The sequence below is a fragment of the Ornithodoros turicata genome, unplaced genomic scaffold, assembly GCF_037126465.1.
Source record: "Ornithodoros turicata isolate Travis unplaced genomic scaffold, ASM3712646v1 ctg00000858.1, whole genome shotgun sequence".
In the NCBI taxonomy this organism is placed as follows: Eukaryota; Metazoa; Arthropoda; class Arachnida; order Ixodida; family Argasidae; genus Ornithodoros; species Ornithodoros turicata.
Window position 1 is genome coordinate 219,226 of NW_026999407.1, and position 72,089 is coordinate 291,314.

The 72,089-nt window shown below is 44.9% G+C and overlaps 2 protein-coding genes and 1 long non-coding RNA gene across 3 annotated transcripts in view; all 3 read right to left on the reverse strand.

The window, feature by feature from the left end:
- Nucleotides 1-2,802: 2,802 nt before the first annotated feature.
- On the reverse strand, nucleotides 2,803-33,657 carry LOC135375403 (actinia tenebrosa protease inhibitors-like). Its single transcript, XM_064608124.1, has 8 exons — nucleotides 33,599-33,657; nucleotides 28,497-28,562; nucleotides 26,260-26,436; nucleotides 17,992-18,057; nucleotides 14,982-15,155; nucleotides 11,905-11,961; nucleotides 8,261-8,363; nucleotides 2,803-2,855 (listed from the first exon to the last, which is right to left on the reverse strand). Exons 3-7 carry the CDS (start codon nucleotides 26,384-26,386, stop codon nucleotides 8,278-8,280), a joined length of 510 nt encoding a protein of 169 aa, XP_064464194.1. The 5' UTR covers nucleotides 26,387-26,436; nucleotides 28,497-28,562; nucleotides 33,599-33,657; the 3' UTR covers nucleotides 2,803-2,855; nucleotides 8,261-8,277.
- An 805-nt stretch (nucleotides 33,658-34,462) lies between these two features.
- Nucleotides 34,463-44,669, reverse strand: LOC135375371 (PI-actitoxin-Aeq3a-like). The gene is made up of 5 exons (XM_064608087.1): nucleotides 44,613-44,669; nucleotides 40,903-40,956; nucleotides 40,701-40,781; nucleotides 36,295-36,468; nucleotides 34,463-34,473 (listed from the first exon to the last, which is right to left on the reverse strand). The coding sequence occupies exons 2-5, from the start codon at nucleotides 40,934-40,936 to the stop codon at nucleotides 34,463-34,465; spliced, it is 300 nt and encodes a 99-aa protein (XP_064464157.1). The 5' UTR covers nucleotides 40,937-40,956; nucleotides 44,613-44,669.
- A 15,215-nt stretch (nucleotides 44,670-59,884) lies between these two features.
- The window catches only part of LOC135375385 (uncharacterized), a 15,058-nt gene continuing 2,853 nt past the window's right edge, over nucleotides 59,885-72,089 (reverse strand). The window contains exons 2-3 of the long non-coding RNA XR_010417234.1: nucleotides 70,191-70,239; nucleotides 59,885-60,044 (exon numbers count right to left, since the gene is read on the reverse strand). This is a non-coding gene — a long non-coding RNA (uncharacterized LOC135375385). The remainder of the gene's footprint in view (nucleotides 60,045-70,190; nucleotides 70,240-72,089) is intronic.

The following is a 72,089-nucleotide window of genomic DNA, read 5'->3' on the forward strand; positions in this document are numbered from 1 at the left end:
TGCTTTGTACAGTCAAAACCCTTTAGCCCTCTTATTCATTTTGCTGCTTTGTGCAATATTTTGTACAGTCAAAACCCTTTAGCCCTCTTATTCATTTTGCTGCTCTGTGCAATGCTTTGTACAGTCAAAACCCTTTAGCCCTCTTATTCATTTTGCTGCTCTGTGCAATGCTTTGTACAGTCAAAACCCTTTAGCCCTCTTATTCATTTTGCTGCTCTGTGCAATGCTTTGTACAGTCAAAACCCTTTAGCCCTCTTATTCATTTTGCTGCTCTGTGCAATGCTTTGTACAGTCAAAACCCTTTAGCCCTCTTATTCATTTTGCTGCTCTGTGCAATGCTTTGTACAGTCAAAACCCTTTAGCCCTCTTATTCATTTTGCTGCTCTGTGCAATGCTTTGTACAGTCAAAACCCTTTAGCCCTCTTATTCATTTTGCTGCTCTGTGCAATGCTTTGTACAGTCAAAACCCTTTAGCCCTCTTATTCATTTTACTGCTCTGTGCAATGCTTTGTACAGTCAAAACCCTGTACTTGTCATCACATAGAGCAGGTGCGATTGGCACTCGTTAGTGATGTGGCAACTTTTACAAAGGCCTATCCGAGTGGCAGAGTGCGTACACGCTTGCGGGATGATCTAGGCTTACAAAGAACTGGAATCATGGGGCACCTACATTCGCATGGGATTTGTACATGAAGGCTGGACTCCAGTTGCAGCGGCGAACTGAACACTTTGCGAGGCAATGCAGTCTAATAGTGTAAGAAACCCCGTGTCATAAGTTGCCTCAGAGTCCTGGGTCAAACTTCTTATATATTCCCCTCTCGTATTTTTCTGCCATTGGTTCGAATATTTTGCGGCATTTTAAATTCGCGAGAAAAAAAGGGCGTTTGCGAATTTCGCGAAAAATAGGTCCTCGCAAAAATTAGTACTTATACAGTACCTTGCAGATGGAAATCATAATTTCATAATTTTTATCGCTTTGGAGGAGGAGTGCAGAAATTTAGCTGACAGTGTACCTTTTGTGTGAATACATATATATATCCTAAGGCTCCTAGTCCCTATCTCTGCAGCTCCTGACATTTTTTAGTCCTTCCATGCTCAGTTAAAGTACCCTGAAGTCTGAGTACACGGTAGCCCTCCCGGTATATAGCGGAAACCACGTGACTAAACAACTTCTACCACGCTACCGAATGTTTGTTTTGGAACTTGCAAGTATGGGATCAGTAACCATGCAGCTCCCATTGCACAGTACCTAAGGTGACAACTTTCTGCACCGGGAGGCAACAAGGGTTCAAATCCCCTGTGCTGTCCTGGATTTTTCTGCGGACCTTCCAGACACGCAATGTCAGCACAGTTCCCCTTGAAGTCAGCCCAGGATGTATACTAATCCCCCCACTCCTTCCTGCTGTCCTCTCTCCATCTGTCCACGTCTGTACACCACTCATAGCAACGGTTGCTTCGCGGCGCTAACACGAAGTCATAAAAATAATAATAAAATGTAAGCAAGTAACCCCTAGGTTGTTCGGTGCAGTATGAAAGGTTCTCCCAGTATTGGGAACATCAGCTTTGGAGGGGGGGGATATGTTATAATATATGCCACCGGTATGGCGGCTTGCTATTCCCAGGAAAAAAAGGGAAAGGGAAATCAGCTTTGCTAAGCATAAATATCTGCGGGAAACGTGTGTTACATCATGGATTCCATTAGTGAATTTGTTTATACCAGAGCCATTTATAGGGAGAGTTTGGCCATTCTTTGATCTTTTGCCGCCTTATGGGAGGAGCTTATTTTGAAGTCAGAGTCGTCGTTGCGCCGCCCAAAAAGCCTGAATCCGAGCGGAATCCCCTTATCAGCCATCTAGTCCGCGCCATATTGATGCTGTCCGCCAGCTGGTCGACAGCTTCGTGGTCGCGTTGAATGTAATCTACAGGAATAACCGGCTTATGACCCACTCGCGCCAGTGATAAGGGGGGCTTTGTGTCCGAACTGAGAGAGTTCAAGGACGAAAAGCTTTCCAAGCAAGAGGTGCGCACGTGTATTATCTCTTTGGAATGTAAACAATGATCAGCATCAATATGGCGTCGGCGACCGATTGACGACTGGATAACAAATTAACAATGGAGCACGACGAGGGAGGTCGTTTAGCCGTGACGTCGCATGACGCGCTTTAAGTTAGGCTCCTCCTAATGGCCAAACTCTCTCTATAAACGGCTCTGGTTTATACTTGAACGGAGCGCCCTCTACTCGCGGCCTTCCCGCCTACACGAGGTGTCTTAATCCCTTGTCATGTTCAGAACAATCCTGTGAATTGGCATTGAGGCGGAAGTGCAGTCACGAGGACTGCTTCCGATATTTGCTATCTCAACAAACTAGGACTAAAACTAGAAATAGTGTAATACCAACTCTTCCTCGTGAAATGACGTCACGTTAAGGATTGCTGTTTGTGCTTGCCGTCGCCATGCAACAGACCAAGACTGCAGAGAGCTGCGTACGGGATGTCGGCACGAAGGAAAGTAATGCCTAGTAGTGGACGAAGTATCTTCCATGCATTTCTTCGAAAGACCACAGACCAAATTAGCCAACGTACGTCGCACTGGTGCGACCAGAGGCTCTATGACGCTTGATGTGTGGAACAACGCAGGAGTCCACATACAAGGTACTTTAGAGTACGTGCTGGCACTACAATATGTATGTTACAGTATGTTACTAAGTTTCCAAATTAGCAATACTGTTGCTAGTAATGCAATCTCGTGTTGTATGCTCCTATGACCTGGACCACATGAAGATGGGGAAAACACACACAAAAATTCGAGCTTCATTTCAGCTTTATTACGAGAGTCTTTTCTTTCGCCTCATCTGCCTGCAAGAGAGAGAATAAAAGCCTTTAGTTTGCTGCAACCTAAAAAAAGCTCTTTCCACTCCATATTTTTTTGCACTGCAGTAAATGACTGAAATATATACAATGCTTGCTCCCATATGATACCCCTGTCGATAAGATGGTTTGCTGATCATTCCAAATGTGTACCCGAGACTGTTAAAATGCACAAGTTGAATATCCAATTAAAGGAGCGTGAAAGTGATGTCCAATATGGCGAAAACTGCGGTCATCTTGTAAAGCAGTATATGAGAAACATCTCCAAAGAAAAGCCTTTTAAGTGAGGCGCAATTTCGTTTACAATATCGCTGTCGTACTTAGAGCTTCGAGCGTCCGAACAGCAGACCAGATACCCTCTTGTCTGACATCTTTGAGAGAGCGTCCTCTCGTTCATATAGCCATATTCTATGCTCTAACAAGAATGCACTTCTTATTGAAGGGCAAAAAACACGATCGGCTGAACGTAGAAAAAAGTGTAAACTTGTTAAGGAAGCGAAGCTACAATGAAACTAGTTTGTGTGGATGTTCATTTGATTTGTAAAACGGTATTTTATATGCTATGTTCTTTATAGTAATGTCTAATATAGCGTATACATTGTAGAAAACTAATGCTGTGAACCACGAAAGGGAGGACAGAAGCGAAAGAAATTAGATGAGGACTGCGAGATAGCAGGAAAAAAAAAGAAATTCAAAAGGACGTTTATTAACGCTAACCACAGAAGAGGGAACGACGTTAAGCCGTCAGGGTTGCCAAAATGTTGCTGTTTGTTGCCCGCTGATTGAAGTTGTATACGGGTCTTGTTCATGTGCGGGTGTATGTGTGTAGCGCACAATAAATTACGTGGTATTGGTTTGTCATTGGGTTGAAGTATGTTAGTGAATAGCCATTGTACGACGAAGATGTATCTCCATGTATATCTATATTTGTTACGACGGCACCGCATCTGAAATCGCTATCCTCTGTTCACGATCTCCCGCGTGCTGTTACAAACTAAGTAGGATGCAAGAACCCTTACCCCTTAGTGTAGTTTCCCTTTCTTTTATTAATAACGCGTCCTGGAGTAGCCAGTGCCGAGTGGCTCGAGACTACCATCTCCATTTTTTTCTTTTAAAATCAATCAACCCTTACCCCATAAACTGGAACCAAAAAGAGAATAGAACATATAGAGTAGTGTTCTACACTGTAAACTTTTTCACACCTTTAAAGGTGTGCGCTATGCACATTCAATCTGGTTGCGTAACACTGCATCTCCAGGATGATATTTAACAAAATTCGGAAAGCATTACTAAAGATTAAGTGTCAGTGCAAATCTTGTTTTCATTATGTCTCGGATATCGTAGGTACGAGCTAATCCATATATGCATCGCTATCGATAATCGAGCACGCGCAAGTGTCTACAATACTATCGAATAATGTTGAGATGTTGCAAGACTGAATTTTTGGAGGACAGACAACACTCGGGTAAAGAAATTTGTGCGAAACAGTGCTCCATTATGATGTTACCAAAATTACACCTAAAAAGGCGTGCGCCATGCACGCTATTACACCTTTAAAGGTGTGAAAAGATTTAGAGTGTATATTAACTAATGTTAAGCTGTATGCGACGACTTCTGTGACACCTCCCTCTCAGAAAAAGAATCCTTCGCTGCACATCTCATTCATGATTACGAGTGAAAGGGATAACAAAAAAAAAAAAAAGAGAGCTTAATTCGAGTCAGGGTGACGGCCGCGTGCTTATTTTGTCATGATATTTTCACCAAAGTATGATGCTGTCGTTCCTGCCAACGATTACTCGTGCATGCGCTGCTGCTCGGCAGCCGCTTTTCACACTGCATCTTCACCAGAGGTTGGCATACCTACGCATTGGCGCGCCACCTATTGCCGTCTTCCGCGTCCGTCCCACCTTAAAGAGACTATGAAATTTCCCGAACCCCCATACCTTTTTTCGGTGGAAACTGTTCTTCCCGCAGAGAAACTAATATGCCACAAATTTTTCCGGACGAAATTGCTCCACTCTGCGAGGAGCGCGCGCTGGAAATGTCTCTTCCGCGTTCCTCCTCTCCCGCGCATATTTCCCTGCCGATGGTGTAACTGTACGGACCGCTCTTCGGTTCCCCGTTACGTCACCGGTGTTGCACAATGGCAAGTAATGCCGCGAGCTCGCGCTGTGGCTGCCGCCACTGCCGAAATCTGCCGATCGCGCGAAAGCTGCTGTCATGGAGATTTCCACTCCCGATGAACGCATACGCGGGATCCTACGGCGCATGCTCCTGGCGGGATTCCTCGGCTCGGCAACACGTCACGATGACGTGTTGGTGAGCCGGCCGTGGTCGCGTCAAGTTACCCGTTGTGTCTCCGCTCGGCAGCTCGTCACGGCGCGGCGCCAGCTGTCCTCCCTTCGCCGCTCCGTTTAAATTCGCTCCCGAGAAATCCGCTCGCGCGACGAAAGTAAAATTTCAGTTCTAGACTCAGAAAAATGTCTTCTTTCGAACGAAACGAAGAAAAAAATCGTTTCATAGTCCCTTTAAGGCGCGCGCCTCTTACACCAGGCATCTAGCCACCATAGCTTATGCACTCGGCGGCGGCGTATACCTCTAGTTGTCGAGAGGGCCGCTGCGGCTTCACAAATTGGTGCACATACAAGCACACCTCTCCCCTCCGCGCATGAGGTAGTCTGAGCGACAAGTGAGCGGATGGTGCCCCGGCAGCTGTGCTGGTCCCCCTGATTCTAGCCTACCGGCCTCGGTGGCTCAGTCGGTAGCGTGTTCGCCTTCTGATCCCGAGATCGCGGGTTCGAACCCGGCCGAGGAGGCCAGCAACTTAGTGGCAGGGTACAAGTTGCTTAGACACGCCGTCTTCAGCGAGGGACGTTAAATAAGGGGTGCCGTGGGATGAGCTTTCATCGCACGTTAAAGAACCCTCAGGTGGGCAAAAGCAATCCACAGACCGACCGCTGTGGTGTCGCTAATGATCTCAGTTGTTTCGCGACGTAAACCCCCAATTATTATTGATTCTAGCCGCCTTCAAGGCCATCTTAGCGGCGCACCCGGACGCCGCTGGACTCCAGGTTGTCCAGGCCTTACTCGCTTCTGAAACGTTCGTGGACCATATGTATATGCGGGCTACCATCCTCCAGTGGAATGCCTCCTCATGCTGCCCATGTGCCGCTGGCGTCTTTTACCTTTTCTGGTTCTGTTTTCTTTATGTTCTTTTTTTTTTTGCAAGTAATAGCAAGTCGGCTTCTGCCTGGCTGACCTTTCCTTTTTGCCTGCCTTTTTTTTTTTTTGTAATAAACATATCCACCCTCCCCCAGAGGAATGCGCGTGGTCTGCGTACGAAGCTACCGGATCTCGAGTTGTTTCTATTGAAGTACCGGCAAGTGCAACTGTGGTTTCCCGGCAACAATCCGACACGTTGTAGATAACAAGTATAGTCAGTACATATGTGAGCGACGGAACTTGAGCTGTTGAATTAGAGGCCATTCAACATCTGCAAACTTCTCGGCCCATGGAGTAACCCCGCACACCAGTACCGTACACTTGGCGCTTTTCGTTCCTTTCTGAGGGCCACCTTCAATAACTGTGGGGATTTCTTTTGTTTTCATTCCCACTTCATCCTTTCATGTGAACCTTTTTGGAATGGGTCCTGTACTCAGCGCAGAGAACATGGAGGAAGGAAACGCAAGGAGCGGCCTCTCAATTAGTTTTCCATCGGGACGAGCGTAGCATTCTGGGATGCTCCTGTCTACCACGTGACCACCCACGTGACCCTCTAGACAGCATGGCGCCAGCAGAGTAAACGACGCGAGCTGTAATTGTGTCATAGTTCAGATGGCAGTATTATACGTTGAATGCGTGCTTGAACTTTATTTCTATGTGTTCCAATGTTTGCTGTTCTATTAGAAGACCAGTCACAATGTGCAGAACGCAAAAGGAGTACGCGGGACCAGAAACATCACGTGTGGCAACGGTTACTTCCAACGTATGTACGTTCCTTGATTAAGTGGTAAAGAATGCCGTTCCATTAATCAGATTTGTACAACAACAGAAGATATGAAATGAATCTGCGGCACAGTTTGAGGTCCCAAATGAACAATTCAAGATGACTCCAACACACAAGGGCGACTGAAACAACTGACCGTGTACTTACAAACAAAACCCGTTCCCTCGAGAGAGCTGCTTTCAGTTCAACGAGAGCTGCAGCCGGGACAGGAACACGTTACCACACGTCGTTTCCACGATAGTGCAACACATTTTCACAATAAATTACTTTCAAAAACCAAAATCATGCAGAGAGCAGCGCGAGAAACAAAGCATCGCAAAACCGAAACTTTAGAGGGGATCACGTGGTGGACAGAAAGCACTGGGCTATGTTGACTCGAGCGACCGCTAGAGGGTGGCTACGCTAGTCTGGGGCAGAGCCGTATATTAAAAGGGAGTCTGGCCATTGGGAGGAGTCACAAAAAGAGGCTCGACCTGTCAATCACAGTTTCGCTCCTCTGATTGGTTTGCTTTTTACCAAGGGGGTCGCCATGACACCATACTGCCACCCAAAATGGCGACGAAAACAAACACAGTGAAGCGGAGATTTCGGGACAAAAAATTTTCACAGATTAACCTGATTTTACGCTGCAAATGCACATTGTCATATACGTTTCTCGGAAATCAGTTTCAACTTACGCTCATCCGTCGATATCTAATCGAAAATAATACGTTTTGTCGCCGATGTTAGGCCTAGTGAACACGGCGATCGCGGCGATCACAACGAAATCATAGCAAAAACGGCACTGTGCTGTACAATCTTATATTTAATTGCTGGATTTCATGGATATAAACATTCTTGCCTTTTATATTCCAACTGTTCATGTAGATTTGTTTAAAAATCATTCCGACGACAGAATGTGTCCCAGCAGGTGGTTCTGCCGGCAGCGGTGCAACGACGGGAGCAGACGACAACTCCCGACGTGCCTTACGCTCCCTAGGTGGCGCTCATCAAATTTGCACCAAAAATCCACTAGTTCTGCGGGTTGCGAGAAGTATCCATTTCAATCCCATCCAATCCACTTGCCACCCAAAATGGCGCTGCCCATGTTGGATGGGGGGACAAATAGTGAGGATAGGTTGATTGATAGCGCCCCATATTTCAAGACTTCATTGGTCAGAAAGCTGAAAAAGTGGGTGGAGCTTCAGGTATAGGCATGACCCATTAATGGCCAGACTCCCTTTTAATATACGGCTCTGGTCTGGGGCGAAGAGCCGCTCCTTGTGTTTCCTTCCTCCATGGCAGAGAAACATCCCGCATCATCATCATCATTCATTCATTCATTCATTTATTTATGTTGTTGTTGTTGTTACAGGGGTGGGGGGCAAAAAGTAGCTAGCACACCTACCGTTGCAGACTCTTCTGCTAACACGGTATTGTCATTGTTAGGTACAGGCACAGACCGTTTCCAATTGGAATCTTCTTTGGCGGGTCGAACCAGCCTCGTTCGGCTGTAATGAGACATGTACAAGATACTCAAAAATGTATTTAAGGTAAGATAATAAATGCTGACGTTAGAATGTAATTAGGACAGAGCATAAATACGTACAAATTAAAGTAATTAAGATAGAGTACGAAATACTTCAAAAAGTATTTGAAATACAATTAAGATACTATTTACCCTCGAACGCAAAAAGTCACCGGTCACTGGTAATGCGGCAAATCGCCGGTATGTGACATGAATCACCTAAACCCCACGTACTACACAAGCTGTCCCTGTGTGACCGGAGTCATCTAAACACGAGTCCCAAAAAGGTGACAAAGAGACACCACATAAATCCGCTAAGTGTATGTGACCCAGAACAAAGCAAACTTCTAACGGGTCCCTGTTCGGCGAGGTCAGAATTAGGCGATACCGCGTCAGGGCACACATAATAAAAGCTTCACTCGCCAAGGATTACTACACAGGGGGCATGATCTCTAAATGGAGACTTCCAAGAAGGGCAAAGGTACAGGTCAAGTCCGACTGACTCAGCAAATTTCCAGTGAACAAGCAGGATAATGGGAAGACGAGACACAGGGCGTTTGAGGGAGAGAGAGATCCAAAATATGTAGAAAATACCATAAAATGTATTTTAAATAGAGCACAAACACACAAAACAAAAAGCATTGAGTAGAGTACCAAAATACCGCAATACTCCGAATACGTACAAGGCTGTCTTTACCTAAAAACAAAGTTCGTCCGTAGCGCCACCTATTTACTGCAGGGGGAACCTCGCGTAACGGCCGGTATATATTTCTTGCGTGGAGCAGCATACCTATGCGGGTTTTCGCTCCCCCAGCTATCCGGCTGCCAAGAGAATTTTCATCCCCCTGGTTCACACGCGGGGTTGACAGAAGGTTAGGAACAACCGCATTGGACCCTTCGCACAAATTTGTCTATTTATTTATTTGTTTGTTTGTTTACGTATACGGCAAGCTCAATAGAGGTTATTGGAAGAGTGCATTAACAAAGCGATCTATAGGCATGAGAGAACTGATGTTCTGAGGCTGGATGTTCAACAGTTGCCGCTCGCGTCGATCCTTGTCGGATGAATGTGTGTATGAGTGAGAAAAAATGTAAGAGTGAAAGGAGGATGAGTGAGAGAGAGTGGCTGGTTTGTCCCTTCAGATGACGCACCCTTAGAAGTCACTGGGGAGTCGTGTGAGCTTAGCTCAATTGGTAGAACCCTCGACCGGTAATCCAGAAGATGTGGGTTCCAGTCCCACAGCTCGCTAACCTTTTCAGCGACTTTAATCTTTCATCGTTCATTTCTTAGGCAATTTGAGGCTTTGTATGTGTTTTTCCTTTCTATGTTGTTCCAGCCTCAGAACATTAGTATTTCTTGTGGATTATGGCGGCTGGTAAAAGTTACCATTGCGCATTTTTCTGAATTGATATCCATACCCCGGTCACTGCACCAAGTAACTGTCTTATTTAGGGATTCCTGAAGTCATCACTGATCACTGTAGGCTGCAACCTCTGTGTAAACAATACAATCATCCGCATACAATCTGATTTCTGCCGCAACATCCTTTTAGAATATCGTCGATCAAAAAAAAAAAAAAAAGAGCAATGGTCCCAGAGTACTCTTGTAGAACACTAGGTGTCAAAGGTGGCCAAACGAAACAGTCTGGCTTCGCCCGGAAAGGTATTCCTGAATCCAGTTTTATTTTTTATTTCGTGGTACGTTAAAGGCCCTTGGCCACTACATAACGGACGGCGGACACAGTACATATAAGAACACACTATGTACATACTATATGAGTTAACATGGGTTATACAAATATAAATTTACAAATATAAATTTACGAAGGCACAAAAGGTACCGACTTCAGCTACACACTGTTCTTTCATTGTCCCCTATGATAGTTGACTACAGTTGACTACGCGCGTAATTTTTCAACAAACACTGCGCGCATGCGCACTAATAATAACGCATCTTCGAGTTATCTATCTGTAATTTTTTGGTCTTCGAAGTGGAGGCTGAAGGTGTTGTGCGCAATGTGCGTTGACCAGAAGAGGTTATCCGAGCCCTTTTTGTTCCGAAAATGCCTGTCTCGAAGGGACGACTTCTCCCCGATACGGAGAAAAGTCTGATTACGCCTACTTCCCCAAAACAACTCGTTTTAGCCCTAATATTCGAGACACTTTACTTTCCCAAGTAATAAAATGCTCTGTGCTGTCTAACCTAAGATTAGAGACGCGAATCCCGGAAATTTGGGGGGAAAAATGTTCTTTTTAGGTTTTTTCCTCGTCTCCGGAAAAAATAGCCCAAAATTTCCAGACGACAAAATTCAAAACTGTAAATTTTCGTGCCTTCGATGCGTTCCAACCCGCCAACAGTGCCTCTAATCCGCCAGCAACCACCAACTTACAGCTCCGTCTGGTTGCTTCAAGCGATCGCCATCGCGTTCCCATAATGTCGGAGTTCTATTCGGAGTGGACGGGTTGTTCCAATTACCTATCGCTGAGTAGACAGTAGTCTCATGGGATGCTCTACTCTGCATTTATGTCTTGAGGGTGAACACTACCAGTGGCGTAGCCAGACCTCCAAGGTAGGGGGGGGGGGGGCTCGATACGAAAACTCGCCCCCCCCACTGATCCTGTGTCGACAACACACACACACATACTTGTGCACACTGCGAACTGAGGATTGAAAAAAGGAACGAAAATAGTTGATTTAGACGTTCACAGTACGATTACATGTATAGGCTGTCACGAGCAATGAGATGGTGTCACGAGATTGGAGGTATTTTGAAAAGCTCATACTTTGAAAACCATTCAAGAGTGCTTCTTAGATAGACGCCATGAACTGCAAGAACTTTCGCGATCGTCACACGGATCGTCGTGTTCTCGGATTTGCACGATTTGTGTGGGTCGGTCCGCGGCAGGTAGGGGGGGCTCGAGCCCCCCTAGCCCCCCCGTGGCTACGCCACTAAAGTTTCTACCTCATTGTATGCTGTGGTTTGGCCGGCAATGCATCGACTCAGCAGCACGACGAGTAATTGGGCTAGTTGGTGCGAATGCATAATGAAGTAAACACGACGCAAAAGACAAAGGAACGGAGGAACAGACAGGATGAGCGTCACTTCTAACTTTACTGACACAAAAGGTAGGCAAAAAGAAAGGAGAAATACAAACCGCGCCACACAACTCACAAGTTCAAGTACACGAGTAATATTTTTTATCTTATACGAGGAAAAAATGTGAAAAGATATTAAGGTTCACCCGTGCCCATCTTGAAGAAATTGTATTTCCCGCTCAGATCGCAATCTAGATTTTCCCAAAACAGCAGTAACCGCGTATGTTTTCACTTTTCCCTATTTTTCGGGAAAAAAACAAAAGAAACCTGTTTCTTTCGAGCGATTCAAAATTTCCGGAAATTTTGCATCTCTACCCAAGATACGGTGAGCGAACGCATTCTCACCGAGACATTCGGTCAAAAGATATAAGGTGTGTCCGTGCTTCCTTTTCTCTTTTCGTAAATTCTGAGTCTAAGGAGTGCTTACCATGACCAGAAGCTTCGGTCTCCTTCGAGTAGAGAGATGTCAGGTGCCTCGAATCGCCTGCACAGAATAATCACCTGTTAGGATGCGCTCGTACTGCCCTCGATGATGTGAGGATTTCATACAACAAAAGTGTTTCTATAGCATCAATGTAACGCAGATACGCGCGCAAAAATAATCGTGCAAGTGGCGCCCTCTTTCACATAAAATCGCGCGAAATATTCTAAATCCTCGACGTTCTCAATGAACTACCAGTGTCGCCCCCAGACCGCGTGCACGTCAGATACAGCTGGAGTACATTTTAGTGGGGTTTGTTAGTTCTTTTTTTTTTTTCGCCGTGAAATAATTTTGTTATTGGATGGATTCATGATGATTAGTCATTCACATGGCGTACCGACGATCTCTGGCCCTTAGTGACGTCATCAAATCTTTCTTCTCTACCAAATCAATCCACGACGCCGACGGCTTTATCGCTCATAACAACGCGTCACCTTGCCTCGGTACACAGACAAAAAGTGCATTTCTTCAGTGTTTCAGTATTCAGGTTTTTTTTAGAGCTTTCCAAAATTTTTATAAGAAGGCTATGCGAGAACAATAGATGTCGCTTTAGCCGTTGAGTTCTGCGGCCAGCCGCACATCCTTTCCAAGAAAGTGCGCAACTACGAGATGACTAATTACCCTAAAATGCGTTAAGCTTTTAATTGGGGGATTTCGGGCAAAAGCGAGATTGCATATTGAGAGACTGTCCCAGTTACGAGGCATTTCACGTTTAGGAAATCCTGAAACACGCACGCGCGTTAAAATGTCCATAAGCCGAATTTTAATGTGCAGGTGAGCCGAAACCGCGCCGACCGCACAGGGGTGGCATCCAATGTATTGCTCGTCACAGCAAACGTCAAGGCACACGTGACCTTAAAGATGGCGGCGCCCGTGATCGGCGGCCAAACCGTTTGTAAACAATGCGGTTGTCGTTTCTGCGCGACGTTTTGGATGTCTTTCGATCACGGTAGTTATTTTTATCCGATAATCTCGCACTAAAACGTGCAGTTTCGCACATAAGGCCTCCTACTGTTGACGACCACACGTTAAGGCTCACTGAGACGATGCGATGTACTTAAAGTAAAGAGAAATGGGCTACCATGTTGCGGAAGAAGCACCGCATAGTTTACGCTGGCAAAATACGTTCATCTCTTGGCGTTATGACGACGGAAATATGTGGCAAATAAGCGGCAAAACGACATGTAAACAGAGTCACATGACCTCAGAATGACGTTTCCTATGACGTGCGACCAGGACAAGATGGCAGTTTTGCCAAAAGCACCCGCTTGAGGGTAGTTACAACAATGGCGGGATTGTGTCACCCCTGTGGCCGACCGGCAACGCAGGGAGTAGAGCCACTAAATAGGGAGCAGAGTAGCGACACTCAGCCACGCCGGCGAGCGAGACCGCCATCTTGTGTCCTGCGCGGCTGCGCCGCTTAGCAATGGGACGTCCTAGTGGGACGTCCGCAGTCCTAATAAAACACTGTTATAATGGACGTTCAAAAACATCCTCAAAAGGGGAGTATTCGATTGAAAACACCTTTTATGATGGAATTGTTCGCTAGCAAATATTCCCTCGCAACTAGCTAGTGTAATAGAAGCTTCCGGTCGCGGCAGCATGCCGTGACCAGTGGCCGAGGCATACAGTTCGACGTTCTTGCCTCGATGGCAAGCAGCACCGTGAACACGGCAGACTTTCAGCCGGTGTTCCGTCGTGGGACCTAAACCGGAGCGCAATGCGTCGCAGGCACGCCTCGTTAGCTTGGTAACAAGACTGTGGGACCAACGTGAGTGCCGAGGCTTGAACAGACCTCGGGCACCCTCAGTAGCCTATATTGCCGTGTCGGATGGATCATATACTGAAATACAGGGTGTATGCTATAAAAGGTCAGTGACATTTTCGCGCGTGACACTATATCTATTTGAGAGACGGACTTGTGCTGCCATACAGTGAATCACTTATGCCAGAGAAACCTACGAAAAAATTGTGGTTACCATTCACTGCGTAATAAAATAAACACGGCCACGGAAACTTTCGTCTTCATGTGTTTCCTATGCGCAATACCGATGGATGGAGGTGAAAGTTTGCATGGTCATATTTATTTTGTTACACAGTGCTAGGTAACCACAATCGTTTCGTAGGTTCCTCTAGCGCATAAATTATTCACTTTGAGGCAGAGGAAGGCTTTTCATGATAGAGGTATAGCATCAAGGAGGTATCACTTCTTGCACGAAAATGTGACTGACCTTTTATAGCATACACCCTGTACAATTTCTTGGGGAACGTTCGTTACATGTGGTGGGGGAGGGATACGTTTGTAACGGTGACGGAAATGCGTTTTTGCAATTAACATCCACGCTTGCGACGAGGCAAAGATATCAGCTAAATTCCTAACATCCCTCCCTGTCAAATACTGTGTTTTTAACTCAGGTTATCGTCTATAATGTGATTACTTGCTGAGCGGAGATGTGAAACCAGCATAATTTTTTTCTCACGAAATAAAACACCATTTCTAACACCATATTCCCAATACAAATGGAGTGTAAAAAAAGGTGTTTTAGCCGGTAAACACCTGTTTCAACACCCCACTTTACACCGTTCGTGATCGACATTGGATAAAACGTGGGGTATGTCGATATTACACCTTTAGTAATGCTCTTCTTGCACCCTTTCCGGAATAGAAAAGGGTGATTGTATAAGAATACACCTTTTTTTTTAGCAAAGAAAGGTGTAAAGTGATTTACTGTGCTGTATAAGAGGGACATGAGATCATGGAGTGAAACGGTAATGTACAGCTTGGGACAAAAGTTTACGGAACACGGCATCGGCGTATTTGTTCATCCGAGCGGTCTCCTGCAAGCTGTTCGGAAGAGATCGAATAAGAAACGGGTGACCGGCTATTCTATCCATCTCGTAGTATGCATGTCCGCTCCTGTTTGCTGATGGTGTTTCGTTCCAATGGAGAAATGTGACACCCCAGTGTTCCGTAAACTTTTGTCCCAAGCTGTACCTGCGTAGGAGACAAAACTTTCACTCACCACCGCAAGTAACGTTGCACTGCTCAATCGTCTTAAAATTGTTGCTGTTTCCTTGACAACCGCCATAGATAAATTTCTTGCAGATACCTTCGACGGAGTCATAATAGTACCTCTCGAAGAAGGCCTCGCAGTGTCCTGGGTCCTTCGGTTGATAACAGATACGCGGTAGCTCTTCTGTAAAAGTATCACATTATACGTGTGCAATCCGGTTGTCTACCTATACGATCTACCCACATTCAGCGTGTCACAAAATGGCGTGCAATGTCATTTTGAATGCAAGGAGAGCTGTGAGCGTCTTATGTCCTTGTGCAGCAGCTGTGACATGGTGTTGGTTATCCAAGGGTGCGTTTTCTTATTCAAGTCTGGCAACTTCGTCTTACTTTGAGTCGGCGAAAAATAGCCAGAGTAGCCAGCGTAGCGGAAATGACGTCATAACTCTGCGGCGAACATTAGCCAGAGTCGCCAGGGAGTGACAACTTTACTCTACTCTGCTCTGAAGACAGAGTGTATTGGCATCAAATGGAAGGCCGGCCACAGGGGCCGGCTTCCTGTAGCAACTCAGACAGACTCGAACGACATTCTGAACACCAACTCTCGCCCAGCGACTAATGCTGTTTAGAGATTGCTATACGTGTCCGTTTCGCCATGCAACAGTCCATGACACTGGAAAGCTGCAAGTGGGAGAACAACACGAGGATGTGGACACCTCATAGGTTAACATGGAACTTGCCATTGTCCACCCGGAAGAGAATGTCAGAGGTCACCCAGCGGCGGTGAAACTCAACTGCTCTGAAGAAGGGTAGCCATCGTTCTGACGTCACACACAAGATAGTAGACGACGATGCGTCGTTTTGCTACCAACCGTTCTGTTGACAGACAATTTGGGTCGTGCTCAATTTGGAAATGTAGGGCTGCTTAAAAACTGTCGAACATTTTCAAAATCTGCTCGAGTGCACGCATCTGTGGTAAGTTGATAAACAGAGAGTATATGCCACCACCACCACATCATCTCGCTCGTCAGGTCAGTCCGCCATTTATAGCGCAGAGTAACCGTTCGAAAATGACGGTCAAAGGTGGCTACTCTTGAGTCACGTGACGATAAAGGCTCTGACGTCGTTACCCAACTCCCTGGCTACTCGGGTTGAATAAGAAAACGCGCCCGAAGTGAAGCGCTTCGAGGCGAGACGGATTTGAACTGCGCGCGGCCTGCTCTGACCCACGCTGTCGACACTTTGGGCGCGTTTTCTTATTAAACCCGAGTAGCCAGGGCGTTGGGTAACGACGTCAGAACCTTCGTTATCACGTGATTCCAGAGCAGCCACCTTTGACCGTAATTCTGGAATGACTAGAGTTACTCTGCGCTGAGAATGGCGGACTGGCCGGACAGTTTTTAACCAGCCCTACATTTCCAAATTGAACGCCATCCAAATTGTCTGTCAAGAGAACGGTTGGTAGCAGACGACGACGCGTCGTCTGCTAGCTTGTGTATGACGTCATAGAAACGGCTACCCAGAGAGGAGTTGTCACTCTCTACTCTGACTAGTTTTCGCCGCAGAGTTATGACGTCATTTCCGCTACTCTGGCTGCGTTCCAATACCCCGGTTAGTCGACTGCCTAGCGGTCTAACCGGAAGTGCCGCCATGTTAAGTCTCGCTCCAAATCTCGCCAAGTCCGCTATTCAGTCGGCTACCGCCTAGTGCGCATCGATGCAGTCTAGTTATACGCCTGACCATCTGACAGCCGGGATGGCTGACAGCGGGAAACGCTAGTACCTGCTGCGTTTGCGCCGTACGCATTTCTTGCGTGAGCAACGAGATGGCGCCACAGGCGCCTCGGCTAGGCAAGCCTGTTCCAATAGTGACAAGCAAAGGGGTCTACTCAGCTGCCTAGTCATGCAGCTTCGCGGGCGCGAGGTATTGGAACGCAGCCTCTGGTTATTTTTCGCCGGCTCAAAGTAACTCGGAGTTGCCAAAGTAGAATAAGAACACGCACCCTTTGGCAGAGATGAAGTGTCACTTGCCACTTGCAAACACGCCGCGTAAGCGCGACCTCTTCCGAAGGACTGCCAACAAAATAGTTTTGAGACGCTCAAAAACAATAATTACTTATATGTGGTACTCAATGGAAAATACTTTCGACGTTCATTTAGTATGACACCCTGCGCAACGAACTCCATGAGCGTCAGTAGTACAGTAGTATACACTCCTGACGGCGTTACGTCGTTAGCTACGAAGCCAGTTAGACGTTTTTCTGCTCCGCGACTCCAAAAGGCCTCACGACTTGAGGCTCTTGCTTCGATAATAATTTCGCGTTGCTCTTATGTAGTGGAGGGCAAGGATGAACGTCCATAGGAACAGTAAAAATCTTTTAGCAGAATAGTTTGTCTCGGGATAACGAGAGAAGAAAAGCTACTTGGTCTTCCCATTTTATCGCAGCAGTTTGATTTTACTCTTTGTTTCATTGGCGTCTCCATCTTACTGTCTTTCCCTCGACATATTGACTGCCCCTCTAGGAGCTATGAAAAATAATAAAATCATCATTCGTGACACGTCAACATAATTATTCGGATAGAAATTAACGTTAGTACCAATCTTCTATGCTGTGTGACCACCTGAGGATGATGATTGGAGTTGTAATGGCGCAAAAGAAACTCGGGTACTGTAAAATCAGTGTACTGTAAAGTGTACACTATAGTGTGCTAGCGTTACACTAGTACGTCAGTGTAAGTGTACTATAGTGTACTGTAAAATCAGAGAAATATCACGAATTTACTCGAAAACTGAAATGCTCATGCTAAAAGAACTGACGGAGAAATTAGCTTGAACGTCGACAAGCATCATTGAAGCGTCATTAATAATACCGGTGTCAGAAAAATTCATACATTACCATTAATCAAACTCAATCACAAATTGCCATGAAAGAAACGATAGATGTAGATCAGAGCTGAAGGGTTGGATGAAGACGTAAAGATTGGATCGACGACGAAGATACGGTTATCACCGCCACTTACGGTTATCAGAGATAGGGGCATCCACGATAGAGCTTCTCTGTTGGATCTCGTGCTGTACAGAGATACCTGCGAGGATAAGCATCAATTAATCTCTGTCACATCAGACAAAATAAGATTACATCATTTGCTCGACAACTGTTAAGAGAGAGAGATTTATTTTATTGTCCCATCAGCGTTCAAAAGATATTTGGTAGGACCGCTAGGGAACCCGTATTGCGTATTGCTTTTTTTTTCTTTTTTTTTCGGAATAGCAAGCCGGCTCTTTGCCTGGCTAATCTTTCCTTTCTTTTTTTCTTAATAAACATATCCTCCCCCGTATTGCGGTCCCGCAAATCTGCAGTAATGCTAAATATGCATACAAACTAAATACATATATGAGCATAACAAAAAGTAACAACATTATAGGTACAGTCCTACGTCATACAGGGTGGGTGTTGAAAAAGGTCAGTCACATCTTCGCGCGTGGCGCGATACCGACTTGACGGATAGGCTCCCGCTACCACAGAGAGCGTAATTTGTGCCAGAAAAGCCGCTGAAAAAAAGTGTGGTTTCCAGGCACTGCATAACAAACTCAATGATCATATCCAATTTACCAACGCATTAATCGCAGAGTTCACTTGACCATTGTCGCTCCATGTACACGCACATCATTGCTCTCTATCGTAGATATGTTCTTTGCTTTTCACCTTGTTATAATCTTTTTCTGTCTGCTGTCTTTTTTTGTTTTGTTTTTTTCTTTTTTTAGTCTATGTTCATTGTTTGATATACAGTGCCAGTGTGTTGCATATACGTGCTCACTCCTTCATGTAATAGCCTAAAGGCCCCTTGATGGACCAATAAATAATAATAATAATAATAATAATAATAATAATAATAATAACAAAGTAAATACGACCACGCAAACTTTCCTCTTCATGCATTTCCTATGCGCTGTACCGATGTGAACGCGGCTATCTGCAAATTGTTGTGCATAGCATCCGCAAAGTGGCGCTAGCCGACACGAATTTGTTTTCGCTTTTGACACCGCTAGCGCCCCTAGACGGGAGCTGCGCTCAACTAGTGGCAGACCGCCGTGTTTACATCGGTATGCGCATAAGAAATGCATGAAGATGAAAATTTGTGCGGTCGTATTTACTTTGTTATGTAGTGCCTGGTAACTACGATTCATTCCCAGGCTTTTCTGGCACAAATTACGCTCTCTAGTAGGTACCGCGCCACGCGCAAAGATGTGACTCACCTTTTCTAGCACCCACCCTGTACATGAAAAACCAATGTGAGTCACGACAACAACATAATTAAATTCACATCTTACATGAGAGCATATTTCTAAAAAATATGAAGGCTAGTCGCTTTTTTAACCTCAGATGCAAGTGAATTCCAATTTATTTTTTCCTGCGAAATATCGAAATGAGTGTAAACCATAATTAGTATGTGGATGAACTTGAGTACAATAATCGTTATTCCTTGACGTACATAATTCCTCTTCGGTTCTGGGTGCGTGATTCTTTGCGCCTGCGCTAATAAGTAGAGGAATGAGAGGAGAATAGCCTTAAAGGTACTATAAAGCAGTCGAGGTGCAACCTCATGTTTTGTGTGCCCTGAATTGTGTACGTCCTCAGAAGTAAAATGCCGCAAAATTTTCTCACATAGACGTTATAGCTCCCGAAAAAATGCAAATTTAAATCTACTGGCAACACTGTGGCGAAGCAGACCGACGAAACGCCAACTCCGCCAAGTACGGCGGCGAAAATGTCTCATGCGCACGACTCTGGGCCAAACAGAGCGACGTGCGATCGCAGCGCCACGGCGCTGAAACAAGGCCCAGGTATAGACGTTTCAATTCAATTCAATTCAATTTTATTAGTAATATTTGCAATACATAGTACACAGTGGGGGCCCCGTAGCATAGCTAGAGGTGGGGCCTCCCGGAAACAATCTGAATATCATATCATATGTGGCGACAACATCAGAACAAGGTATCCAATACAGTATGGGACAAAGCACAATACGCACACAAGAAAAAGAAGAACAAACAAATTAAATAAATATAAGAAATAAAAACAACTGAGATTGAGCAAAATTGTGACGTTTATGAAGGTGAACAGCGTAGGCGAAAAAACCCATGGCAGAAAAAAGACAAATAGTTGAAAAAGCATGCATGAAAAGAATGTGTATGAATATGAGTAACTAATTCATGAAATGGTTCCTTAAGATGATCCGAAAACGTTCATAGCTAGCCCGTTTAGCTACTGAGTGCAAGTTTCGACTTTTGTTTATTTTCTTTCACACAAATTACATTTTCTCAAAAGATAGTATTTGCAAATCCCAACAGGAAAGCATCTGTTTATCGGTCTCCTTGTTTACAGGGTTGCTTGACAAATTGAGGACTTCTTCCCACCAGGCGTCGCACCGACATTCTTGACTGCGTTTGTATTTACCAATTAGAAATACTTAGGGTAAACTCCTACGCATATTACTTGTTGTGCTGAACGTTTGAGTCTAGCACTCTCACGTCATGCCGATTGTATAGGTTCGACCTCTATTTCTGCTTTATAGTACCTTTAAAGGGCAGTCGGTCAATTTTGATATTAGGGCTCTGCTGGACTGTAAGCTACGTGAGGATGCGAAACAAACTATTTTGGAGACAAATGGGCGGAAGGAACGCCACTTTCACGCCTGGTTTGGGGGGGGGGATATATTTATTAGACAAAACGGGTTAAAGGTCAGCCAAACGGGACGTCGGCTTGCTATTCCAGAAATAAGACATAATAATAAATAAATAAAAAGAAAAGATAAGAATTAAAGAAAGGAAGAAATAGGAAGGAATAAGAAAGAATTAAAGGAAGAAAATTAAGAAATAAGAAATAAAGAAAAATAATTTGGAAATAACGAAAAACTAACAGATGATCAAAGAAGGATGAGGTAGATTAATGACAAAGATGACAAAAAAAAAAGATGACTAACAAACGGTGAAGGAATGATGAGATGAATCACAGAAGAAGAATGAGATTTCACGACTGAGTTCACAGGCCTGGTTTGGATCTCGCGTTGAGCTAAGCAATAGCTACCTGAGGACAGCAGGAAGGTGTGAGGCCGAGGTAGGATTTATTGAGAGTTATCTTTTGAGATACGGTGAAACATGATGCGCAGGTTTCGTCTCTAATGAGTGGATTGATGTCTTCAACAGAACATGAACCGAAACTCTGACGTCACGAACTGCCGAAGCTTTCGTTATGAACACATAAGCGGTACACTGTAAACTGAAAAACACCCTTATGGGTGTAAATCGCTTGTCCTATAATTGACTCCTCTTTTTACACCGTATGTTCTGGAACACCCTTTTTGTTATAGGAAAATTTAATGAGACAGGTATGAGACAGGTATGGTCACATGTTCAGGGGCTGCAGGATGACGCAACGATTATGTACAACGGTTATTTACAACATGGTGATCGATGAAATGATATGATATAGTTCACGGCGGCGTGCCCTTGATCGTAACGCAGCCACCTCGGGCTGAAAGCGACGGATGGAAGCGCCATCGACGAAGAAACCTGTCATCTCCAATAGCGAACAGTTCCCGCTGCAACTCAGTAGTGAGCAGTATGCGCGCTCTCCGCACCAAGCAAAAAATGGGCACATCGATGGGCTTTTTCGATGGTGTATCCCGTGTAAAACGCCCTTTGAAAGGGTGCTTTTCCTTGAAAATGCCGTCTTTTGCACCCTTTATACACCTTTTTAGGAGGGTGTTTAACGATCTTACACCCTCCTAAAAGGGTGTTTAAAGGGTGCAAAAGAGGGCATTTTCAAAGAAAAGCGCCCTTTCCAGGGGTGATTTACACGGAATACACCCTCTAAAAAGGGTGTTCCAGACCATGAACGGTGTAAAAAGAGGTGTCAGTTATAGGACAAGCCATTTACACCCATAAGGGTGTTTTCCAGTTTACAGTGTAGCAACGTTAATCCAACTATTTTCCACGGTGGCTCTGAGCACCATAAGAAATCATCTGTTTGGCTTTTCATTAAGGCGGAATCACTTCTTCAGAAGTCTATGGGCGATTTTCGTTCGCACAGGACACGTGGACGATCTGAACGACCATCATAACATTGGTACTGGCGTGGTTTCTTAGCATTTCTCTAGTCAATGACTTTTTTTTTAGAGGACAAGGTGTCAGCCGTTGATTTTTAATAAATGAAAGTTTGGTGCGTCCCGAACATGTGCTGTCATCTCGATAGAGTGTCGCGCATATTTGCGAATTCGGGCTCAACGGATAGCCCTGGAATTCTGAAAAATGTGTCATTGACAAGTGTAATACACAAGGAGAACACTCCAGTACTTCTGTTTTGACGGTATTTTACGTCGTTTCTGAATGCTCTGCGAACAAACGTTCTCTATTGTCTTGCGCAGAAGAGATTGCCCCTTAAACATAAACTGACGCTTTCAAGGATTTTTGAAACTGGCGATGCATTGGTTGATCGCATCATGCAAGGAAGACCATTCGGAAGGACAACGCGCTGCTACAACTAGTGATGTCACGTACTTTTGGCGAACCTAGTGGTTCGCAAGGTTGGGACGAACCTTCGAATTTCTTGTCACTTTCGCAGAGGTTCGCAAAAATTCTCAGCTGAACTTAGCGGATTTTTTTCGCGGGGTCTTGGATGACAGGTAAGCGACGAAAGTCGTCTCCAGACCAGTGCGCACTAGTGTCCTGGCTTCGTGGTAAACGAAGTTCGTACATTTAAGATTTAAATGCTAACAGTTTTGCGCCGTTGTCCTTACGTGCTTTGTTTTTCCTTACCGACTGTCTGTTTACTCTGCGGAGGTGTATGTAAGAATGCTGGGTGGTAGCGTGGTAGGCGCAGGCAAGTTTCTGTTGCTAGAAAAGTACAAATCGAAGGCAAGCTAACTGATTTATCGAACATACCGTACCAGTAGTCCATATTGTCTGATGTGATTAAGCCTAATTAAGCCTCGAGTGGCGTACGTTGGAGTGTTTATGTTTACGTGCAGGGCACGCCAGCGCATGCGCTGTGAAGTCGAACTTTCGCAAACTTTCGCGAATTTTTCTGAGAAAAGGTCGAAAGTTTTGCGAAACTTTTGCGAACTAGAACGTTGCCAGGTTCGTGACATCACTAGTTACAACATACGCGAAGCTTTACCCTCGTAAAGCTTCGCCTGATCGGCGTGTGTCCTATCAGAGCACATCCCTCCTCCACTGGCCTTAGATTAAACCTTCCCGAACCACGCACTTTCCGTGTTCCTTAATCAGTTGCAGACTTGTGCCCGTTACTCGAAAAAAGTAATCGTTAACTACCGTTACCGTTACTTGTACGGAAAAAAGTAATTGATTACCTTTACCAATTACCGGTACTCGACTCCAAACGTAATTGAGTAACGAGTAGAAAAGTAACGCGTTACTCCGGTCGTTACTGAGCATTCACACAAATTATACCTGTCTTTGTGTGCAAAGACAAGTAGACCTGAATCTCTACTGTATTTATCGCCTGGGAAGACGTTGACCCGATTGAGGAAGAGCATTGTGTGCGACTTCCCCATGTCCCACTGAACCCCCGAAGCTTCTGGTGACACATGAGATTCGAACCGAAACGTCTAATGGTCCGGTTCCGGTTTAGGTTCGGCGATAAAGGTTCGGTTCCGGTTCAGCTCCAGAAGGCTATTATGATGGTTCAAACCGGTTCTTTACAGTTCGGTTCCCGAACCGGTTTTGTAACGGTTTCACGAATTTTTTTGCAGACGATCTATATCGAACAGATTTTTTTTTTCTGAAAATGAACCCGGTATAAGGTGACCGAAGAGATCAGACGTTCTCATTGGAGCAACTTCGTAGTTTTTCTAATTAAAAAGTTAATTATTGAAAGTTAAGACATTGTCTTAGGAGCCCGCTAACCGCTAATGCCTTCCTAGGGAGGTCCCTTCACCATATACAGTGAACCCTCGTTGATATGAGTCTAGGGTTCGTGGTTTTCGGCATTTTCCGAAAAATGCCGGAAAACACCCCCCGAATGATTTTTTTCAGATTCGGAATATTCCGAAAAAATCCGAATTTCTCGTATCCTGACAGCTGCCATTCCTGGAACGGCAAAGAGAAATCCCCTTGGAATCTCCCTTTGTCGACTATTTCTCAAGCGTGGCATTATCTTCGGGCTGTGCTCTTGTTTCGGTTTGCGTTTGTGTGTGTCGGTCGGTGACCGCCTTTTAGCAGCACACGTACTTAGTGACACACCTACCTTTAGTGAATTTACTATTCAGAACCTTTATGGTATGTTGTTGTCGGGTTAAAAAGAGATCACGAGTGTACGGAGCTCCCAAACAGTTTCAAAAGCCGATCGCTCATCCCCTGCCCTAGCCTTCTAGTTAATTTTTGTGTTTTTTCTATTCCTCTATCTACTCCCCTCCAGTTACTAGTTGGAGTGACCCCTGTTTCCGTTCCTGAGGCACTTCAAGGCACTTCACTGTATGAGGACTTATTAGTATGACTTATTAGTATGACTTATTCTTATTTGTTCTACGAGATGAATCTCGTATGGATGATATAAAGCGCGAGTTTTTCGAATATGCTGTATGCCCTTCCCCTCAGGTGGATATATCTGCTATTCAGTTTTGGACGACCCGTTCCAGCACATGGCCTTTGTTACCCCATTCTCCAAGGTCGAAAATAAAGTTGTTGTTTGGCCTTTGTTATCGCGGTGCGCCTCAAGCATACTGGCTATTCCTGTTTATAGCACTAATGTTGAGCGCGCGTTCTCTAAACTGCGTGTTATTAATCGCAAGGAGCGAGCCGCTATGACAGATGCGAGCATGATGATGTGCGCTTGCATCTATCACAACAAGAGGCAGTCTCCTTGTTTGCTGGTTTGGCACAGGCAATAAAAGACATTGTTAATGAAGCCATGAATCGATTCACTTCTTTTCGGTTCGTTGTCACTTCACGCGCAAAATAGGCTTTCCTTCATGCGAAATAAATAGATGCCCGTATTCGGGCATTTATTTTTTGGGCGGAATATAGATGCCGAAAAAATCCGATTTATAGTCCCCCATATAGATGCCGATAAACACGCCCCGAATTGGGTTGAAAATAAATGCCGAAAACCAGAAACCCTAGATATGACCAGAGCCGTTCCCGCGGATTTTGGTCATGAAGCGAATTGTCATATTAAGGAGAAACGCACCCTCCGCGGACCGGACACACCGCTGCGCACAACAAAAGCCGACGTGATTATGATTTATTTCCTGAAAAATCTATTAAAAATAACTACGTCAAACAATTTTTTCTAAATGGACAATAGCACCATCAATTGCGGACACGTTATCGACCTTGATCTGCTCAAAAAAATAACGCGGCAACCTGTAGGGGTTCGCTTGCCTCGTTCGGGTAACGCAGCTTTTCATTGCGACTGCCAAAACAAACCTGCTCGGCTTCAGTCCGACCATGCTCACGAGAAAACAGCAGCGCACTCTGACCTGGTCACCGCCTTTCTAAGCACTTGACGCGACGCGGTCATAATAGCGGGAAGATAATGCCTGTGTTCGACCCTACTTGTGACAAAAATCTTGGTCGTTGTCCGATAAACGGATTGTCACATTATCGAGGGGGATTTGCATGCCAGCAGAGCGGTTCCCGAGAACAACGGTCAGGTCAGAAAGCGAGTCTGTCAGATTAACGGGAGTCATATTTACGAGGGTTTACTGTATTGCAATTGATTTCATCTCGGGGAAAAGTGATATATATATATATTTTGTCCTGACGAAGGCGGAGCTTCCGCCGTAACGTAGACAACCCTTTTAGCATTCCAAGTATCTTAAATGTAAATAAATTATCCCTTTTTTCTTACTTCCCGTACCTTCGTAGTCTGTGTTTCAATTTTCATTTCAGCTATATATATATATATATATAGGTATTCAATAAAGACCAGAAGTGGAGACGGTGCTTCTACAGGATAAGTAATAAAAGGGGGACTTTATTAAAAACTAAGAGGGGGTATTCGACGTTTCGACAGCAGCGCTGTCTTCAACAGGAATGGGATACTATGGTGACGCAAAACAATAGATATTTATTATAAATATTATATTATTATAAATATTATATTATTATAGATATTTAACAATAAATTATTTTTCGTGGTCAACCGCATTCGTTTATTTCAACTTATATATATATATATATATATCTTTTTCTTAAAAAATATGTTGGCACTTGGACACCCTGTACACATGCATGCACATATATATACCATCACTCTCACTTACCCCCACATGCCCCCAGACATTCTTCCTCCTTCGCGAAGTTGTTCTCGTTGCCTTGACAACCGCCGTAGATGAAAGTCTTGCAGCTTTGCGCTTCTCGATCGTAGTAAAACCTCGGGAAGTATCCCATGCAGGGTCCTTTATCCGGCTGTAGGTAACACACGGCAACATTGCCCTTTCCTGTGTGCACACCATCATCATAACGATGCATATTGGCACGTATATTGACATTTAATAATATTGACAATACAACTGATATATGTCACATATATGTGTCATATATATGTCACATATATATAGGGTTCCGCGTTTCCGGTTTTTATTTTTGGGCGGATTCGGCGTATGTTTTTCGATGTTTATTGATTTTCACGAAATCGGCGTTTTTCGATGTTTTTTTTTCCGCGTGTACATGTTTTACCCGACAGTTATCGGCGACTAGAAATCACAATCTAATTTCTGCACGATGCTCATTCAACATGGCGTTGTTCGCTGCGGTGGCATTTTATGACAAACGAAAAAAGTAAACGGATATTTTTCACAACCATCGTATTTCTGTATGGTTTTCTGATCTGTATCAACAACGTGCTGGGCATTTGCTGCAATTTATCTCTGTCATGTCCTGGAATGTCCCTTTCGCTGATTTTCGATTAAAACCGAATGAGGGAAAATTTACACGACGTATGTTTTTCGATTAAAACCGAATGAGGGCAAATTTACACGACGTATGTTTTTCGGTGTTTTTCGATTAAAACCGAAAGCGCGGAACCCTACATATATATGTCGCATATGTGGCGCGGGCGCGCGCATGGGCACTAACCAGAAACAACTCAATTGGGAACGGACGTTCTCTGTTTGTCGTCACACATACATGTTCAACGATGAAATATACTTCCTAATCTTACACATTTCGGAATTATGCTGTTTACTCCTCTTAAGGTTCTTCTCTTTCGAACCTCTCATTTACAGTGAACACTCGTTTATTATGACCATGGTCGTTTCCCAAAAATGTTGGTCATAATGCGGAATTGTCATATTATAACGGGGGAGATTTGCGGAGGTTTCACTGCATTGCTCTCCGTGAGTATGGTCGTAAAGAGCGTACGTCAGATTATCGGGGGTCATATTAACGAGGGTTCACTGTACGTAATAATCTACCACGTGTTTCAACTCTTTCATGCGCCGACGGTTCCTGGTCGCCTGGTAACGAGCAACGGTATTTTCAGAGCTAAGAGCACACTCTAACAAAAAAAGGAGTACTTTTACTCCTTTTGGGGAGTAATTGCATTGCCACAAAAATAGTCCCTTTCGGGAGTAAATGCACGCACTGTAAACTGAAAAACACCCTTATGGGTGTAAATGGCTAGTCCTATAACTGACACCTCTTTTTACACCATATGGTCTCAGACCACCCTTTTCAGAGGGTGTATGTTGTGTAAGACACCCTTTGAAAGGGTGCTTTTCCTTGAAAATGCTTTCTTTTGCACCCTTTAAACACCCTTCTAGGAGGGTGTAAAGTTGTTAAACACCCTCCTAAAAGGGTGTTTAAAGGGTGCAAAAGAAGGCATTTTCAAGGAAAAGCACCCTTTCAAAGGGTGTCTTACACAGAATACACCCTCTGAAAAGGGTGTTCTAAGACCATATGGTGTAAAAAGAGGTGTCAGTTATAGGACAAGCCATTTACACCCATAAGGGTGTTTTTCAGTTTACAGTGCGGGAGTAAATGAATGTCACAGAGTGAAGACCGCATTTCACGCGCTGTTGTAAGAGTCCCAGGTACATAATTGGTGCGCATGCATGAAGATACTTTGAAGCAAACCGTCAGCCGTGATATATCGAGTGATATAAAATCTTGCGCCATACTAGGGCACAATTTGCGAAGAAAGATGCGCTAACTGTTTCTTACTCTGTATGTCTGGAAAATTGCTACGTTGTCTGAGTTATACAGCCTTATGTCGTTCAAATTGACCAAGGGTACATATTTATGTAAACTGTCGCATTCAGGAGACCAATCGCGAAGATTAGTGACAATTTGTAGTCCTGGGGAGTAAATGTCGGGACTAAATGTTGGGTTAGGGGACTAAAATGGGGAGTAATTGCAGAGTAGGGGAGTAGAAGCTGCAATTACTCCCCGTTTTACTCCTTTTTTTCTTAGAGTGCACTGGTGTTTCTTGAAGCTACTAATATGGGCCTAAGTGCATTATATCTACGTCGTGTGATAACTACTCTGCTGGGTTACTTACTTTCTGGAGGAGCGATTATACGAGGTGTGAACCGATCGTCTACAGGCACGAGCTTCCTGTACCTGACTGCATAGAGGTTTTGGTTAAACATCAACATGGAGTGAGGTCCAGGTACGAGACAATTCAAGAATATAAACAAATACAAAGAGATGTAAGACAAACGTGCACACAGCATCCACTCACAGGTACACTCTAAGCGAAAAAAGGAGTAAAACGGGGAGTAATTGCAGTTTCTACTCCCCTGGACACAATTACTAAGACTCGGAAGTGGTACACTCTTAGAAATGAACTTCACCACATAGCACGATCCTAGCCAACCATCATCCCGAATGACAACGTTCTCGCCCCTGATTTGTTGAAAACGGGAGGAGGAGCCTATTTTGTGCCGTGCATAATGGGCACAAAATAGGCTCCTCCTCCCGTTTTCAACAAATCTAGGGCGAGAACGTTGTCATTCGGGGTGGTGGTTGGCTAGGATCGTGCTATGTGGTGAAGTTCATTTCTAAGAGTGTAGGTTTGTATTCTATCATCAACAGTCTCAGGTTTTCCCTGAGTGTCTTCGCTGACTATGCAGATTGGCGTCTCCTCAGTTCCCCCCGAAGACATCCCACACTCTAAGAAAAAAAAAAGAGTAAAACGGGAAGTAATCGCAGCTTCTACTCCCCTAGTCTGCCCCCCCCCAATTACTCCCCATTTTAGTCCCCTGACCCGACATTTACTCTCGACATTTACTCCCCAAGACTGCAAATTGTCACTGAACTTCGCGAATGTTCTCCTGAATGCAACAGTCTATGTAAATATGTGCCTTTGGTCAATTTGATGGCATAAGGCAGTATAAATAAACTCAGCCACCATAGCAATTTTCTTCGCAAATTCTGCCCAGTGTATGGCGCAAGATTTTATATCACCCGATATATCACGGTTGGTGGTTTGCTTCAAAGTATTTTCGTGCATGCACACGAATTATGTACCTAGGATTCCTAATTACAACTGCGCGTGAAATACAGTCTCCACTCTGTGACATTCATTTACTCCCGAGCATTTACTCCCGAAAGGGACTATGTTTCACGGCGATGCCTTTAGTCCCCAAGAGGAGTAAAAGTACTCGTTTTTTTTCTTAGAGTGAAGTAGCTCCAAGCTCGTTCCAAAGACTTCCCCTAGAATCCGGCACATGACGCGTACTACCAGCCCTGTTTCCCTCTCCATTCCTAATTCCTTCTCTCTGCATCCATCCACATCTGTGATGTTCATAACACCAGTTGTTTCGCGTTCTTTACGAGGAAATTTAAAAAAAGACTAAGCTATATCTATATACGAAAGCTTAGCGTGGTCTTTTCTCTCTCATTTTCGTTTACCTCTTGTGCTACTTACAAGAGTGTCATTGAAGAATGATGTTCGAAGTACTATCCCACTCTGCGGAATAACGTCGTCATGACCTCCAAAAGTACAGAATACAGACGTTTTTTAAAGGTAGGTGCACTCTAAGGAAAAAAGGACTGATTTTACTCATTTTGGGGAGTAAATGCATTGGCACAAAAAATAGTCCCTTTCGGGAGTAAATGCACGGGAGTAAATGAACGTTACAGAGTGGAGGCTGCATTTCACGCTCTGTTCTAAGAGTGTCAGGAACAAACTTCGTGCGCCTGTACGAAAATACTTCGAATCAGACACCCAACAATGATATGTCGAGCGATATAAAATCTTACGACTTACATATAGGGCACAGTTTGCGAAGAAAGAAGAGCTTTTTCTTACTCTGTAGGAGTGGAAAATTTCTAAGTTGGCTGAGTGATACAGCCTCGTGCCATCAAATTGACCAAGAGCACATATTTACATAGACTGTTGCATTCGGAAGACCATTTGTGAAGTTCAGTGACAATTTGCAGTCCTGGGGAGTAAATGTCGGGGCTAGGGGACTATAAGCTGCCATTACTTCCCCTTTTACTCCTTTTTTTTTTTTGTTAGAGCGTGGAAGCAAAAGGCCCAGGACTGAAGTCGCCGATATTTCGAACGAACAATATATATACACTCTTAAAAAAAGGGTACTTTAACTCCTTTTTCTTGCGACATATATCACTCCCTGTTTGGAGAGTACGTTTACTCCCAAAAAGGGAGTCTCCTCACTCGCTTCGGACCCTTTAACTTCCTACTGGAGAGTAACATTCCTCTCTGAAGAGTCTGAAGCAGGGATTTCCCTACACCCCCCTCAGGGGTGGTGTACACCCTCCCTGCATTTTTGCAACACCCCCCCCCCCCCCCCTGAAATTTCTCAGGTGACCCCACCCAGCTCGGCCACCAACACGTTCTAGTAGTGAGTCCGGCGCAGCGAATTACATCCTGTGCTGTCAAACTTGGGCTGTAGGACCACAGTCATGCAGATGATCGTACCACGCATTTGTCCAAAATCATTTGAAAGTGACTGTGCAATGCATATATTGAGCGTATGTACGAGCACGCAAACTCAATGTGGATCATCAAGAGCCATTTGCGCTCAACTCAACCAAGCGAGGTATTCTAAGGTTTTCACCGTTGATTGCTAAGTGTTCGTTGACAAGATGGTAGTCTCTGATCTTTGTCGGTCGTGTGATTATGCATCTTAATGTTGAAATGCCGTTCACAATGAATCTCTGTTCTAATGTACTGTGTTCTAAAGTACTAACATGTACAAATAAACCGGGAAAGCTGCGCAGATATGTCACCGTTGTGCCACGATTCTTTCCGTGTCTAAGAAAAATTCCGTAAGTGGAATCTTCACAAAGCATCACCCCCCCCCCCCCCCTTGAAAGCTCGGCACCCCCCCCCAGTAGTGAATTTCTGGGGAAATCACTGGTCTGAAGGCAGTGAGGAGACTCCTTTTTGAGAGTAAACTTTCTCTCCAAAAAGGGAGTGATATATGTCGTAAGAAAAAGGAGTTAAAGTACACCCTTTTTTAAAGAGTGTATTATTCCGCAGAACACAAAGTGACTCTGTTTCAATTATCGGCAGCTCCCGAACATTGGCTTCGATCATTGATTTTCGTTGAGTGGTCACATGAATGGACCTCCTTCGCAACTATGCATGGAATGCGAGCTGCACCCGTGACCTAGAACAATGTTTCCCAAACTTTTGGCGGTGACGGACCCCCGGAAGCGATGAGAACCAATTCACAGACCCCCCCCCCCCCCCCCACACACACACACCGTCACAGCCAGTGCATAACCAGCAACCTCGTCAGCTGCTGCGTGCTTTCGATAAAGCTTCAGAAACGATTCCGAATTGGTTTCTTCTTCTTGTTTGTATGTGTATGACGCGGACAAACGTGCATTGCAGGACTTTTCTATCAGAAATTAGAAGCTAGCCGTTGAAGCATGCTTGTAGCAATTTTGGAAGGTCTGGGTGTTTGGAAATCGGGCGTCATGTACGGACGCGTGCTTGTGGGGACGAAAATCCTCACTGAAATGTGAGAGACGGTCGCGGACCCCCACGGACACTCTCGCGGACCCCCAGGGGTCCGCGGACCACACTTTGGGAAACACTGACCTAGAAGACACCGCTGGACATTCTCAGTGCAGTGGACAGAGAGCCTTTTCCGCATCCAGTTTAGGCGCAAGAATATAGGTGGGGGTTTTGTGCTCCTTGCGCGTTGCCAGACAATATTTCGTGTTATCACTGTGATTAGATCATCGTACGGATTTAGAGAAACGGGTAGCAGAGAAGAAAAAGAGCGGGAGACGTTCGATTAGTATGCGCCCTCCACTGTAAGAAAAAAAAAAGGAGTACTTTTACTCTTTTTGAGGACTAAATGCATTGCCACAAAAAATAGTCCCTTTCGGGAGTAAATGTACGGGAACAGGGCCGGTGCTATAAGGGTGTGCGGGGCCTGAGGCAAAGGCACATCGCGGGGCCTGTTTCACACCAGCAGTAATGAAAAGATAAGAGATAAGATTTTCGCAGTGGGAGATTTTAGCAGTACGAGATATGGCAGCAAGAGAGAAGGGTGTGAAATCCTCGGTTATAGCTTGCAGGGTTGGTGAAGTTTTCTTAAAAGTGGGACTTTTTCGCATCACATGACGGAATGGCACATAACACATTCTTCTCTCATTTGCGTGCGATTAAATGCATACTTGATATTTAAAAAAAAAAAGTAATATCTGGTTGAGGGCTTCGTGCGCGGGCCCTAAGGCGGTCGCCTTACTCGCCTACCCCTATCGCCGGCCCTGCATGGGAGTAAATGAATGCTACAGAGTGGAGACTGCATTTCACGCGCTGTTGTAAGAGTCTCAAGTACATAATTCGTGTGCATGCATGAAAATACTTTGAAGCAAACCGTGACATATCGAGTCATATAAAATCTTGCGCCATGCATAGGGCACAATTTGCGAAGAAAGATGCGCTAACTGTTTCTTACTTTGTGTGACTGGAGAATTGCTACGTTGGCTGAGTTATACAGCCTTACGCCCTCCAAATTGACCAAGGGCACATATTTACGTAGACTGTTGCATTCGGGAGACCATTCGTGAAGCTCAGTAACAATTTGCAGTCCTGGAGAGTAAATGTCGGAATTAAACGTCGGGTTAGGGGACTAAAATGGGGAGTAATCGCAGGCTAGGGGAGTAGAAGCTGTGATTATTTCCTGTTTTACTCCTTTCTTTTCTCAGAGTGTATGATGTCTTCAGGGGGAACCGAGCAGACACCAATCTGCATAGCCAGCGAAAACACTCGGGGAAAACCTGAGACTGTTGATGATAGAGTACGAACCTACCACTTCCGAGTCCTAGCTCCAACCAACGAGTGAAATTTCGTCGACACGTATAGTGACGATGCTGTCTCATAGAGATGTTTCCATAAACGGTTGCATTAGGTTCATATACGGTGGTAGATATTATACGCTATTCTATAGGGCGCACAGCAGTACGCCAGAGGCTTTAGGCATCCGCCATTTGCTACACAAAGACGTATGGATGGCTCTCTAACTGTAACTATGTAATTCGACGTACTAGTTGGTACACACTATATATTACGCGGTCAGGTTCTGTCTTTGCAGTTGTATATGCTACACTGCCTACTGACACTCGATGAAAAGATTCGGTGAAGTGATGCTGGAGGTGACGATGGTGACTTACTGTCTTCAGGGTTATACGGGATAGAGCTCCTGTGTTGGACCTGGTCTTGTCCTGAAACATCTGCGGGGATCAGAACAATTCACCTCTGTATTACAGTCAGATTAGATCGAGTAAAATACGTCATTTGCTCGACATCTGGTCGTTTCTTTTTTTTAAGGCAGACTCATGGGATCTATATAACGTTCGGTTCCGGAGAGAGTTGACTGCACTGTCGCAAAATTGTTTTCTTCGCTTTGCTTTTGTTGCGCATCCTAAGAAAGTAATGTAATCGGGGCCATCGTGCAGAACATGCTAGCAAACGACAAAGCCATTATTTTCATTCGCAGGGATCTGGAAGACTGCAGTACGCTTTTCGAATTTGTTGATTGCAAGCAACTCCTGCACTCTAAAAGCTGAACTTCACCGCATAGCACGCTCTGCGCCAACCATTGCCACGAATGATAGGGTTATCGCTTCTGATTCGAAGAGAGAGGGGAGCGTACGCCTTTTTGTGTCAATTTGGATACATGATAATTGACACAAAAAGGCGTACGCCTCCCTCTCTCCTCGAATCAAAAGCGATAACCCTATCATTCGTGGCAATGGTTGGCGCAAAGCGTGCTATGAGGTGAAGTTCAGTTTTTAGAGTGTGGATTGCTACTGTAGGAAATGAAATCATTTTGGCACAAATATTGCGGACGGGCGGGCGGGCCGAGAGAAGCGATTTTGTTGCATCTCCCATAGGCTCCCATGTATTGGAAATTTGACAAACTTTAATTCACCAAAAATCAGTGCATCGAGCCAGGCCTTCAAGTATATGTCATTCCCTAGATAAACTAGAGGGTAACACTCCTGTACCTGTTCCGTGTAGAAATTTTGCGAAGTTTACGAGAACCCTGCGAACGAAAATTCCCCATAGACTTTCTGAAGAAGTGGGGTTGTGGAAAGTAGCGCCACGCTTTCCCTTTCCCGCCTCGACCTTGGAACCACAATGGCGGCCGCCGCATGTGTTGGTATGCTACGGCAGCCATTGTTGCTCCGAGGTCGCGGCGGAAAGGTCAGAGGATGGCGGTACTTTCCCAATCCAGTGTCCTTATGAGAGTCGAACTTCCAGCGCCTCTAGTGTTGAATACCGAATTTTAGAATGGGAGCCACCTCCACGGGTATGACGCCACGAGGGGTCGCGCCACGGTATTTTCGACCAGAGCCATTTATAGAGAGAGTTTGGCCATTGGGAGGAGCCTAACTGAAAGCGCGTCATGCGACGTCACGGCTGAACGACCTCCCTCGTCGTTCTCTATTGTTATCCAGCCGTCAACAGGTCGCAGACGCCATATTGATGCTGATCGTTGTTTACAATCCAAGGAGAGAAGACACGTGCGTACTTCTTGCTTCGAAAGCCTTTCGAACCCTGAACTCTTTGTTTGGCAACAAAGCCCCACTTATCACTGGCGCCAGTGGGTCACAAGCCGATTATTCCTGTAGACTGCATTGAACACGGCCACGAAGGAGTCGACCAGCTGGCGGACAGCATCAATATGGCGCGGACTAGATGGCTGATAAGCGGATTCCGCTCGGATTCAGGCTTTTTGGGCGGTGCAACGACGACTCTGACGTCGAAAATAAGCTCCTCCCATGAGGCGGCAAAAGATCAAAGAATGGCCAAACTCTCCCTATAAATGGCTCTGTTTTCGACCACCAAGAGTGAACTTTCTTGACGCTCGAGCCCCTGGAGTTCAATAAACGAACCCAACCATCAGAGTGAGTTGTTGTGCAGTAGTCTACCTTAGTAGCGATAGCAATGGGTCGTGCTATTTTTCACAGAGTCTGTCCCCGTTACATTTACTTTTTTTTGTGATGCAGAAACGACCAGAAATTTGCAGACCAGACCGAAATGTAGAAATTTGCTAAAATGTATGCGAGTTTCTCTATGGCTTACTGTTTTCGAACGGTGTTGTGCGTCAAAATCGACGTAGCGGTTAATGAGATGACGGTGCCCCTGTGGGTTTTTGGAGATACTAAGCCAAAAAACGACGTTGAATTTGTGGCAGCAAAATATGTAAACGTCACAGGGAACGCACAAATCACAGTAAGCTAATCTTTGAACATCGTCTACTGCAAATGTCGCGGTTTTGCGTCATGTGTTTGCAACTTCAGAAAACCAGGCCAAGGATCACTCGCAGACATGTACAAGATACTCAAAAATGTATTTACGACAAGACAATAAATACTGACGTTAGAATGTAGTTAAGATAGAGTATAAACATATGAAAATTAAAGTAATTAAGATAGAGTACGAAATACTTCAAAGAGTATTTGAAATACAATTAAGATACTATTTATCCTTGAACGCAAGAAGGCACGGGTCACTGGTCAATGCGGCAAGTCGCTGCCATGTGACACGAGTCACCTAAACCCCGCATACTACGCAAGCCGTCCCTGTGTGGTAGGAGTCATCTAAACACAAGTCCCAAAAAAGATGACAAAGAGATACCACATAACTCCACTAAGTATATCTGACCCAGAAGGAAGTAGCAAAGAGCATTGAGTAGAGTACCAAAATACCGCAAACTCTATTTAAAATACTGTATTTTAAATACAATACTCCAAATACCTACAAGTCTCGTCACTCGTATTGCATTGGGGGTAGATACAGTATGACGGTAACTAAGCCTACGAGCTACGCCTAACCCGCTGATAACGACCGAATAACTCACCTCCGCAAGTCTTCTTACATTCGTTGTACGTGTCGAAGTTATTGAGGTTTCCGTAACAACCGCCGTAGATGAACTCCTTGCATTGACCTTGATCCACATCAAAATAATACTTGGGGAAGTATCCTTTACATGGTCCTACATCCTTGGGAAGACGACAGATTTCTGTCGCGTCACCTGTGGACAAACACGTACAGTGGCTGTAATATATCGTTTCGTTCTACATTAGTAACGGGATCTGAGACACTTGATCCCAAGTTATAGATGGTCCCAAGGTATAGATGTATATAGTATATATAGATGTATGTAGTATAGTATAGTAGGGAAAAAAATAGCCGGAGCTCTTTGGCTGCACGTATAGCATATGTTTGTAAGTCAAACGTCGCATTGCCAGTACTGGACAGCTGTTTCGGCCTTCTTGGGCCTCATCAGCTATCATCAACATATGCTATACGTGCAGCCAAAGAGCTCCGGCTATTTTTTTTTTCCTAGTATACTTCACTGGCTTTGCACTGGGCTTTCAGTAGTGACTTAGCTCACCCTGACGGAAGGAATCATGTGTTACGTGACCTTCTGACGCCATCCGCTCAAACGTTGCCTGCCTGCGTACTGCTGATGAGGCCCAAGAAGACCGAAACAGCTGTCCAGTATTGGCATGGCGACGTTTGACTTACAAACATATTATAGTATAGTATATAGTATATATAGTATAGATAGGTCCCAAGGGATAGATGTAAAACATGGCATCTGTGTGAACCCACAATGCAATAAGTTTTGGAGCAGAGGGAGTAAAAACTCGCTCGGATGTCACGGAAACCACGTTTGCCAGTGCGGTGGCCGCGGTGTGATATGACCACCTCATGATGACTAATCAAAATGGCTGAGTCTCTTGCTCATGTGACGCTCCAAGCGCCTGCAACTCTCAAGCTATAGCGTGTGAAAAAATAATTCATGTTCACTCAAAACTCTGGCATGCAGAGCATCACGTAATAAGCGTGTTGTGATGAACCACGCTTATGAACGTCTTACAAAGCGTTATTACCACACCATTAAGCAACCTACGTCGTGTTTTCATAATGCTAATTCAAGTAATCGCATTGTATGCTCTCCGACTGTTTTTTTTTTCAGGTGACGTCAAGTATCATAAGATTATTTTAAAAATTTGGAAACTATGACGTTACAATGATAATGATAATCCATGGCCTTGCGTCCCGAGACAACTACATGATCATGAGCGACGTCACAGCAGTCGGGTCTGCTGATTACTTTTTCCCGCCTGGGGGTCGTTTAAACGGTTAACGATTGTTTAGTTACATGCTTAATAGGAGTAACTTTCTTCATCTACACTCTTAAAAATGAACTTCACCACATAGCACGCTCCTAGCCAACCACCATCCCGAATGACGACGTTCTCGCCCCTGATTTGTTGAAAACGGGAGGAGGAGCCTATTTCGTGCTGTGCATAATTGCAACAAAATAGGCTCCTCCTCCCGTTTTCAACAAATCTAGGGCGAGAACGTTGTCATTCGGGGTGATGGTTGGCTAGTAGCGTGCTATGTGGTGAAGTTCATTTTTAAGAGTGTACGCTACGTAATTCTGTTCACAAGTTCTTGTTCAATGCTTCACCCTCATAACGTGCGCAGCATTAATAAACATGCGCACTCTTTCCGAATGCGGGCAAGTAGACTTCATCTGGAGCTTTGCAGTACCAAATCAGACGCCAACGTGAAGGTACACATAACGTCATCTGCTCTACACTCATAAACTCAACATCACTACATTGCATGCTCCTAGCCAACCATCATCCCGGACGACAGCGTTCGAGTCCCTGATTTGTTGAGAACAGGAGGCGGGGCATATTTTGTACAACTATGCCCGTACCTAATAGGCTCGGCCTCCGGGGTAACCGCGATAGCATTGATTGGATACGACATTATCGGATTCATCTATAGAAAAGGTGTCACAGCTAACAAGTTAAAATCCCTGTTTGGTGCCGACACAGTCGGCGGGCTATAGCTTGGTAGAGTTCATAGCTCCTGTAACATGCGCCGAAAGCTCAGCGCACGGCACACCGTATTTAAAGCCCCTCGCGAGAGCGTGTCAAAAAGGAAATTCTACCCTGTCACCAACTGGCTGGGTTCTCGGCTGAGATGAAACCCGTGACCTTGGGATCAGTAGGCGCACTCGTTGCAAACCGCGTGCAATATGACGCCCGTCTGGCAACTTTGTTCCTGAAGTGTTACTCGCGGCGTCACCTTACTACTGTTGTCACCTCACTGACTGCTGGAATAGGGTTTGGTTTCTACGTAGGGCGCTGAAGGCGGACTGGTGCTCGCTCCGTTGCTAGGAGACAAAACTACTGAGCTCACGGTGACGTCACCCCATCTTGGAGAGTTCGAAACTATCAACTTTTACCGATCCTTTGGAAAATTCGTAGAGCCGCGTAATGCTCTGTTGGCATTGAAATCTTTTTCGTGCTTAATCATCCGCAGGTGTTCATTGATATTATGAAAGGGAAGAAGTCGTGTATGTAAGACCGGCACGTCATTTTGGTTCCCCCCCCCCCCCATTCGCAGATGTGAGGCTGATGGGCATCGTCGATCGATCTTTTGTGCGATTTTTTGTGCAACATAAAGAGTTGGGGAAATCTTTCCGTCGTTTAGGCGAGAGCCAGGGGCGCCGGAACAGGGGGAGCGACGGCTCCCCCTCATTTACAGATGAGGTAGCACGGCTCCCCCAGATATGTAAATTATGTTTGTAATTATATTAACATTATCTTCTCACTGACATATTCATAGACATTACTTTAGCAATGTTAGTTTAGGTCTGCTGTACAAGTATGCGCATGTCGTAGTTTCCTGGAGCACGTTTTCAATTTGTGTACCACCCCTGTATTGCCTGCATGAGCCCTCAAGGAAAATAAATGATGATGATGATGATATAGCATTTTTTTTCGCTCCCCCAGTGAAAAAATAGTTCCGACGCCACTGGCGAGAGCTAAGTTTTGAACAGGTTAATACGCAAGCAAAGGGTTAAGGCCTAGATTTCGCGCATATCCTGACAGAATGCCGTGCACACCGTACTATGCGGGAAACTCATCTTCCCCACGCCAGGTCTGGCATATACTGACGGACGTCCTCTTCCCCGAAGGTTCTAATGCGGAGCGACTTTCAAAAACTCGCGGCCTCGTGCGCTTTCTTCACGAAACGGACCTCGCGGAAAAGACCACTCTATTCGCGGCGAGACCCTCACTAGGGGCGCCACTGTGCCGTCTCTTGGTGGGGATCCCCGTTTCGGTTTCGTTTCTGTTACTTACAGTAAAAACTGTCATATTGGAATAAAAATGCGATTTACTTGGAACACATATGTCGTTTTCTTCATGAACCACCAGGAAATATCAATGCTGGACAGAACCTAACACGTGCAATGCCTTTATACGCAATGCAATGTGAGAATACTGCCCGGGGACATCCCCACGACAAGGTTCGTTCAGTGAACACCAGGGGGCGACTCCCAAACTTCTCGGCCAGAGCCGTATATAGAGAGAGTTTGGCCATCTTTTGATCTTTTGCCGCTTCACGGGCGGAGCCTGTTTTGACGTCAGAGTCGGTGTTGCACCGCCCAAAAAGCGTGAATCCAAGCGAAATCCGCTTATCAGCCAGCAGGTAGGCGCCATCTTGATGCAGTTCACCGGCTGGTCGGCATGTACTTTTGTCGAGCTCAATGTAATCTCCCAGAGTCGCCGGCTTATGGCCCACAGGCGCCTGTGAAATGGGGGCTTTGTTACCAAACTGAAAGGATTCAAGGACGAAGGGGTCTCGAAGGACGCGATACGCACGTGTCTTCCCCCTTGCATCGTGACCAACGCTTTGCATCAACATGGCGTCGGCGACCGGTTGACGACTGGACAACAATAGAGCACAGCGAGGGAGGTCGTTCAGCCGTGACGTCGCATGACGCGGTTCAAGTTAGGCTCCTCCTAATGGCCAAACTCTCTCTATAAACGGCTCTGTTCTCGGCGCCAATAGTGCACCTCTCATCTACAGTGTGCCTCCGTCCCATCAGTATCGGTCATCCTGCTTATGCATCACTTTAAAATACTCAACTCCCCTCTCCCCTTTCCTTCTTTTGTGGGGGGAGGGGGGGGGGCTATAGTAGCCGTGACGATGCACATTTGAGTGCGGCCAACAACGGCAGGCTACCTCGTCACCCCCTATATTTCCATTCTGAAAACGTGATAGAAGATATGTAGAGGGCGCTGTTCTTTTTCTTTTTCTTTTTTGTTTTTTGTCTGAGCGACGCCCTTTGGGTTCATGAGAGGCTATAGACAGAACGTTGACAAATGCAAGCGGAAATTCGATTGTGTGGATTGTTAGGCACTGTTGTTCTTTAGACTAAGGGAATCTCACCTCCGTCAGCGTGCGTGCGTGCCATGCGCAGTTGGTCAATGTAGCTGTATTCGTAGGCTACGGAAGCCTGGACCGCAACGCCTGCAGAACAAAAGTCAATTTTATATTTTAATATAACTTCACATTTTAATATATTAATAATATTTTAATATAAAAGATATTTTATTGTGCATTAATTCGAGTGTTGAGAGCAACCACTCACATATTGCGACCAGGAACGACAGCACACACTTCATTGTTCCTCACTTGTGTTTCTCTGGAGTCACAAAGGGATTAAATGGTTATTTCGTAATACACATTACGTTACAGTAAGCGCAGTACTGTGTTCGTTCCAGCAGCCCCACGTTTCATTCTGTCTCGATATATGCGGGGGAAAAAATGTGACGTAAAAATCGCAAAATGTGAAACACACACAAGTAACTATTGAATGTTGCGGCGGCGGCGCATTTCGACCCAGTATTCAAATACATCACCTAAAAACTGGGAGTTCCGCGCAACTGAAAACGTATATAGGGTGTCTCGCGTAACGTGTCACAAAATTATATTTAAAAATCTAACCGTCGGAAAATTGTGCTGTCAACGGAATTCGCCTTCACAGAGTTTTTGCCATCGTGTGAGAACACTTCTATGAATTTTTCGACACGAGAAATTAAATTTTCCCAATCATAAAGTCCGGAAATTGCCTAGTCAAACTCCCATTTTTTTCGACAGATTCGGGAAGCACGGGTCGTATTTATCCCACCACGGCAAAATTGATTTCGTGGCACGAAATTAAGGAACGGAAAAAAAAATTGGGAAAATATCAAATTTTCCTCAAATATCAATATCCTCGCAAATTGGAGCTCGACTTTCGCATCCCGCCAGAGCACTCCAGGAAGCGACGCATAAAAAAACAGTCGTCCGACCCCTTTAATAATTCCAGTCTCAACGCCCTCATGTTATGGTGATTGATAACAGGATTGTGGTCTGTTTCACTCTTCCTCTTTACCGATTATGTTTGCTTATTTCTTCCTGCTTTCTTCGCAGAGGGTGGGCCCTTGGGCGGAGCTTGTATCCGCGGCAAAGCAAAGGCCGCAAGAGCGCCCAACTTGCGATAGGATTTGCGGGCGTTCTTCGGGTAGCAATTTTTCTCTGAAAAACGTGCGCAAAGTCAACTAATTTTGACTGCGATGCGCTATATTCCAGACATGGCCTTTCCAATTCCGGCAGAAAAACGTGTCCTTTCCTTGGCATTTTTCAGAAATTAATTAGCGAAATTGCACTAATTAATTAATTGCACTAACGAAAGTCATTACAGTAGGTGGCAAAATGCCTTCAGGAGTCTCATAAAGCAATTCCCACGCTTTTATCCCGTTTTTTTTTTTTTTTCCTGATTTTTCGACACTTTCTCGCCGGACACCCTGTATAACAGGAGAGCTGCGTACGACGTATAATTTTTGTACCAAGCCCTCAAGCGATACGTCGATTGCCCAGACCTGCTTTCTTGCCCACGATTTTTGTACGCCGCAGTGACTGGCGTTTATCGGCACAAAAAAAAAAAAAAACAACCAACGACATACAGCAGTGACGTAGGGAGAGGGGGGAGGGTGTTACGGAGTTGAAATTCTCGCCCAAAATCATACCTTTAGTAGTGCATTTGGGAGAGAGAAGTGAGGGTGAGATCCCCCCTTCCCCACGTAAGAACCCCGTAGATACCCTCCCGAAATTCTTTTTCTCGTTACGTCACTGCCATAGAGAGCATACCTGGGTAGCAAAGTCGTTACTGTAATCTCATTACAGTAATGAATTACCTGTTTGGGTACTTTGTAATGTAATGCATTACTTTTGACATTGTGTAATTTGTAATGTAATTGAATAACATTTGGGCAGTAATTTTAAGGATATTACACATTGCTCTTAGAAGAAAAGAAAAGAGTCTGTTTTCTATGTTGGCACTTGGCAGAAGGAGATTGCCAACTGGCCAGTTGAAACAATTCCAACTCCCACAATGAATTTCCACATCCTCAACATCGTTACGATTAAGCTTGCAGTAATGACTGTGTAACGTCATTACTTTTTCGTAGTAATTGTAATGTAATTTCATTACATTTCAGTTGCAGTAATGAGTAATGTAATTTAATTACATTTTAAAAGTAATTTACCCAGGTATGATACAGAGTACACCGTGATAGGAACGCGAATAAACAAGTACTGTACTTCCACCACAAGAGGATGACACAGAAGTAATTGTTGACACCATGTTTTCTTTCAATAAAACGGTTAAGTAGGTCAGTAAGATGTACCATACGAAGTAATTCACACCACAGAGTCAAAATTACCGCGGAAATTGAATTTAAAGTACGCCGCATAAAAGCGACCGTGCGCAATTAACGGTGGTGAAGAGCAGTATTGCAGTATTTTGTGCCATTATGCACGGCACAAAATAGGCTCCTCCTCCCGTTTTCAACAAATCTAGGGCGAGAACGTTGTCATTCGGGATGGTGGTTGGCTAGGAGCGTGCTATGCGGTGAAGTTCATTTTTAAGAGTGTACCAGCCTGTGATCTGCCTGGGACCTCGCGCTGACGCTATAAGGAGAACGCTCGCTGATTGGCCTAGAGATAAGTTGTCTGCTACTCCACTGTTGGGGTTCCGAAAAAGCCTTCCTCCTCGCACGATAGTGATCCAGCCGCTCCTTCTATCCTCAATTCTCCGGGATAACTGGCAAAACTGGTTTACGGCGGCAAAGGGACAAGGCACTGACCCCTCCCCCCCCACCCCCACGCCTACCGGGGAACCAGAACGAGTTCTCCTTATAACGTCATCGATGACGTGGCATCATGCCTCCTCGTCCTTGTTATACCAGGAGCAACAACTTAAGGGTGAACGCGCCGAACCATGTTTATGCTAGTTTTTCTCTGGGAAACAAACTGCACGCATCAAAACCTTTCGCGCTATTCGGTATAATGACACACACTTTCATCGCACGTCTTAATCTGATTTTGTGTGTGTGTGTGTGTGGTCCTCTGTACTCCTTTAAGGCGGAGATTTGGCGAAGTTAGTACATTACTAAGTAAAAAGAGCGCAGAGGCGGGACACGAAGAAGAAACAAGTGCACACACACTATAGCAACTGCAGCTTTACTTCCCCAAAGGGGGCCAAAACCGAAAAGGAAAGAAGAACATGAAAGGAGGAAAATCAAGAACACACTTGAAGAGAGATTAGTTATTATACCCCTGTCACACGGGCACTTTCGATCCGCATTGAGCTAATGCTCGCCGAGCTCAATGCGGATCCGGCGCTGCAACACGGACACGTTCGAGTAGGATCCAACTCCGATCCTGCTTAACCCGATCCAGTTTGTTAAACGGGATTGAGATTCTCAAGATAGCTTGAAGACCGCCATTGCATCCTCGAACTCAGCGAATTTGTAGCATTGAACAGAAACATTTCATTCACTTGCAAATGTTCCTATACAAGCCCATGGAATTTCACGGTTACGGTTTTAATGTACGTATGACGGGCGAGTGCGTTTGCTAATTTGTTTAATCTCGACCACTCTCGACACCACGCTGTACAGTGTCACCAAATATGTTCGCGTACATGGCCGACCCTGGTCGACGTTTTCAAGCCCGTACCTGGCCCGCGCCCGGCGGCTGAAACTCGAGCGCAGCCCAGACCCGCATAAAACACGCAAAGCGCGGGCCGGGGCCGGACTTACCCGAAAACCCGAGCCCGGCCCTGCAATGCTCTTGTCCTAATCCACCTCGTCCCATCGCTGTGCTGCCGTTACGATATGACCTACATAGCGTACATTCGTCTGTGACAATTCTTTTTACACGGTTACTGGGACACCTCGTACACGACGATTTCCTCGTTGCTAAGTGTAATAAATAGCAACAACAACAATAATAATGTGAGCACAAAATACTTACCTTTCGGGGAAGCTGCAAGGGAACGACCGAAGCCACTCAAGGCGTAGAGGCTTCTTATGTATCCTACCGTTCGCGCTGATCAGGAAGAATTTCCTCGACGCAAGCAAGATGAATCTGATTACAAGGAGAGCTCGGACGACACAGGACAGCTCACTGTTGAAGTGTTTCTTTTCTTTGTACGTTCGAGTGCAAGACTCTTTGAACATTGTCCAAAAACCACGAGAGACAGTTAGCGACAGTTAGAGCGAGTTAAAAGATTTCCAACTCCCACAACGAATTTCCACATCTTCAACATCGTTACGATCAAGCTCGCAGGAGTGACTCTGTAACGCCATTACTCTTTCGCAGTACAATCAAACTCCTTTACAACGAAGCTCAGGGGACAGCAAAAAAAATTCGCAGTAAAGGTATTTTCGTTAAAAAGGATGTCCATTATTGGACCTATAGGCTCCAGCGGGACCGCAAAAAAAATTTGCTCTAGTGGTATTTTCGTTAAAAAGGTGTTCGCTATAAAGGAGTTTGACTGTAATTGTAATGTAATTTCATTGCATTTCAGTTGCAGTAATGTAATTTGATTGCATTTCAGAAGTAATTTACCCAGGTATGATCGTAACCAGCGTTTGAAACATACGTACGGAGTAAAGATGGGACGAATCCAGAATTTTGCGAATTTATTCTTTAAAAAGAGTTTAAAAAGCAAAGAAAAAAAATAACATCTGTCGAAAACTGTTTTGAAACAGAATAAGATACGTTTGTTTGATGAAAAAACAAAACAAAAAAACACCAGTTTCGGGAGAAAATATATCTATATATTTAACGTATTCACATAACATATTTGACATATTGTTCATCGAGTACAAGAAATACATTAATTCTCGAGTCTGAATAATTTCCACAATGGTAAAGCAACAATTAATAGCAAAACCATATTACTTTTAAACTTGTAATGTTACAGTTCCAGAGAGCAATGTAAACAAAGAAACAAGAAGACACCCGTCGGCCAATGAGAGGCTTTCGGCGGACTCCGGAGAATTCCTCCAATTTGAAAAAGAAACGAATAAACGTAACGATAACGATAAACGATGCTTTATTGCAACTTCCAGATAACGAACACAATCAGGGGGAAGCCAAAAAGCAGCACGAGACTGCTTGACAAGGGCATTACCCCTTTAATCGTCGCGACGGCATCCAGCGAATGAACAAAATCATCTATGTAGTGTGAAATATAGAACGCTATTTTAAAACTAACCTTTAAACTACCTAATCAATACGTAGTCGGTGGATTCGAAAGATTCACTCTTAAAAATGAACTTCACCGCATAGCACGCTCCTGTCCAACCATTATCTCGAATGATATCGTTATGTGCCCTGATTTGTTGAAAACGGTAGGCGTACGCCTTTTTTGTGACACTTATGCTGTTCATAATTGTCACAGAAAAGGCTTAAGCCTCCCGTTTTCCACAAATCAGGGCACATAACGATATCATTCGAGATTATGGTTGGCTAAGAACGTGCTATGCGGTGAAATTCAATTTTAAGAGTGTTCGATTCGCCTTTTTAAGGACAGTGGGATTCGGATTTGGGAATCTCGAATCCCTGCCTAGGATTCGTATAGATTCGGTTGACACATCCCTAGTACTGAGTTAGATCATTTGTCCAACAATTATGTCAGCATATTTGTCTCGTACTTCACGATGTAGGACAGTTTCCTTGACGCGATGCACGTTGGACCGCAATGCAATCCCTACTTACACCAAATTGTTTTTTTTTTTTTTTTTTCACCGGAACGTCTTAGACTGCGGGTTCGAATCGATATCTTTTTTTCATTGTTATTTGTATTCTGTTATCCTTTCGACACGATTTTATGTCATAGAATTCTCATAATAACTAGAAACCAAGCCAGCGATGGGGGTCTCTCAACATGGGAGCCGCCATGATCGATACGGTAGGCCTAGCGTCTTACGAACGGTGTCTCCTACGAGTTCTGTGCGCCGTTCTTTCATGTCGCAGCACAAGGTTTAAACCGTACAATGCTCATTCCCTGCGGAATCATAGCGCACAGGTGATGGCAGACAAAACAAACACACTTCGCAGACGGCATGGCACACGGAACCCAGCGGAAGCGACTTGCATTGGATTGGATACTATTGCGGCGAACGCACCTGCGATCTTCACACGTGGAAAGGCTGTGGCAAATCCGGCCGAATCCAAAATATCGATCACGGCGCCTCCCTGGCTTGGACATTGGGAGAGGGTGTTGCCCTCGTAGAACTCCTTTGCTCTCTCTCATCACTCTCTCTCCCAGCTTTTCTTCTAGCCTCTCTCCTTATGATTTCTATGTTTTATGCAGAGGTGGGAGAAATCCAAAATTTATCCAATCCGAGTCCGAATTCGAATCCAAGGAAGGTGCTACGAATCTTACGAATCCTTTCTTTAAAAAGAGTTTAAGAAGCCAGGAAAAAAACACTTCTAGTGAAAAGTGTTTTGAAGCAGAATATGATACATTTCTTTAATGAAAAACAAATTCAATAATGCTTCAGTTTCAGGAGAAAATATACTTGAAATATACATTAATTGTACTATGGTGTAACTTATGTTGTAATAAAATGAGTTGAGTTGAAAAGTTGGAACCCGAGAAAGGGACAGAGGAGGGACGACACGACACGTTCTCGAATCTCGAGGTTACGAAAGTCACGAAAGTACGAAGATCACGAAACGAATCTCGAACGTTTCGAGAACGTGTCGTGTCGTCCCTCCTCTGTCCCTTTCTCGGGTTCCAATTTTTCACCATGTACCAGCTGGCCTGCACCCTTGCCCTTTTGCCATCAGAGTTGAGTTGAGTTGAGGTACTCATATTGTTTTTCTTAAACGTAATGTATTTAACACGTTGTTCATCGTCTTCAAGAAATGCATAAATTCTCGAGCCTGAATCGTTTCCATAAAAATAAGCAACAATCAAAAGCAAAACCAGATTATTTTTAAACTTGCAATGTAACAGTTCCTGCCTGAACTCTTTCGGCCCAGAGCTCCGTGAACGAACAAACAAGAAAACCTGTCGGCCGATTAGGCTTTCGGCGGACTTCGCAGGCGGCAATTATTTGAAAAAGAAACGAACAAACATGGGCTGTGGATTCGAAAGATTCGATTCGCCTTTTTAAGGACGGTGGGATTATAGGATTCGCAAATCTCGAATCCCTGCCTAGGATTCGAGGATTAGTGGATACGGTTGGCACACCCCAATTTTTGTGTTTCGAGAATAATTATCAATATCATATCATTATATTATGGGCCCGTCGTTCGGCCCGTGTTCGATGCTTGGTGTTCCGTTTTCTTTTCTTTTCTTTTTTTTTTCTTTCTGCTTTAACGAGGGGTCTTTGATTAGCTCACGAACGAATGTCGCGTGATTCAGAGGGATCCACGAAAACGTTTGTCTACACTGTAAACTGAAAAACACCCTTATGAGTGTGAGTCACTTGTCCTATAACTTACACCGTTTTTTACACTGATGGTCTGGAACACCCTTTGAAGATGGTGTATTCTGGGTAAAACACCCCTTCAAAGAGTGCTTTTCCTTAAAAATGCCGTCTTTTGCACCCTTTATCACACTCTTAAAAATGAACTTCCCTGCATGGCACGCTCCTAGCCAACCATCATCTCGAATGATATAGCTGTCTGCCCTGATTTGTTGAAAACGAGAGGCGATAATTGTCACAGAAAAGGCGTACGCCTCCGGTTTTCAAGAAATCAGGGCAGATAACGATATCATTTCAGATGATTGTTGACTAGGAGCGTGCTATGCGGGGAAGTTCATTTCCCTTTTAGGAGGGTGTTTAACAATCTTACACCCTCCTAAAGGGCGTTTAAAGGGTGCAAAAGAAGGCATTTCCAAGGAAAAGCATCCTTTCAAAAGGGTGTTTTACACAGAATACACCCTCTAAAAGGGGTGTTCCAGTCCATACGGTGTAAAAAGTTCAAAAGTTCAAGTCAAAGTCAAGTCAAGTCAAGTCAAGTCAACAGTTCAAAGTCCTTAAGCGCCATCTTTCGCTTAATCCTCATACTATCAGCTTTCTCCCATTACGCCCCTGCGAAAATGTAATATACGATATCGTTCTCCTTGTTGCCATTTACAAGCCATTTACACCCATAAGGGTGTTCTTCAGTTTACAATGTACAGTGAAAGACACAGATATTGTTTCGCTGACATTCAGCCTCATGCAGGCTATACAGCAACGTCGGATAAACTGCTGCCACGTTTGCGAGAAAAAAAAAAAGTGCGTCCACTTTATGAGTATAAGTGGCCGCCCTGGAAATTTCTTTTGTACCATTATTGACTCACTCGCTCGGAACAGATAAGAGGGGTGAAGACTACGCACTCTCGCGTCGTCAGGTGCTTGGGTCATCGTTATTGACACCGTTGTGTAGGAAGCACTTGAGCTGGAGGGCCATCTACAGGGTTATTCTAGCAAACGTTACACATTGCGATCGCACTGTAAAAATAGAAGACCACGTTTGACCCCCATGCGAAACTCTGCAGACTGATAGCCATTTATCTGAAGTTTCATTCTAATTTTTTGTAAGCGCTATAGTCATGTAGGAAGAAAATTAAAAATAAAGCAAAATCTGGCCCCACGCGTTTTCGATGGCCTATCCCCCACAAACACCGCCATTTTTTCTTGTGTCTGTTTCACATTCCCATCACTTCACACAGGTAGCGCCAGTGGCGTAGCCACGGGGGGGGGGGATAGGGGGCTCGAGCCCCCCCTACCTGCCACGGACCGACCCACTCAAACCGTGCAAATCCGAAGAGAAAATGTATGGGGGGGGGGGGGACCATGCAGTGTGACGATCACGTAAGTTCTTACAGTGCATGGCGTCTATCTAAGCAGAACTCTTGAATGGTCTTCAAGGTATGAGCTTTTCAAAATACTTCAAATCTCGTGACACCACCTCATTGGACATGACAGCCTATACATGTAATCGTATTGTGAACGTCCAAATCAATTATTTTCATTCTGTTTTTCGTTTTTTTTTTTCGACCGCGTTTTGCGGTGTGCACAAGTATTGTGTGTTGTCGCGCCCAGGATCAGGGGGGGGGGGGGAGCTTTCGTATCGAGCCCCCGCTACGTTGGCTGTCTGGCTACGCCACTGGGTAGCGCTGCCTACAACGATGTGGCATGCCGATTCCGACGTTATGCACCAATCCTCTTGTTCCAGTCTTGTTCTGTATGCTGATGTCACCTTTGTGTGGTGAAATGAAAATGAAGCGCACACAGCAGAAAATGGCGGCTTTTGAGTGAGGCCATAGAAAATGCATAGAGTGAAATTTCGCTCGATTTTTAATTTTTCTTCTACAGGACCGTAATGCTCAGAAAAAAAATCAAACAAAACGTCAGACAAATGGTTACCAGTTTGCAAAGTTTGGTGTTGGATATAAACCCCGTCTTCTATTTTTACGATGCGATGAAAATGTGTAGCGTTTCCGAGACTAACCCTGTACTCAGCACATGGAGAAAGTGCTCTCTGGTTTCTAACACGTCTCGGGCATTGTATCGTTTGAATTCGTCACGTTTATTTATTTTAGTTTATTTATTTCGTTCATACGTAACATGAACGCCGAGTGTCCGGCAAAAAGCAGCTTAGCTGCTTGACTAAGGCCGTGCGCCCGGTTGCAGTGCAGCAGTTGCGATAAGCTAAGAAGGAAAAATATATAAAAGAACAGAATATTGTACACATCAGGTCATGCATAATACATTGGCTTCAAGAACTTCAAAAACAAAAACTAAACAAAACAGGTCATGAAGAGCAACAAGGCACACTGTTAAAGCAGAACTTCGCCACAAACCCCGCTCCTAGCCAACCATCATTACTAATTGTATCATTCTGTGCATTGATTTGTCGAAAATGGGAGGAGGCGCCTATCTGGGACAGATTATCTTGTCCCAGATAGGCGCCTCCCCCCTGTTTTGAACAAATCATGACACAGAATGATATCATTCGGAATGGTGGTTGGCTAGGAGCGTGCTTTGTGGTGAAGTTCTGTTTTAACAGTGTAACAACAAGTAACGATCGCTATTTTTTTTCATTACAAAGGCTGCCCCTCGTATTACACTCCCAGAAAAAAGGGTGTGAAAAGGTGGAAACCTCTATAGTTACCACCTACACTCTTAAAAATGAACTTCACCACATAGCACGCTCCTAGCCAACCACCATCCCGAATGACAACGTTCTCGCCCCTGATTTGTTGAAAACGGGAGGAGGAGCCTATTTTGTGCTCATTATGCACGGCACAAAATAGGCTCCTCCTCCCGTTTTCAACAAATCTAGGGCGAGAACGTTGTCATTCGGGATGATGGTTGGCTAGGAGCGGGCTATGTGGTGAAGTTCATTTTTAAGAGTCGCTTTGGTTTCATTACAAAGGCTGCCCCTCGTATTACACTCCCAGAAAAAAGGGTGTGAAAAAGTGGTAACTTCTATGGTTACCACCTAGGTCAACATAGCGTCTTATAAACGGCGTAAAAGTGTGGTAAAATCAATTATCATATATCCAAATCGCTACAAAAAAGCGTACACCCCCCGCGCTCACCGAATCAGATGTGGTAACCCTATCATTCGTGGCAGAGAGTGAGGTAGAACTTTGCACCCTTTTAGGCACAACCTATGCGACAAATATTAGCTCCTGAATGGTATAACTGCCCCACCCTTTTTTCTGAGAGTAGACGACGGAGACTGTAGTAGTTTAGCAGAGCTGAGCGGCGGGTGCGGGTATACCCGCGTTACCCTCACATCGTCGCGATATGCGGGTAGCGGGTAAAATGCGACCGCGGGTAATGCCCGCATTACACTCTTAAGAATGAACTTGACCGCATAGCACGCTCCTAGCCAATCATATAACCTCGAATGATATCGTTATCTGCCCTGGGGGCTTAATCGCTTCATCGTCGTTACGTCGTTACAAGCTAACGAGTGGCGGGAAATTCAAAAAGGCGGGCGGGAAATTTAAAAAGGTGCCCACGTGATAAAACACGTGCACGGCGCTCTTCGCGCGATACAAAAAGGCCGTGGTTCACGTCACGCGGAATGTGTCACGTGCCCACCTTTTTGAATTTCCCGCCACTCGTTAGCTTGTAACGACCGTAACGACGATGAAGCGATTAAGCCCCCTGATTTGTTGAAAACGGGAGGACGGGAGGAAACGTGTTGACACTTATGCCGTTCATAGTTGTCACAAAAAAAAGTCGTACGCCTCCCGTTTTCATCAAATCAGCACAGATAACGACATCATTTGAGATGATGGTTGGCTAAGATTGTGCTATGCGGTGAAGTTCATTTTTAAGAGTGGGACGGATTTGCTATCAGGTGACCGAAGAGATCAGATGTTCTCATTGGAACAACTTCGTAGCTTTTATAATTCCCAAGTTAATTACTGAAAGTTAATTAGATATTGCCTTAGGAGTCTGCTAATGCCCTCCTAGGCATTACCCTTCAGCATATGCTATATTCCAATTGATTTCATCTCGGAAAAAGTGATATATATATATTTTTTTTTAAATATCGTCACATTTAACTGGGACACCCTGTATATGCGCCACGTTGCGCTTCCTTTACGAACTATTATTATTTATTTACTCTTTCATTCGAGGCAGTGATAACAATAAAAGTCTGGAGGGAAGAGCCACCATAACGGCCTTGACGAGCTCGTCATTCCCACATCCACACAGTTAAACCGGCTTGATCGGGAATCCTGCTCTATACTCAAAACGCACTGTCACAGACAGTCTGGATCGGTCCACAATCCTGGTCAGCGCAACCCTGCTGAGCACACCGTACCCAGAGCCAAAAGAAGTGACAGGGCGCTGACAAGCTGGTGCATGATGAGAGAGGCGGTACCCGAGACGGGGTGGGAGAGAGACGACACAACAAGAATTCTCGAACACAGCAAAAATTTTTATTTACCAGAGCTCTATATATTCAAAAACCTCCGGAGAGGAGGAAGAGGAAGGAGGGAAGGCTTGCTTACGCAGTTGCAAGCCGAGAATTCTTGTTGTGTCGTCTCTCTCCCTCCCCGTCTCGGGTACCGCCTGTCTCATCGTACCCAGAGCCGTACCGTCCGCACTTCACGTTCGTGATCTTGGTTTTCATTTGCAGCCGTCTGGTGGACGCTTTGCACAATGCTCGTAGAAGTTACATCACAGCGTTTTCGGGTATTAGTCTGCGAGCGTCCCGTATTCCGACCTGTCGTCGCTTCATTCTCACCATAATTCATCCTCTTATTCACCTTCATATATATCACCTTCATATATAGATAGGGGAGAAAAGACACCAGAGACTGAAGTAGGGAGTAGGGGAAAGTTATTTATTAAGTTGGCATTTAAACTAAGGGTCTGGGGAAGTCTACGTTTCGGCGGAAGCTCCGCCTTCTTCGGGACTGAGACGAAAATCTATGTACAAGGTCTTTTAAAAGGTTACAAAAGTGTCGTCACAGTTGGTACAATTCCACTGCGAGGCAGTCGTCAGTGAGTCATGTTCTGGAAGATTCCGGAAGGTTCCTGGGTCATCGGCCGGGGAGATTACGTGTCAGAGTCTTGGGTCGCGCTCGTTGCGCTCGTTGTCGCGCCTTCATATATCATATATCACCTTCATATTCACCTTCATCTTCTTATAATTCACCACTGTGAAATGGGGTAGTGTCCTGTGGCTACCACGGGGAAACATCCCATGTCATCATCACTTCTTCATTTATTGTTGTTGTTGTTGTCCCGTATTCAGACTGACTAAAGGACTACAGGAATGGGAATATAGGAGGAACTTTGTGATATGGCGCTTGACATAGACTAAAAGAGGAATGAGCAACAGAAAAACCCATACGAGTGATGTAAAAAAAAAAAACGTCATGCGGGAAATCATATGTCAGGCAGACCCAGACTTGTACGTATTTAGAGTATCCTACTTAAAATACTGAATTTTAAAAACAATTTGCGGTATTTTGGTACTGTACTCAATACTTTTTGCTTTGTGCATATGTACTCTATTTAAAATACATTTTCTGGTATGCTCTACTCAATACTCTAGTTACATATTTTGCATCTCCTTCTCAAACACGCCTCGTCTCGTCTTTCCATACCTCGAGATCTTGCCCCGTGTGTACTAATCCTTGGCGAGTAAGCGTCCTATTATGTATGCCCTGACGCGGTAACGCCGAATTCTGACCTCGCCGAGAAGGAGACCTGCTAGAAGTTTGCTTTGTTCTGGGTCACATATACTTAGTGGAGTTATGTGGTATCTCTTTGTCATCTTTTTGGGACTTGTGTTTAGATGACTCCTATCACACAGGGACGGCTTGCGTAGCACGCGGGGTTTAGGTGATTCGTGTCACATATAGCGGCGGCTTGCGCATTGACCGGTGACTTTTTGGCGTTCAAGGATAAATAGTATCTTTTGTACTTTTGGAAGTATTTCGTACTCTATCTTAATTACTTTAATTTTCACGTATTTATAGTCTATCTTAATTACATTCTAACGCCAGTATTTATTATCTTATCTTAAATAAAATCTTCAGTATCTTGTCCATGTCTCGGCAGACCGGGCGCTGCGTAAACGACCCCACTGCCAGCGAGCTTTGCCAGGAAGACCACCGGGGCGGGTGGCTTGTAGAGCACTGCAGGGAATGCGGCTGTGAACCGATGTTGGCCCAGTGCGTGTACGTCGGAAGAAACCGGTGAAAGAAACAGTGCAAAGGGAGAAACGAAAGGGGAGGAAACGCGAGACAAGCACAGCACTGACTGCCAACCAAAGACTTTTATAAAAAAAGTCTTAGTCTTAAAAGTCTTTTGTTTGCAGTCAGTGCTGCGTTTTAGCGAGTTTTAGCGCGTGCCAAGAACCCTATACGAACACTATATACGATAAAAGGAGTTATCAAATCCAAGATTGGCAATGTGATGTCACCCGCTTGAAAGAAACAGGGTGCGATCCTGTTATCCTGGCTTATCCTGTTTTCGGGGCGGTTATCCTGAACTCTTGTCCTTTTCGTTGTTCCCTTCCACTGGGGCTTTTCTTTTTTTTTATCGTTTTTAGAGTGGATCACCAGCCCGCCCAGATTTTAGCTTTATCGGAAGAAACCGCGTTAGAACAACGTGGGATACGTAGAAGTCCCTTTCACCGTTTGTTAGTCATCTTCTTTTTTTTTTTTCATCTGTGTCTTCAATCTACCTCATCCTTCTTTCATCATTTGTTAGTTTATTCTTTATTTCCTAATTCCTTTTCTTTTTATTTATTTCATATTTCTTAATTTTTTTTTTCTGATTCCTTCCCATTCCTTTCTTTCTTTCTTTATTTATTTATTTCTGGAATAGCAAGCCGACGTCCCGTTTGGCTGACCTTTCTTCCGTTTTTTTTTTTTTTTCATTTTCGTCTAATAAATATATCCCCACCCCGTGAGATAAAAAAAAAAGTGACAAGTATGCGTAAGTGATCCGTCCATAGCACTGTCAGATAAGGATATGGACACCTCAGCACGTGTAGCCGAGGAAGGAATGACCGGCAGGGTTAAGGTGATAAACAGGGTGTTTCACCTAAGGTGATAAAAAAATTCTGACTACACTCTAAAAACTGAACTTCACCGCATAGCACGCTCTGCGCCAACCATTGCCACGAATGATTGGGATATCGCTTCTGATTCGAGGAGAGAGAGAGGCATACGCCTTTTTGTGTCAATTATGATATATCCAAATTGACACAAAAAGGCGTACGCCTCCCTCTCTCCTCGAATCAGAAGCGATAACCCTATCATTCGTGGCAATGGTTGGCGCAGAGCGTGCTATGCGGTGAAGTTCAGTTTTTAGAGTGTACGTACTCGCCAGAGGATTGTCGGATCGGCAATTACCTTCTGGAAACTTTTGCCACCATTGAGGAAGGCATTGGACAATTTTTCATTGCGGGAATTTTTTTTTTTTTTTTTGATTGAACATTGAAAATTGCCAAGCGAACCTCACTTCTTTTCTTTCTTCTTTTTTTTTTTACAGAAATATGAAGTCCTCCACGGATTACCACAGACCTAACCAAAACTATGCACAGCTTCGCGACGGAAATAGTCTTTAAAAAGTAGTAAAAATTACGCTTTACCAGCTCCCGTGGCATAGTGGTTAGGATGATCGCTTTCCACGCCGAGACTGGGAGGTGACACGGGATCGAATCCTGTCACCGGCTGTGCTGTCTGAGGTGTTCCCTGGGTTTTCCGAAGACTTTCCAGACGAATGTCGGCACAGTTCCCCCTGAAGTCGGCCCAGGACGCATGCTAACCCCCCTGTCCCCCACTCCTTCCTGCTGTCCTCTCTCCATCTGTCCACGTCTGTACGCCGCTCATAGACACAGTTGCTTCGCGGCGCTAACAAGAAATTAAAAAAAAAATACGCTTTAGCCCCGCCTGCTTGATTTTCGCGCGGAAGCGCGCGCGCGAAATCTGCGTCTAGACGAGAGAGTGTCCCCGCCTTGATTTGTCTTGGCTTCTTTGTGATAAGACGCTTGATTTGTTTTCTTTTTGATAAGTCGGTTGTCGCCAGCAGCAGCTACTAATAAAATAACTAATTTTTTTAAGACCATTTCCGTCGCGATACTGTGCACAGTTTTGGTTGGGTCTGTAGTTATCCGTGGGGGACTTCATATTTCTGTAAAAAAAAAAAAAGAAGAAGAAACGAGGTTCGCTTGGCAATTTTCAATGTTCAATCAAAAAAGATAAATTTCCCTGAATTAAAAATTGTCTAATGCCTTCCTCAATGGTGGCAAACGTTTCCAGAAGGTAATTTCACGCGTATAAGCCGCACCGCAGATAAGCCGCAGGACGCGTTTTTAGAGACGTTTTGAAAATTTTCTGGCAGATAAGCCGCACCCGCAGATAAGCCGCGGGCAATACGAGACGACTGATTTGTGCGACAAAGGAGACCATAGAGAAGGCCATAAACCCTGTGGTCCATACTCCGGGATCGGCACAGTGTACAACAGAGGAGGTCAGTTCTGGAGTTCTACCAAGATCGGATTGTGCCCTTGTCGGGTGTTTTTCGTGGGCTGATGGGTCAGTGATCTTCCAGAAGACGTGAATCACTGTCACCACTTTCCTTAAAGCTGCTTGGGGGAATGCACCAGGAAGATCAATCTACTCGAATGTGAACCTGTCCCTGTTACGCACTGTTCGTGCATCGGCAGGACAGTGCTGTTCCAGAGACACTGTCGACCCTTTCGTTAAAATCGGCGTATGGGGAAAATACCAAGAAAAAATACTCATCAGATAAGCCGCACCGGTGGATAAGCCGCAGGGCGCCCGTGAGAAAAAAAAATCGCGCATAAGCCGCGGCTAATACGCGTGAAAATACGGTAAATGGCGAAAGTCCGACAGCCCTCCGGCGAGTACGTAGCCAGTTAGAATTTTTTATCGCCTTATAGGTGAAACACCCTGTATAAATGGTGACATGTTCAATAAAGTGTCCGAAGTTGGCGCATGTGTTGCGTCCTTCCATGTGTCTCGTCTTGTTAGGGCTCATTAGGAGCAAGTGTTTCCCTACTGAGCCATTATACGGTGCAAATGTTTTAGCTCATTGCATTTCAGGAACGTACACTGTAAACTGGAAAACACCCTTATGGGTGTAAATGGCTTGTCCTATAACTGACACCTCTTTTTACACCGTACATGGTCTGGAACACCCTTTTTAGAGGGTGTATTCCGTGTAAATCACCCCTGGAAAGGGCGCTTTTCTTTGAAAATGTCCTCTTTTGCACCTTTTAAACACCCTTTTAGGAGGGTGTAAGATCGTTAAACACCCTCCTAAAAAGGTGTATAAAGGGTGCAAAAGACGGCACTTTCAAGGAAAAGCACCCTTTCCAGGGGTGATTTACACGGGATACACCCTCTAAAAAGGGTGTTCCAGACCATACGGTGTAAAAAGAGGAGTCAATTATAGGACAAGCGATTTACACCCATAAGGGTGTTTTTCAGTTTACAGTGTAGTGAGAAAAAGAATGTAAACGCTGAAGTAGAGGGCCGCATTAGTGCTATACGTAACTTTCAAGCAAAAAAAAAACCTGCTACTGTGTACAGTGTGTCGCGCATATAACGCAGTATCACACCGAGAAATTGGTGCCCTCAATTTCACTTCTGTGACATACAGGGTGTCCCAGAAAACGTGTCATTGAATTATAATAAAAAAACTACACCACCTAGAGTCATGCGGTCAATGGCATTTGTTCTTACTAGGTTTTTGCCACCTCCTCATGTGAATGTCGTGTAACGTAAGTTTAATTATGTAAGTTTTTGCGAACTGAAGTCGGAAAGTTACCAAGTAAAGGTCACTTTTTTGCTCCACCAATGTGAAGAGCGTGTCTAATTTACTCACATTAATGATAATTGACGGGGATATTCAGGGGCTATCCCATCAGATAAAATAGCCGAACATCATGCTCTACGGAGCTAGCGCGCGACAAATTTTTCAGCGCAATCCTTGTCAGTGCGACGAAAGGAGGTTGGAAGCCCAACCCACACCTGCAATGCAGAAACAGATAACGCAGGTATGGCTTATATTACCAGCTCCGGTGGCGCAGCGGTAACGCGTGCGCTTGGAGACTGGGAGGTCCGCGGTTCGAATCCGCGGGCCGGCTGTGCCGTCTGGGGTTTTTCCTGGGTTTCCCTCAGATGTGTAATAGGCGTATGCCGGCACAGTTCCCCTGAAGTCGGCCCATGGACGCAGCTATCCTCCCCCCGAGCGGATTCCGCTCGGTCTTCCACTTCACCCTTTCCTCTCCTCCTCTCCACCACCCTTCCCTTCCCGAGAAACATGCCGCCTAATCAGGCAGGCAGACCTCTCGGTTCCTCCCAACGACACTCCTCCTCCTCCTCCTCCTATGGCTTATCGCGTCCGACTTTCGCTGGGATCGCACTTTCCCTCTCCCAATTTCAGGAACTGTCACTTTTTCTACTATCACTCTGTGGGCAGGGTTTGGAACCTCCTTTCGTCGGACTGAGAGCGACTGCGCTCAAAAAGTCGTCGCGCTTTATGGTTCGGTGCTACGAAAAGCATGATATTCGCCTATTTTTTCCGATGGGATAGCTCGTGAATATCACTGTCAATTATCACGAACTTGAGTGAATTCGGCACCCTCTTTATATTGGTGGGGTAAAAACGTGACCTTTACTTGGCAAATTTCTGAGTTCAGTTCGCAAATATTTACATAATTAAACTTACGATACATTACATTCATATCAGGAGTTGGCGAAAAGGGAAAAAAAAGCGGGGGAAACGTCAGCCAAACGGGAGGTCGGCTTGCTATTCCGGAAAGAAAGAAAAAAAAGAAATAAATAAAAAAGAAAAGAAAAGGAATTAGGAAATAAATGATCAACTAACAAAGGATGAAAGGTGAGGTAGATTAAAGAAAAAGATAACAACAAAAATGACTAACAAACGGTGAAAGAATGATGAGATGGATCACAGAAGATGACTTTAAAAGGAAAGCATGAGGTTAATGCGTTGAGGGTGAGAGCGGGGCTCTGAAAAGTGAGATTGCACGACTGGACTTCACAGGCTGTTCGTAAGACCGGAATCGCTCAAAAAACCGGGGAATGGAACCCATTCTTCTATAACACCGAATTCGGACTAGATTTTATTTTCATTCGAGAACGTCAAAGCAATTTGAGAAGGGCTGAGGGTTGGGCTCGTTGTTAATGAGACATCTGAGCTGTGTGCCCAGAACGATGACACGTGTGCTATGAATGTGTTTTTCTTTTCTTTTCTTTTTTTGAAGTTTTCTTCAATGAACGTGGTAGGAAGTTAGCGCCCGTCTTGTCTGTTTCTTCGTTCTTCGTCCGTGTTTTTTGCGCTCTCAGCTCAGATATCAATAAAGTAATATGTGTGTATTTGAACTCTTTCCACTCACGCCAGGTACGTGCCCGGACACCAGCCTACTCAGATTTTTTTTTTCTTCTTCTTCTTTTAACGGTGTACCCTGAAATAGTGAAGTGCACGTCACTGTTTAGTCAGTGTTCGCACGTGAACTGTTTTGTACTTGCAGAACTAAGACAACAGTAGTTTTGTGGTTGACCAGACAGTCTTTTGACTAAAGTTTCTCTCTGTCAAGGCTTCCACCGCACCTTGGAATACTTGCACGACACATATGAACGTCTTGTGGAGTTGGGCGAAGTTGCGACGACGCTCTTTGTTCGCATCGCAATAACAACAACAACAATAAATGAAGAAGCGACGGCGCGTATTACGAGAATATAAGACATCAGAAAGGACGTTTCGGCAACATTTATTGCAGTCGGCTCCATGTTCGTCCGCCTTCTCAGCCGTGGTGACTTTTTTGGCAGTAATACTGATAGCCAGAACCGCAGAAAGAACTGGAACACATACAGCCCTCGCTGCAACGGCGGTTGTTCGGGTTTCCATCCTTACACTATAAAGGAGAAAAGAAAGTGTTTTCATATTAGAAAGGTTGGCGAAATCGTAATTCGCAAATACGTTTTTTACGTAACCAATGTGTAGCGTTCCGAGTTTTCGGAGTTTTCATTTTGGAAAATTCGGAGGGTGTTTATCGGAGTTTCTCGGAGGATTAAAAAGTTTGAAAAATGAACGGCGCCGATTTCGGCGTATTGCACAGCAGTCATCGCAGGGACAGTGCGAGGAAATATTTGCGAAAGTGACTGGGACCACAGGATGTCAGGCACGGATATTTTAAGACCCAGAGAAGACCCAGAAGTACAAACGAGCGTATTTGCACAAATTTTGAATGGTGCTCAAAATGAGTAGCAGCTGTGACGAACACATAACTGTTCTGTGCCAAACTAGCCCAAAACCCGGGATCAGGTAGGGTCACTGGGGTCGAGGATACATAGAACATGCGCGTGTAGTGTAGTATATCCTCCTTTTGAGCCATTCATGCGTCCAGCTACCACTTCTGACCTTTTCTTTTTTTAGTTGTGAATCAGTTTGAAGTCGGAAACTATGGTTCGGAAGAAGGGGGACAAAGGAAGAAGGAAACGGGAAAAACCTTATGGCCGCCTCCGATGTTTTGCAAAAAACATCGGAGGGAGTTTATCAGATAAATCCGAGTAGTCGGAAGCCTACCAATGTCGAATGCCAGAGATAAGCGGGGAGGGGGGGGATTTAGGCGCGAATTTTGTAAATCAACTCGTTTAACAGCTCCCGAGCAGCACAGCCCGCCAGGAGGCGAGCACACGCTGCGCGCTATACCCTACAAAAGCTGGCGCGCGTCTCCGTCAAGAACAGCTTCGTTTTGCAACACCGGGAAGACTATAAGGTCCGATCTCGGTTTTGCCAGATCGGACGCTTCCGGTGTCCCTACCGCGTTGCCCAACAACTTCTCCCTTTAAAAAAACATACAGTCGACCCGCATTTATCCGGACTTCATTTATCCGGACAAAAAAGCGTGGAGACGGATTTCTCTCCCATGTATTTCGCCCCCGTTTATCCGGACTGCGGCGGAGGGGAGGAGGAGGAGGAGGAGTGTCGATGGGAGGAACCCGAGAGGTCTGCCTGCCTGATTAGGCGGCATGTTTCTCGGGAAGTGAAAGGTGGTGGAGAGGAGGAGAGGAAAGGGTGAAGTGGAAGACCGAGCGGAATCCGCTCGGGGGGAGGATAGCTGCGTCCATGGGCCGACTTCAGGGGAACTGTGCCGGCATACGCCTATTACACATCTGAGGGAAACCCAGGAAAAACCCCAGACGGCACAGCCGGCCCGCGGATTCGAACCGCGGACCTCCCAGTCTCCAAGCGCACGCGTTACCGCTGCGCCACCGGAGCTGGTCCTGACTGCAGCGTCCGGGCTCAGACGAGAATTCCAGGGAACAGAAGTGACTAATACCCAACAGCCGGGGGGGGGGGGATATGTTTAATAGAGTGAAAGAAAAAAACGGCAATGTCAGCCAGGCTATTGCCAGCTTGCTATTCCAAAAAAAGAAACTGAAAAATAAACAAAAAGAAAGAAAAAGAAACGAACTGAAAAATAAACAAATAGAAACAAGAAGAAAGGAACTGAGAATAAACAAAAGAAATAAAGGAAAGGAAAAAATGGAAGAAAAACAGGCACGCAGTGCAGCTGGCTTCAGACCCTTGGACCACACCTAGTCAAGCGAGGTCCACGACCCTGGTCGCGGCCTCGTTTTAACTGGCACAAAGACGGTGTTGCTAGGAAGAATTTTCTCCCTTTCCGACTTTGCACGTTACACAAAAGAGAGTGGTAGAGATTAAACAAATTAACAACCGCAGTCGCCCCTCATACCTAGACTAAAACAGTAACCGTGAAATTCCATGGGCTTGTATAGGAACATTTGCAAATGAATGTAATGTTTTGTTTACCACCAGAAATTCACTGACTTCGAGGATGCCAATGGCGGTCTTCGAGCTGTCTTGAGAATCTCGATCCCGTTTAATACCCTTGTCACACAGGGAGTCTTCAATGATCATTGAAACCAATCGTCATTGAAAATGCGCGTAGCGCCACCTAGCGTGTAACGTGTCAACCTGTCGTGAAACACTGAATCCAATACTCTTTGGGAAGTTGACACGTTACACGCTTGGTGTCACTACACACATTTTCAATGGTCATTGGTTTCAATGATCATTGAAGACTGCCCATGTGACAGGGGTATAACGAACTGGATCGGGTTGAGCAGCATCGGAGTTCGATCCTACTCGAAAGTGTCCGTGTAGCAGCGCCGGATCCGCATTGAGCTCGATGAGCATTAGCTCAATGGGATTGTGACAGGGGTATTATATTTAACCGAAACCTCGAAAACAAAGATTATCAATTTACTTACTTGGATCTCTTAAGTGTGCCGGCTGGTCTGTGAGACGCGCTTGCGGTACACGGTTTGCTGTCTAATACCCCTGTCACACGGACACTTTCAATCCGCATTGAACCAATGCTCATCGAGCTCAATGCGGATCCGGCGCTGCTACACGGACACGTTCGAGTAGGATCCAACTCCGATCCTGCTTAACCCGATCCAGGTTGTTAAACGGGATTGAGATTCTAGAGAGTGATTAGTGAACACGGCGATCACAACGAAATCATAACAAAAACGGCGCTGTGCTGTACAATCTTATATTTAACAGCTGGATTTCATGGATATAAACATTTTTGCCTCTTATATTCCAACTATTCATGTAGATTTGTTTAAAAATCATACCGACAACAGAATGTGTCCCAGCAGGTGGTTCTGCCGGCAGCGGTACAACGACGGAAGCAGACGACAATTCCCGACGTGCCTTACGCTCCCTAGGTGGCGCTTATCAAATTTGCACCAACCACCAACAATCCACTACTTTTGCAGATTGCAAGAGGTATCCATTTCAATCCCATTCAATCCACTTGCCACCCAAAATGACGCTGCCCATGTTGGATACAGGGAGAAATAGTGAGGATAGGTTGATTGATAGCGTTCCATATTTCAAGACTTCATTGGTCGGAAAGCTGAAAAAGTGGGTGGAGCTTCAGGTATTGGCATGACCCATTAATGGCCAGACTCCCTTTTAATATACGGCTCTGCTGCCTCGGGGCTGTTAGCGCCGCCTGTCGACAAGCCAACATTTCAATACGCATTGGGATGGGCCGTGTAGCAGCATCGCGCACCGAACGCTCTTGAGAAACTCGATGCGGATCGGATTCAATCCGCATTGAAAGCGCCGTGTGACATGGGTATAAAACTTCTTTCACCCGATATACGTGGCCGGGCTTGAAAAGCTTCTCTTCTTAGCATATTGATACGGGCATCACAGCGTGGCGACGGCAATGATTTAAAGGGTCTCTGACCAGAAGCTGGAGAGCCTTTTCCGCAGTGGCTACCGATAGAATACACAAAAGCAACTTCATATACGAAAATTCATGCCTCAACACCTCGTAGTTTTCGTAAACTCGAATTTTGAACATCGCGGTTCACGCCGACGCTGGCACACCTAGCGTCAAACCAAGAAAACGTACGCATATATAGAAAACTCATCTGGTCATCCCACCGGGATGACGTCAATCGCCCATGCAATCAGCGCGCACAATGCCGTCACGTGATCGAGCACTACAACAACAACTTTCAGCAAGAACCAACATTTTTACGCCGATATACTGTTGTCACAATGTCTGGAAATAAAAAGTATGTATATACTTCGAAATCTACGACCTGTTTTATAACTGCGATAATCCAATTAGCGACTTCCGTGGAAAGAGGAGCTACGAGGCTACGAGCTACGACGACTTTCGGGATCCAGCGCGCTATTTCACTGCGTTAGCGTAGTGTGTGTATTTCCAAGTTTTCTTTAGTTATATCTTTTGGAACAACGACCAATTTATCGAGGTACAGCCCTTACTTCATTTGACGTGCCTCGGTTGTGTCGTCAAAGCGCGATTATTCGGCGGGCATTCAGTTCCGTACGATACTGCGCAGGGATATACAAGGCAGGGATCAGGTACAAGTTTTCTTCTATCTGTTTTCCTTATAATATGCAGCATACTGCATATAGTAAAGAATGTTAAGTTCTGGATTCTAAACCAACGCAGTTGAAATCCTTAGTTTACCCCAAGCTGTACTATTGTTGTCTAATCTGGGGAAACACCACAGAGGGCAACGATAAAATTGCAGTGCACAAAAAAAGAAAGAAAGAATGCCTGGTATACGACAACCATATCTACAGGTTGTCTACAGGTGCAATGTGCTGGACCCTCGTTGCAAAGAGGCCCACCAGGGGTGCCACTACAATCCATCCATCCAGCCCCTCAGCTCCTTCAACACATGCAAAATACAGTAGACAAAGCGTTCACTTGGAAATCAGACATTTACACAAAATTGCCTTGCAAATTCAGGATCTCTTAGCGCCATCCCAAACACTTGCCATTACGGTATGAAATCTATCACTGTACCACCTTACAAGGTTCCACTGCTACGGACCAACTACAGAAATCAGCAGAAACTGTTCCTCTTCCGAACAAATTTTTTCAGCTGATTGGAAATGGCCTTCCTGTGTCCAGTTTCAAAACAGAGTTACACAAACTTGTTGAAGTGTTATTAGAGACAGTCCACTCTGTTATGTATTTTGTGTGTGTGTGTGTGTGTGTGTGTGTGTGTAAATGTGGACAGCTCGGTGCAATTGTGTATTTTATGTATGTGGTTGTGATTTGCTGTATGCTCGTAGTGGTAATATCACAGTTATCGCATTTATATGGCTTTTTATAACAATGTTAGGGTGATGACTTCATGGAAGTGGAAGGAACAGGAGAGGAAGACATCTGGCAATGGTCATGACAGTTGTCCGTCAGGTACGAGACCAATTTCTTTTATAAATGTGGCATATAGAGTGACGTTGTAGTAACAACTTCACTCTATATGCCACATTATATCTCAATACAACTTAGACCTGCCTGTTGCACATGAGATGTGTGACTTTACTTACACACACAAGCTTCTGCAGGTTCGATGCATGTATATTTTGAAACATGAAAGACAGAGTGCTAAAAATATATCTGAGGTGAAAAATTGAGAAGTTCACTGCAGTAATTCTATCGATTTATTTTCAGCATTTTGGGAAAAATATAGTGATGGCAAGATTACCTGTGTTGTTGTGCCAGACCATCTGCTATTGGAATTCGTTGTCCCAGTTATTATATATAATAGCTGTTTGAGGTTATTACATATCTGTTATGCAAGTTTTGTGCCTGTGAGTTCCTGTAAATGTGCTCTGCGGTAATCATACTGGACAGAGAGCTATGCCTGTATAATAACAGTGACTAATGTTCTCCTGCCCATAAACCTATTCCTAGGGTACATCTGCACCCTTGGAAGTCACTGTAGAGGCGTGTTCGCTTAGCTCAATTGGTAAGGGCCCTGGATCGGTAATACAGAAGATGTGGGTTCAAGTCCTACTACTGGCTAACCTTTCCAGTGACTGCTCATCATTCATTTCTTAGGCACTTGGTGCTTTGTATGTATTTGCCTTTTCTATGTGTTCCAGTCTCAGAACATCAACTGCCATGTTCAAAAGAACTGGAATATGCCTCTGCAATCTGGAACCCATCCCAACATCTCTTAATCGACAAAGTAGAATTAGTACAGAACCGCACGGTTTGTTGCTCGTGATTATCATCCTTTTTCCAGCGTCTCAGCCATTAAAGCCAAACTCTTTCTTACTCCTTTGATTACCAGATGAAAGGTATCAGGCCTGGGATTCTTTTATAAGTTATATTCAGACATGTACAAGATACCCAAAAATGTATTTAAGATAAGATAATAAATACTAACGTTAGAATATAATTAAGATAGAGTATAAATACATGAAAATTAAAGTAATTAAGATAGAGTACAAAATACTTCAAAAAGTATTTGAAATACAATTAAGATACTGTTTATCCTTGAACGGAAAAGTCACCAGTCACCAATCAATGCGGCTAGTCGCCGCTATGTGGCATGGATCATCTAAACCCCGCGCACTAAGCAAGCCGCCGCTGTGTGATAGGAGTCATCTAAACATAAGTCCCAAAACGATGAAAACGAGAACGATGAAAACTCCACTAAGTATATGTGACCCATAACAAAGCAAGCTTCTAGCAGGTGCCTGCTCGGCGAGGTCAGAATTCGGAGTCACCACGTCAGGGCACACGTATTAGAACCCTCACTCGCCAAGGATTAGTACACACGGGGCAAGACCTCTAAATGGAGACTACCAAGAAGGGCCAATGTCCGGGTCAAGTCCGAGGGACTCAGGGAATTTCCACTGAACGAGGAAGATAATGGAAAGACAAGACACAGAAAGTTTGACAGGGAGATCCAAAATATGTAATTAGAGTATTGATTAGAAAATACCATAAAATGTATTTTAAATAGAGTACAAATACACTAAACAAAAAGTATTGAGTAGAGTACCAAAATACCGCAAATTGTATTTAAAATACAGTATTTTAAATACAATACTCCAAATACGTACAAGTATGGTTATATTACAGTCACACTCCTCCCCACCCCACTTACTGTCAATCCCCTCACAAGTTACTTCCAAGACTTGATGACTCGCACAAAGTACTTGCTCCACCTACACAAACAAAAAATTCCTCTACTCTCCGCACCAGCTGATGGTGTCAAACTGGAATGACCTTCCTGCCCACATAGCATCAGTACAAAATGTATCGTCATTTATTTCCAAGTGCTATGATCGTTTTCAGATCGAATGAATTTCTTCGTGGTGAGTGAACGAATTTTGTGTACATCATTTTGGTATTTGTCTTTTTTGGATAAAAAACCTCCCGCATTTATGTAAATCCCTTCACAAGGGTCTTTAAGTATACAAATGAAATGAAGAACTTCGTGATACTTTCATAATTGGAGCATTTTTAATTCATATTTTAAAACAGTGCATGGCTGCTAAAAATGTGTCAGACACCGTTACAAAGGCTGCCGTCTGTAACAGGGGAATCATGATTTTTCCCAGAAGCCCAATAATCTATAACGCTGCATCACATATGCTATTTTGGAGCAATCTCTGCAGACATATTATGAAGATATTATCTGAGTGCCACAATAAACTATATGAACCACATTCCATGTTACATCATCTTTGACTAAAACATGCCTATTTGAGTATTCGAGCAGCCCAAGATACAAAGCTTGGTTCCTCAAGGTCTACATCCTACTCGAACTGGGTGTGCACTTTGCACACAAAAGGAAGATTGAGAATGAAAAATGGCTAGGAAGCAAGCGAACTGGGGTTTTACATCATGCATGGAAGATTGAGGTTTTCGATAGCCAACTTGTGTAGTGAGCACTTCTGGAGGACTGAGAGCAGGGACCGAGGTCACACACAGGGTAACCTGCATAACAGTCTGATTTACTTCCACATAACGATCATTAAAATACTTGAGGTGCCTAAACAATACTATTTGGATGCTATCAGACAGTAAGAGTTCGAACAACACTTACGACATTGACTGAATGGGTGGACAGAAGGATGCGTCAGAACAGGATTGGATTTGTGTCTGTGGTGGAATTGAGAGCCCAATGTAATTCTTACCAGGCGGAGCAGGCTGATGAGATGGTGCTTTGTGTCAGGGGTCAGCACAGTGGTTTATCCAGAATCCCAAGCATGGAGGAGTGTTGAGTTCGGGGGGAGGGGGGGTCATTATTATAGTTGCATCATTAGTCTACAGCTGAAATTGCAAGGGCACCCCCTGTAGGGGGTACCCCCACCTAGTATATTAGGTATTTAAAGCATGTAGTAGTTACTATGGGAAAGGCTTTGCGTATTCTGTTCACCGCGCAGACTGGTATAACGATTCTCTTGTTTTTTTCAAGTTTGTGCAACATCCATCTCAAGAACTGTTGGTATGTAGTGTACGTATCTATTTCCTGTATGAGACACGCAAGCTTTGAACAAAGCTAAAGCTAGTAGGACGCCGAGTATTAATTCATCTGCACTCTTTAAGCTAAAGCTAGTAGGACGCCGAGTATTAATTCAGCTGCACTCTTTCTGAATAAGTGACGAACAATAACGAAAAGTTCAGAAAAACTATTTTGTATTGAAACCAACCAGCATGATTGTGCATGAGACACGTACGCTTCTTACTTGTGAATATGAGCGCTAGGTTCGTGCTGCCCTCGAAGTTCTAAATATGCTACTTTAAGAGCAGCTCCTTGCAACATAAGCACTCGACTTCTTTCGGCATTATTATGCAATGAACCACTCCGGCCCCTTTACACGGCGCCGTCAAACATGAAATTTACACAAACTGTTCATGTGCTTCATCGTGATGGATGCTGAAAGCTCATCTAACAGTCTGTCGTTGGAACTTCCTCTTCATGCTGAACTCGATTCGCGGCTCAACATTTTAAAAGCAAGGCCTCCAAACTCTGCTGCACGTAGCAGGTGCCTCTCAGCTGCTGAAAGGTAGCTGAAAAGCTGACTTGTCGACTCCGCTGTGCTTCCGCGTCCATATTGAAAAAGCACCCAGCAATACGGAAGTTGCGGAAACCACCCGAACTTCCGGTGTGGGCTTTCCACCAATAAACGTCGCGGGCGTTTGACGTCATACACATGGGAAAACGAGTGCATAATAGCTAGAGTTTTGCGCTGATCGCACGAGTTGAGGGCAGATATCGAAACCGCTTTTCGGCTCCTTGTTTGGAATAGTTGGCGGCTCCGCAGAGACGAAACGTTTCAGTTGTAACTTGGAGGCACCATGTAGGTTCGTTATCCATACAAACAAATAGCGTCCTCGATAAACTTGCTCCGGAATTGCCCCGAAACCACCGCGGTGCGTGGCGCTCTACACTGGCGGTGCCCTGGGCGGAGGCATTATCGAGCATGAAACTGCACCGCACTGGTGGATCTGGTGGATACTAGCGTGCGCCACCTAGAGATGTGTGCTCGCTGTGGCTCGTAGGCTGCGCGACCAGTAGCGAGCGGGACCTGGCGAGCGCCACCGATCGAATGCCATGCTGACGATGGCTGTCTGCTGCTACTTGCCCGGCTACACCTGGCTACTTGCCGCTTCCGCCTTCCTCCGTGCTTCCTGCGATCACGATGCTTCTTGGGATTGCACTCTGGCGCTCGGCCGATTTTCTCGGTGTGGGTTCGGGGCAACTCAGTGCTGCACTGAAAGTGTGCACTCCTTTAATCGAGGACGTTCAGTGCGCACCAGTGCAGTTTATCGAGGATGGCAAGCCGCACCAGGTCGCACCGGTGCAGTTTATCGAGGACGCTAATAGACATTGACCAGGTTCTGGTCAGAGACCCTTTAATGGACAGAATGAGAATGCGCGTAACATGAGTCGTCGTCGTCGTAACAATATTATACTGCTTGAGAAATAACTCGCGATGTCTCGCAACTTTTGAAAAGCACAATGCAAGACGATGTCAGCCATCGCAAACACCCAACGCATTCCCCCTACCTCCACGATCCTCACTCTACAGCAGGATATGCGCGCGCTTTCCGCAAGAGGCGCTGTAGTGGCGCGCCCATGGCGAAACGCAGGTCACCTGTATGCAGCATTAATTCTTTGAAGAGAGACCCCTCCAAAGCGGTGGAACCTCAACATCGGGGCGCTGGAGAGGTTGGACAGGTTGCGACAGTAGCACTTGTACCAGAGTTATACCCCGCGGCGTAACGTTGTGGAAGTCCGTGATTAGCGACGCCAAATATCATTCGGGGATAAGTCGGGAAAATGCAGGTTTCTGATACGTCTGCCCCGTTTCATGCGACATTGGCTGACACATTAGAGAGAACTGCGATGATTTTGTTATTTCATCTGCTCTTCAAATAATGAAAGCGCTCCGGTCACACAAAGTACATATTTAGGTAGTGTGAGACATCTGCTTTGTCTGTGTGACTTTTTCTCTACTACATGCTGCCATCACAATCACATTGGTGCCCCTTTAACGTGTAATCGAGAGGCCGCTGTGTGTCCCAAAGTCAATTTGCAAATTTGATTTGTGCAAAAAGTATGTATTGTCATTCTGGAAAACTACATGCACTGGACGGCATTCAAAGCGCTGTTGCTTAGATAAAAGCATTTAGAACGCACACTTTTTCCGATTATTTACTTACCCCTTCGTCACTGCAATCATCAAGAGGTGAGAAGTGGCAGTCACAGCACCTGTAGAAGGAATTATAAGGTAACATATATATATATATATATAAAGTAAAAAAATAGCCGAAGCTCTGTAGCTGCACGTTGAGCATATGTTTACAATTTGATCGTGCACTCCCAGCCAAGGACAGCTGTTTCGCTCTACTTGGAGCTCGTCAGCCTGGCGTAGGGAAGTGACGCGATCTTGGGTCGGCACAACAGTGCGTCTCGGCGAGACGTCAATGTTCCACGGTGACGACGCCACCTGTGGAGGCCGCAGTGCAAGCTAGCAAGTAGTATATATATATATATTTAGCATTCCACTATTTTTACATTTTACACTACTTTTACACTACTACACTATTTTACACTACTTTTAGCATTCCAAGTATCTTAAATGTAAATAAATTATCCCTTTTTTTTTTCTTACTTCCCGTACCTTCGTAGTCTGTGTTTCAATTTTCATTTCAGCTACATATATTCGCGGTCGTCCGAACCCCATTCACCAAGTATATATATATATATATATAATAAATAAGAACGTTTATATCCTTATTAGTTCATAACGTTTATTAGTTTATTTTTACGTTTAGTTACGTTTTTTTAGTTTATAATAACGTTTATATCTTTATTATTATTATTATTATTATTATTATTATAGTTTCGATAAACGTGGGTTCATTGGTGCACAACCCTTCGACAAACAGGGTGTTTGCTCTAACGTGTCCAGAAATTTTATTTAACGCGAGCGATAAAAGAGAAACCAGCGCTACTTTTCAGCCACATGACTAACAAGCAGGTGCCACTATTGAGGCAGTACCTGTTTCTTACTCAAGAAGCAGATAAGTTCCACTTGCTTTTCTTTTATCGCTCGCTTTAAATATAATTTCTGGACACGTTAGAGCATAGCCAAACGTGCGTAAACGCGTGCCAAAAGCGTAACGTTACACGTTAGACGTTAGTAACGTTACACGTTAGAGCACGTTAGAGCAAAAAAAAAAAGGGAAAAATAGCCGGAGACCTTTGGCTGCCCGTATAGCATATGTTTGTAAATCGAACGTCGCCATGCCAGTACTGGACAGCTGTTTCGGCCTTCTTGGGCCTCAGCAGCAGCACGCAGGCAGGCAACGTTTGGGCAGATGGCGTCAGAAGGTCACGTAACACGTGATTCCTCCCGTCAGAGTGAGCCAACTCACCACTGAAAGCCCAGTGCAAAGCCAGTGAAGTATACAAGGTAAAAAAATAGCCGGAGGCCTTTGGCTGCCCGTATAGCATATGTTTGTAAGTCAAACGTCGCCATGCCAGTACTGGACAGCTGTTTCGACCTTCTTGGGTCTCATCAGCAGCACGCAGGCAGGCAACGTTTGAGCGGATGGCGTCAGAAGGTCACGTAACACGTGATTCCTCCCGTCAGAGTGAGCCAACTCACCACTGAAAGCCCAGTGCAAAGCCAGTGAAGTATACAAGGTAAAAAAATAGCCGGAGGCCTTTGGCTGCCCGTATAGCATATGTTTGTAAGTCAAACGTCGCCATGCCAGTACTGGACAGCTGTTTCGACCTTCTTGGGTCTCATCAGCAGCACGCAGGCAGGCAACGTTTGAGCGGATGGCGTCAGAAGGTCACGTAACACGTGATTCCTCCCGTCAGAGTGAGCCAACTCACCACTGAAAGCCCAGTGCAAAGCCAGTGAAGTATACAAGGTAAAAAAATAGCCGGAGGCCTTTGGCTGCCCGTATAGCATATGTTTGTAAGTCAAACGTCGCCATGCCAGTACTGGACAGCTGTTTCGACCTTCTTGGGTCTCATCAGCAGCACGCAGGCAGGCAACGTTTGAGCGGATGGCGTCAGAAGGTCACGTAACACGTGATTCCTCCCGT

What these genes read in the sequence shown, in the direction of transcription:
- LOC135375403 (XM_064608124.1), bottom strand. Translation starts at nt 26,386, where the DNA reads ATGGGATACTTCCCGAGGTTTTACTACGATCGAGAAGCGCAAAGCTGC. An exon ending in ATGTCTGGGGGCATGTGGGG is followed by an intron (nt 18,058 to 26,259) that starts GTAAGTGAGAGT and finishes TTATCCTCGCAG; the next exon opens with GTATCTCTGTACAGCACGAG. An exon ending in TGCCCCTATCTCTGATAACC is followed by an intron (nt 15,156 to 17,991) that starts GTAAGTGGCGGT and finishes ATACTTTTACAG; the next exon opens with AAGAGCTACCGCGTATCTGT.
- LOC135375371 (XM_064608087.1), bottom strand. Translation starts at nt 40,936, where the DNA reads ATGAAGTGTGTGCTGTCGTTCCTGGTCGCAATAT. An exon ending in GTCGTTCCTGGTCGCAATAT is followed by an intron (nt 40,782 to 40,902) that starts GTGAGTGGTTGC and finishes TTTGTTCTGCAG; the next exon opens with GCGTTGCGGTCCAGGCTTCC. An exon ending in ACGCACGCACGCTGACGGAG is followed by an intron (nt 36,469 to 40,700) that starts GTGAGATTCCCT and finishes GTTTGTCCACAG; the next exon opens with GTGACGCGACAGAAATCTGT.